Below are 71,442 nucleotides of genomic sequence, written 5' to 3'. Positions count from 1 at the left end.
AAGACAGCAACCTCATGGTCGTCTGTACCCAGGGCACAGTCACCATTTGTCGGCTACGGCCGCTGAACAGAAGTGGGGGAAGAATTTTGGCAGGGGGGAGATTTTTGGTTCTACTACTTTCCAGACCCCGTTATAAAATTAAATAAACATATAGCCTTTTTTCAATAAAGATTATAACTGATGAACAAAAATAGTTGTTGCATGCTCTACAAATAATTTACTAAAAGCAGCTTGTCTATTCACTGTACATTACACATGGTTGCATGTCAGTTTGTAACAAAGTGGGAATCATCTTACTGTCCAACATATCATAACCTTAAAGCTGGCAATGGTAATGTTAGCCACAAGAATATTCAATAACGTAACATACCATACATTGCAGAGCAACCTGTAGAGAACATAAGCTGTGTCCCAATTCAACAATCTCGCTACACGGTTGTTTTGCTTGTCCGGTCCTCTGGTAACGTTAGCAGTTTGCGTGTGTTAGCATGGCGGCGTTAGCCAGGACCAGTCGGGATCACTTCACTGGCTGTGTCTCAATTTTATTTGCCTGTAACTAACTTGAGTACTAATAAAGAAATTATGCGAATACACAAATGTTGAAATGACTGAAAATGCCCATCCCTATTAGTAGTCATGATAAATTAGCATAAAGCTCAATGCTTACCTGTTCAGGAAGAAATTAGCCAACTCTGCTACATCATTTAAATGCATCTCCAATATTTAATCATGTTTTACCATGTCTCTGGTCATGCAAATGTTTAGAAAGATGTGGAGTTCTTTTTTAGGTTGGGTAGAATGAATCTATCTCTGTTAATCCAGTTCATTTGGTTGCTGCTATCATGGCTGCAGCACATTGTTTTTGCTTGTTTGCGTTTCATGTCTGGCAACCCGGGTGTCAAAATGGGCAGTTGACAACAACACACAGGCCGAAACAAGAACAGACATTCCGTCCTGAAATTTCAAAGGAGAAAATACTGGCTTTAGCATTGTTGTCAGAGAAGATAGTATTTCAACCTAGCATGTTTCCTTAATATCTAATGACATATTGTGGTCATATTTTGATTTAATACAGTAAATATATTACATATTGCTCCTTTAATGAACCAGCAACCGATGCAGCAGCAACACATGGGTGTTTGAAGTGAGAGGAGGCACAGCGCTCACCTTTAAAACAAACCTCCTCCTTTTTCTTACTATACTATCACTCTCACTGTTGCTCTTTCCACCTGTTGTTAAAGCAGTTGGATGCAATGTCAATGCATCTTAGAAAATGTAGGAACTGAATTAGAGGTGAAAAATAAACACTTCATCTGAAAATGTCTCCTGGCGTGCTGTGAACCTCCTAGACAGATGATATCTAACAGTGTAAAAGAATCTGAGGGAGGGTTTTTCCTCTGATGATATTGAAGTAAAGACGTGTTTCCAAATACTATCCATCATGTCTGTTTGTGTGTGTGTGTGTGTGTGTGTATGTGTGTGTGTGTGTGTGTGTGCGTGCGTGCGTGCGTGCGTGCGTGCGTGCGTGCGTGCGTGTGTGTGTGTGTATGTGTGTGTGTGTGTGTGTGTGTGTGTGTGTGTGCGTGTGTGTGTATGTGTGTGTGTGTGTGTGTGTGTGTGTGTGTGTGTGTGTGTGTGTGCGTGTGTGTGTGTGCGTGTGTGTGTGTGTGTGTGTGTGTGTGTGTGTGTGTGTGTGTGTGTGTGTGTATGTGTGTGTGTGTGTGTGTGTGTGTGTGTGTGTGTGTGTGTGTTTGACGTGTGAGATACTGCAGGTGTGTGGGTGGTGGAGACAAGAATTGGACAGAGAGAGAGAGAGAGAATGAGAAAGTGAACAAGAGAGAGAGTGAATCATTCCCTGAACAGACCACCTCGACAGCGTGATATCAGATGCATTATTTGATGATTGGATCGCTGGCTACAAAAGCTGATAGATCTCCGCCTGAAATTGATTTCTGTCTGGATGTGACACTCACGCACACACACACACACACATACACACACACACACACACACACACACACACACACACACACACACACACACACACAGAGGCTATGAGACAGAAAGCCAGGGGAAACTAATTACCAGTTCACGGAGTGTCTGAGAAACCTGAACCTCAATGAAAACACCTGAAGGACTGGCAGGCTGGCAACTAGAGACAAAATAAATTGGGAAATTAATGTTCTATTATTGGACAGAGAATGTGTGTGGGCTGTTATTTTCAAAGGGTCTGATGATTTGATCACCTTTAGGGTGACTTTTGGTCCTTTTCAGGGGCAGTTATATTGATCTATGAATAATAATACAATTGCAGTTTTTATTGGCAAATGCAGACTGAGTTTGTGAGGCTAAGATTTCTTTAATTTCTTTTTAATTTTAAATTAGCATGTAAATGGCAACAAGTAAATGAATTATCTGCTGCTTCAGGCTGTTCAGGATACTTTTTGTCCCCATATTCTTTATTTGTCCAGGATTTTATTAATGTTAAAAGATAATTATGCCTTTTTTCTGACCTCAGTTGTGTTCTTGAATGTGGTTTTCTACGTAGATGTGCGTGTCTGCAACATAAATAGTTGTGGATGTAATGTATTTATGTCTGAGTGTGAGTTTTTGTGTAGAATCACATGTGTGTGACATAAGTATATGTGTGAGAAAGAGTCTGTGTGTTTACACAGCATTCTCTTGTTGTGCAGCTTCATAACTTTGACTTTGGGTGATATATTCCTTCATTTCATTACAATGAACATGGCAATACTTGTTAGTTTGTTCAGCAATGTCAAGTAAAATGGTCTTGTAATGGCTTGTTAGATGTGAACATTTGCTGGCCCTTCTCCCTTTCTCCCATTGTAAATTGAAAATCGATGAGGTTTTTAACCAATCGGACAAAATAAGTTAATTACAAATAACTAGCAGGTAAATTACAGTGGCAACATTTGTTAGTTTGAGCCCTAATTTACTTTGAGAAATAAGTCAGATGAAGCAAAAATAGTCCTAACCTAAAAAGCAGGTAAACTGACTTTAGGTTCACTTTCTGCTACATCTCCGGGTATAGGAGTAACATTAGTGGTGTTATGTTGTTACTGGTACGTGTGTGTGTTGGGTTGGGGGGTTACCTCTCTGTCAGAACTCTTCTGTCACACTCGGTAATGATCAAAGCTCTTCCTGGGACCCCCTACCGTACACACTCACAGCCAACCAGCCAACTGGACAGGAATTGCTCAGCCATGCAGTCCGCTCTCCACACGGCTCATGCAGGATCTCTCTCACACACATACACACACACACACACACACACACACACACACACTTATACATACCTTACATACATGCATGCTACTCCTCTCCTGTTTCGTGTCTTTCATCCTTCCAGTGCTTTATTCTTTTATTTTTTCTTTACATTGCGCTGTTTCAGCTCCTTCAGTTTCCAGTTAAAAGTTCTCTGTTTAATGTATCACCGCTTGTTATCTCGGTCTCTCCTCCTGCAGGTTCATCTTGCTGTTCCAATGCGTTTTTTCGTTCCACTTCACATGCTGGTTCGCAGTTTCTTTCTTTAAATTCGTTCTTAATCTCACTTTGTTGTCAGATTCGATGTTTGAGACTTTCAGTTCAGCCCGCTTTCCTGTCATGCTCATAGAATTTCATTGTTTCAGTCTTTCTCTGTATGCTTCGATTATTGTAATTAATGCCTTTTTTTGACTCTACTATTCTCACTCTTTTCCCATGATTTCAGGAGCACCCCTCCTTCTTTCCTTGGATAGATTGTTTATATTGTCACTTTTCTCCCCTCCGTCTCTCCTATCTGCAGCATAACTGCGAAGACACTCTTAAACGTATTACCACCGTTGGGTTGCATTTCTATTATACTACTTCCTTTCTTTTTCTTTGTCTCCATCCGTCACGACATATCAACACAGTACTCTTTTTTTATACTTTTTATTTCCCTCAATTTGTTTTTACATTCTTGCTCCCTCTTTCCTCCCCTCCCTTCTTCTGTATCTCTTTTCATCTTTCTCTCCTCTTTCCTTTCAGTAGTCCTTCTCATCAAAGACATCTGATTTGACCAAGTTTGTTTTTACTGTGTTTTTTTAACTTTACGTCTCTGCATGAATCCCAGCCTCGAGGAGGTCTTCAGAGGATGACGTTAGCCTTACTTTCACCAAGAAAATATTGCCATTGCTTAATGATCACTCTCTGAAAACTTCAAAAGACTCATAATGTAACGCCAGTTCTTCTCAGGGTTATAATTTATTTTGCCAACAGGTTACAACCCCAATGAAAAACTACACACTGTTGGACCGTCATCCCTGCGATTACTGGAGTGATTTAACCCCTCCCTCCCCTCATCATGAACCACTGATTCATGTTACGTCTCTGTCATTTTAAAGGAGAGCGGGCATCCCACCTCCCTCTTTATCCCTTTCTCCAGGCCCTGCAACAGCCCACAGAGCAGAGAGACAGGAAATGGAGCAGAGAGACGCGACAGCCCAGCACGAGACTGGAACCAAATCCACACGCAAACACAACTGCACCGATACACCAAAACCACCAGGAAGCCCCATTTGTTTTCTAACTTGTCGCCAACAGAGATGCTTTTCTGCTTCGCTCACAAATGTCCAACATGCTCAAATATAGTTTTAGATAAATGCTTTGGTTCCCATGTCAAGAAATATTTTAACCTTTAAGTCTGCAGTGGACACCCTGATTAGCTGTTCCAATATTTTTTCAGCATTTGCTTCCAACTTTGTGTTACATTGTCTGTTTCCTTATCATTGAAAATGTATAATGTGGCCACCAGAGATTGTTGTTGTCTCCTTAATATCTTATATAATGTACTATAGTGGTATCCTGCATTAGTAATATATACATAAAGGCCTGCATGTGTTGCTACAGTACAGCAGAAACAAGAAAAAGTCCATTCAATAGCAACTACAGGAGGCTCAAAACAGTAAAGCCATGTTTTCTTGAAAATTAATATCACTGTAAACTGCAGAATCTCTGGGAGATTTGAATCTGATATTAAATAGGTTTGTCCACTGGCATCAGTGCGTCACTCCTCCTTGAGACACAGCCAACCCACCTGAAAGAATCTCATTAGTATTGGTTTCAGCTGAGAGTTGTTTGATGTGTGACTCTGTTTCAGAGGCTTCTCCACGCTGACGATTTGGGGGGAAACAGTGCTGTGCAGGTAATAACAGGATAAGCTTTTGACTCAACAAAAATAGACTCGGCTAAATGAATCCAAAGCTATTTCTGCCTGACTTGTTGATCTAGACAAAATGTATCACTGAACTGCTTCACATAAACTCATCATAAGCTGCAGCACGTGTTTCTCAGTAGACACTGGTGCTACCCCTGAAACCTGAATCAGACCCCACAACTGGATCACTAACCTCGGTCACCCACAGATTACTGTACTATAGCTGGCCGGGGCTGACTGTGCACTGCATCCAGAACAAAGCGGAGAGACAGCGAGAAAAGACAGAGAGGATAAAAGAGCAAGAGAGAAACCCAGAGTGAACGATTTTGAAAAAAACCTTCTAGTCATCGGCTCTGTGGAGCTGAAATCCCCTCTCTCAGCTCTCTGGCTGGTGCACAAGCAGGGAACCACAATAGCCAGCAGATTCCCCCGGATTTGGAGCACAAAGGGTGGGCAGTAGTCCACCCAATAACCCTGAAAACCCCCACCACCCTGCCACATGCATCCCTCCTCTTATCGCTCCACACTCCATCCCTCCATCCGCATGGCCCTCCATTCGATCTGACCATCAGTGGCTGCTTCAGTTACGTGTTATGTGTGAATGTATGTGTGTGTGTGTGTGTGCACACACTTATCCAATAAATCCTGGAGATTTTACAGTCACTGTCCGGCCAAACAACTATGTCATAGTTGGGGTAATTGCAGTTTTGCTCTAGGCACAAACACACACTTTTGTTTTACTATGGATGTGAGGACAATAACGGTGTCTGTCTTTATTCCTAAAAGCCAATACTGATTCTAATTTTAAGCATAAATTGGACCTAAAATAGACTTGAATTACCTCACTTTGCAGAAATATTAACTGTGTAAATTTGAGTTGTATATGTTAAATAATATATAGTTTTATTGGATAGTGATGAACACACTTTCCATAAGCTCTGAATATGTGTTTATAAAGTTTTAGGCCTTGGATTCAAGTTCAGCCTTGTACCGGGCTCATTAAAAGTTACCTGATCTCGTCACACCTGGACCGAGCAGAGGAGAGCCCTTGACCCATTTCCAGTCCTCACCCTTAGCTTAAGAAACTCATTGCTTCAAGTTTATTGCAGCCAGGTGTTTAGTGCACTTGAGTTTGGCATAATCATTGGGTTGGTCTCAGACAATTAAACAATGAGAAGATTAAGCTCAATTAATGACTAATGTCTAATGTCTCAGGCACTGTTATGTTCCTGCCTGAAGCGAAGGTACGGAGACGGCAGCAGGTGGCTGAGTTTAGCACAGCGATGGAGCATCCACTTAGCCAAGTTACAACTACCAAATGTGTGTGTGTGTGTGTGTGTGTGTGTGTGTGTGTGTGTGTGTGTGTGTGTGTGTGTGTGTGTGTATATTCATGGTTAACTATATTCGTGGGGTCCAAAAACCAGGAATACAGTATACTTGTAGGGTCCGGACAGCTTGTGGGGCCAAAATGCTGGACCCCACAACTTTAAAGGTTGTTTGAGGGTTAACGCTTGGTTTTAGGATTAGGGTTAGAATTAGGTTATGGTTAGGGTGAGGGTAAGGGTTAAGGTTAGGCATTTAGTTGTGATGGTTAAGGTTAGGGTAAGGGGCTAGGGAATGCATTATGTCAATGACGGGTCCCCACAAAGATAGTGACACGCACTATGTGTGTGTGTGTGTGTGTGTGTGTGTGTGTGTGTGTGTGTGTGTGTATGTGTGTGTGTGTGTGTGTGTGTGTGTGTGTGTCTGTGTGTCTGTGTGTGTCTGTGTGTCTGTGTATTTGTGTCTGCATTTCCATGAAAGTGTGCCAAAGCTTGTCTCTAATCACCAGGATTGTGCCACTTGTGTCCGCCATGACAGTGATAGTAATTGCAGGCGCAATTGGCTCCAGTGCTAATAGAAGTGTGATGAGCAGCCGGGCAGCCTTGGGACTGATCGCCTCTTCAGAAATGGACATCAGCAGACCTTTAATAAGACTCAGCAGTGCGTTTAAAAACAAACAAAAAAACAAGTAAATGCAGTTTTGATCTTATTTGCGATGAAAGCTCATCTGTAAGGAAAAGGTGGAGGAGGGGAAGGGGCTTCCAAGAAGACATAATAATGTATAAAGGGAGAGGGTCTATGTCTAATGCAAAAGAGTATTTATTTAAGATAGAATCAAAAGCTGATTTAGGAAGAGTGTATAATCTCAAAATGAATCACCCACGAAGTTGCAAACAACACTGTTCAACAGCTATTTCACTTTGGCTATTCTATTTTTTGGTTTTAAAGGACCATACTGCCCAAATGAGCTTCGCCCGTAGGCTGGGGTCACCAGAGACCAGAGAGAGTGAGGGACTAAGAGTAGAACAACTGAAAAGAAGCAGTTTATATCCTCTAGATTGGGCATCTAAGCAGGATGGCCCCTATCGTGTCTGGGAAGAAAATTCTAGGCTCGACCAAAAGTACCCTGCAGGATTATGTATCCCATGGGACCCTTATGAACCTCTCAGGATGCTTCTGGAGGAGCTGCAGGATGTGGTTGGGTAGAGGGACATCTGAGCTACTTTACTTAGCCTGCTGCCACAGTGAGCCAGATCAGGTTAAGTGATGAAAAGATGGAATGGAGGATGATTCCTGTGATTTTGTATCTTTTAGTCCATTAACTATGAATCATGTATAAGCTACAAGAAAAACAAAAAAAATCCCAAAGCACACGTGGTGAACTTGGAGGTAGCCATTTGCTTTCAATCATTTCAGTAGAACTCTAAAACATCAGTGTGTATACATTCACAATTTGGTTTGTTTGACTTTTGTTACTTTGGGTAGAGCTTTGAATCGTATCATGCAATCTTCCTCAGCAGATGGAGTCTTCCATTTCTGACTCCCAGATTAGATTTTTTGACGACGAACTTGGTGAATGCAATTATTGATTAATGCTATTTGGCTGTCAACTCTCAAATGGTGATGTTAGCTTCTTCTTTAAATGCTCTACAAAAGAATAGTATTCAAAGCAGTCTGTGTGCACAACTACATTGTTAAAAATACTTAATAGGTTATTTTTGCTGATATATGGTCTTTACATCACTGGTCCAGGAAATATTTCCACTGCTCAGTCTTTCCTCAGAGATTTTATATACACCATTTTCATGCTGCTCCAAAAATTCAATCAGTCCTAAACCCACAGGTTAACTCAGAAATGTCACACAATCTGTTATTACTGCAGTATTATCAATCAAAACGTCAAAAGGTTCAAGCTGTTTATAGACATTTTTTACAATCAATCCCAACTTTCTTTTTTACGACTGTTCTTTTCAAGGCTGTCTAAGCGGGGACGAGCCGTCCAGCCTCTTAATAACCCCCGGTGAGACAGCGTCAAGAGGATCAGCTGACCCACAAAAGGTTAAAAATCAGATTTTCTGCTCTCTTGTAAATGTAACCAGTGACTCATACCAGACTGCGTTCAAAGCTGGCTCCCACTTCCAAACATTTCTGGGCAAATGACCAATGCTATCAAAGAAAAAAAGCTTTGATTCCCATGGCATATTTATTGATCATAACACTGCCTTTTGATATGTGCTGCTAGAAGGGGAGCTCTCCCCAGAATATCAATGATGTCCCACTGACAGGCAGATAGAGTGGGAATATTATCAAGGACCTATTCATATTTCGTATTTTTCTATTGCAGCCTATTCTCTTCTGTTGTGTTCAATTCTGTTCTCACTTCTCCTCGCTCACCTTCTCTCCACTAATGTTTTGTGTGTAATCACAGAGCGTGCCACAGTAGGGCGAAGGCAGCCAGAGTTTGTAGGAAACATAAAAACCTAATTCTTTCTGTTCTTTTTTCAAAGGATTAAACACCTAAAGCAATTATCAAAAGACACAGCCTTTCTTCTTTACCTTCTGTGTGTTTCTTCTTTGCATTATCATTCTGGTCTTCCACAAATTATCATTTGTAACAATAGATGTAATATATGAAAACATACAGCCTTAGTAGAACCACATATGTGTGATATCAGACACTTTTATCAAATAAATCTTTCTAATGGGGTGAACTGACCTGCATCTCCTTCTCTGAGGATCACTTTGTAAGATTACTTACAAAAAATAAGTGAAATCTATATATCTTAAGGTACATTGTGTTTCATATAACTCTGCTAAGCTGTGGGAGTAGTTTTCTTTGCAGATGCTGAGAAATTAAAATTCCCATAATTTCCAGACTGACTACATGTTTGATTACAGCTGTAAAATTTTGGTTATGCTTCACCGCCACTTGACGCATCAAATCCATATTCACAGTACAGGCCAGCCTTCTACACATTATGGCCTTTTTTTTTAACAACAGTTGTTAATGCATGTATACAAACTAATAAGTCAGAGTAAAATGTGTTTATAAACTTAAAACAAAAATTGGAAGAAATTGTGAAAAATAACTAGCAATGCTTTATACTTTATATATTTGATCCCTCAGATTGTTTGGCTTCTTTTTTTGCCACCCTATTGGCATAGCTCCTGGGGATGGAAATGTCAGTCCACAACTTTAGTCTGGACTGAAATATCTTAACAACTATGTGATGGAATGCCATGAAATTTGGTACAAACGTTTATGGTCCCCAGAGGATAAAGAGTAATAACTTTGGTGAGCCCCATAACTTTTCCTCTCGCGCCACCAGAAAGTCAAGGTTTTTACTTAAGCCGTAAAATATATCTCAACATCTGCTTGATGGATTGCCACAATGTTTGGATAGACATTAATGGTTTCTAGAAAACAAGTCCTCTAGAATGACACACATTTGTGTTTTCTGATCTGATGCCACATCGGCAGCACATCATCATTCATCTGTGCCCTCCTAAACCATTACAAATCACTGTTGGGAAATAAATTTTGCTAATCCAAAAATGGTGAGTGTGAATGGAGCTGAGGCGGGCCGAATGAAGTCTACAGTCTCCTGTGAGGTCAGCCATCTGTCACTCAAAGTGGCACGCCCTTAATTATGCATCTCCTTTAAGCCATAATTTAAACGGCTGAGTTGTAAAAAACATTCACCCCCCCAAACAGTTGTTATGAAGAGGGAAATTAGCTATAGAAACCAAAATAGTAAGTTTGGACATGTTAACTTAGGGGTCCATGGAGATTGACCGGAGCCAGCGTCAAGTAATCATTCAAGGAACACTTCCATGTTGGCTTTATTTTTCAGCACAGGAGGTTGCCGCTTGTTTAAAATAAGTGCTTAGTTAAGGTTGGTTTGATTTTTGACAGGATCTCTGCTAAACTAATTCCCATCAACCTATACTATTTGTTAGATATACTTTGTGTTAAATGCTATTAGCAAATGTAAGTTTGCTAACATGCTAAACTAAGAGGAAAATGGTAATCAATCATCAACATGTTCATGAACTATTTGGGTTTTAGAATAATGGACTGTGGGACCAATGGCATGGCACCATCCAGAAACACCTACCTGACCCCAGGCCTTTAAATCAGTATTACTGTGATCAGCTGGTTATAAGAGCAAAACAGCTACTGGTTATCGCCACAAACATTTGAGTTTACAAATAATCAGGATGTGTGAAGGGCAACTTAGTTATTTGTTGTGATGAGCGATGCAAAGGGCACTCCAATGGGTCCATTACTGTTTTAAAGTGTCGTTTAAGATGTGAAAGAAATTGAATTTGTCTGCAGCCTTTCAGTGGTGTAGATTGTTGTTGTATGCATAGCCTATATATTTCTGCTTATAACAGCAACTGAGAAACTGCAGGGCATCTCCAAAATTTTAAATCAAATCTGTTACAGTTCACCAATTCAGTGCTGAACATGCTAGAAGTCATTGTATATTTTATTTGGGAATAGCCTTGGTATTTGGTGGTCTAACACAACATCAGTACTGTAGATGTGGGGGTTTAAGTTATGGTTAGGGGCAAAGTGATGCATTATGTCCTCACTGGGTCCTGAAGCCTACAAACCTGTGGGTGTGTTTGAGGTATGGAATAAGATCTGGGTAGTAACATCATTTGACATTTGGATCTAAGTGGCTCTCGTCAACATGAGGAAACTCTTATCTGATCCTTTCTTCATACACCTGCTTCCCCTTTTTTAAACTCTCCTCGTCTTTATCCAAGGATTTACTCTCCTGTATTTTTTCTTTCTCTAACCTCCTTGCCTCCTATTGCCCATCTTCTCGTTTCTTCCTCTATACTATACAGTCTCTTTTACTATTAGAGCGATGTGACAATTATACCATACTGGACCATATTGTTGTTAAACATCATCATATGTCAGCCACTGTACCTATTAACACCTATTATTATTATTTTATTAGTCTGGTTTTTGGTCATGTTGTGGTCTGGATGCTGTTTTAAAGGCTTGCCAGCTCTGAAAAGAAAGAAATTATCACCATACCTGAATACTTTTCATTGCTTTCAAGTCAGTGAAAAATATAGGTAAACCCAGAGGAATTGACCTCTAACCTGTCATATAATCCCTTTTCATCTCCCCCACTCTTCTCACACATGGATCAATAAATATCATTTGCAACAATCCTGTTTGCTGCACCTTACTTGGAGTACCAGATAAATGGTTTATCACATTTCCATCCTCACCAGAGGCACACAGCATCTATGAATGCTGAATCTAGTCCACCCTTAATTAGTCATTAAGGTGAGTGTCTGTATTTTTGTATACAGTATTTTGTCTTGCAATACCAGATTGCAAGCATTTTAAAACAATCGCCACACTTTTCCGAATGCGACTTCAGCAATGTGTGCTGTCCCCTCTCAATCTTTATTATATCCATCATTCTCTTTTACTCTATTTAACTCTAGTTTATTGAATTTTATTGAAGCAGGCAGCTGAGAAAATACCCATCTGACTTTAATGGCCTTGAGAGAAGCAAATTATCCTTAACAGTGATATAACTTTGTAATTTTATTATAATCTCGAATGAGGACTGGGGGAAGGGTTGGGGGTGCTACGACTTCAACACTCCCAGGATACTATATTTCCTGTCTTTCTTTTGCATCTCCTTCCCCTATTTCTTCCTCCCACACATACTTGTCCACCTTTTCGTTAAACTGGGAAGCTACAATTCTGAGTTTTTAACAGTAACAAAAGGTGTTCCACAGGTCTCAATTTTAGGTCCAGTTCTTTTCACCATCTATATCGATAATATAATCTCATCTTTGATAAAATGTCATGCCCATCTGTACATGGATGACACAGTGCTGTATTATGTTGCTGATTCTGTTCATCTGGCAATTGAAAACTTACACCGTTCTTTTAATATTCTGCAAGAGGCCCTTAAATAGTCTTGTACTAAATGCAGATAAAACAAAGTTTATGCTATTTTCCAGAGCCAGAGCTATAGATTATACTAACCTTAATATTTCCACTATGAACGGACTTACAATTGAGATAGTCACAGAATATAAATATCTCAGCATCTGAATTTATGAAAACCTCTCTTTCAAATTTCACATTGATAATCTTGTGTGCTGACTCAGGCAAAAAGTTGGCTATTTCTACAGAAATAAAAGCATATTTCCCATGTTTTGTAGGAAAAGGGTTGTTGAGGCAGTTTTCATGTTGGTCTTGGACTATGGTGATGTGATTTATAGACATCTTCAACTCTTAAATCTCTGGACTCAGTCTATCACTCTGCCTTGAGATTCATAATCGATCATGTCTATGGTACACATCATTGTATTTTATCTAAAAGTGTTAGGTGGTCTTCTCTCCAAGAGAGACATGCTACTCACTGGTATCTCTTTATCTATAAGGCTCTTGTTGGAAAACTACCACACTACCTTACAGAACTTCTCTGACTGTTACACAGAGGGACGTTATCAGACTCGCTCTGCTGACTGGCATTTGCTTCATGTTCCACGAGTTCGAACTTGGAAAAACTTTGCTTTTAACTTTAGTGCACCTGACTCCTGGAATAAATTACAACACTTTCTTAAAATCCACTCACTTGTGCCTTTTGCACAATTTAAAAGTCTGGTTTTAAACCTGCAAACTTCTACTTAATTGCATTAGATAATTGTACTTCCTTTTGCATCCTTATTATCCTAATTTATTTAACAAATAATTTTTCCAATTCAGATTTTTTTCTTATGATGGTATTGCTTCTTTTCTGTGTTGTTGTTTTGTTTTTTTCTATGTAATTTGTCTCAATGTCATTGTAAATGAGGGTCGCCCCTCAATGATTTCTCGAGTATAAATAATGGTTGAATGAATGAATTTTTCTCACCCCTGCATCCTTCCCTCCGTCTCACCAGCTCCTGTCTTCTCCTGTCTTCTCCTGTCTTCTTTCATATCTTGGCCTTTTCTCTCATTCTCTCCTTCTCTAAAGCCCCCCATCCTCCCCTCCCTCTTTTCTCTTACCTTCTTCGCCTCCTCTCACTGCTCCCCTTGCATTTCCTCTGTCTTCTTATACTATCCTCTAACCTTCCCTTCATCTTAACCTCCTCATTGCACCCCTCCCTCCCCCGCTTCCTCTCTCCCTCCCTCCTTCACCATCTCCCCTCTGTCCACCTCTTACCTCCCTCTCCTTCTTAACCATTTGACCATCAATCCTGTCTTCCACTCCTCCCCCCCTGAGGCTCCCACCTCCTCCTCCTCCTCCTCTGCCCTGCATGACGTGGGACCAGATCAAGGAACTGTGTTGCCGGGAGTAACAGGGATTGAGAACGACGCATTGGAATGCAACTCCAGCCGAGCCCCTGAGAACAGGAGGAGGAAGAAGAAGAGGAGGAGGAAGGGGAGACCGAGAGCAAGTATTTCCACTTTATCCCTGTGAAGTGTTTCTCCAAATTCTCTCTCTTATTTTCTCTGTTTCTAGTCTGATTCACCTCTTTTTGTTTTCTTCTTCATCTCTGGTCTTTGTGTGTGTCTCTGTATTCTCTGTGGACATTTTAGGCTTCTCTTCTTTTCTTTACTATCTCTACTTTCTTGTCTGACTTTGGGGCTTCTGTTTATTGGCTGTCGGTCAGGTTGTACACCCAGCCGTCTGTTTGTCTGGCTGCTCGCAGTGTAAATGCCAGTGAAAGAGACAGAGGGAGAGAGAGGGCAAACACATGGAGATGCAGATGGACACACACTGAAACACGCACACAAACACACACACACACACACACACACACACACACACACACACACACACACACAGTCACACATTCCCTCGCTCCACCGTGCCACCGTACACACTCTCTCTCTCTCTCTCTCTCTCTCTCTCTCTATCTCTATCTCTCGCTCTCTCTGTTTATCAGCAGAATGAAAGTGCTTTTTGGCGGTATTTGAATGAGACAGAAAAGAGCCTTAATCAGCCCTCTGCCCGGCTTTTATTAACACTGCGCATCACTGAGGCGACATAAGCCTTCCCTTCCTCACACCCTCTGTCCATCTCCACACACACACACACACACACACACACACACACACACACACACACACACACACACAAACACACACACACACACACACACACACACACAAGCAGAGAGGGGTCTCCTGCATGTTCAGGTATGATGATGCCCCCTCCTTGATTTTTTTCTCTCTCCCTTTTCTCTCATCCCTCTTTTTCGTTGGCTCCTCCTCACTCAGGGGTTTTTGTTACCTCACCCCATTCCTCCTCCACTCATTTTCTACCACATGTCCCTCCCTCCCCTCACTCCCTCTCTCTCGCTCTGTCTGTTTGCCGCTGAATGGACATACGCACAGATGCGTAAAGGGGCGATCAAACTCCACATATCCACCGGTGGCAGCGGCAGCATCACCGACCCCCTTCTCTTTAGACAAGAGGACCGAGCAGGAGACAAACTACTAGTCTGGACTATTGTTCAAGCCTCATGCAGAAGCGATCAGAAGCACAAGTCTGGAGCGGAGCCCACCTGTTTGAAGCCGGACCCTGTTTGCTCGGTTCACCTCAGGAGCTCCAGCAGCCCGGAGGACGCATGAAGCAGAGGGACACAGACAGAGGCGTAGGAGGACCCGGCTAGGTGTCCCGGCTCGGATGATGGATGCTCGCGTCTTCTTCATTTTTTTTCACGAGCTGCGGTTGCTCGTCTGTGGCGATCCAGAAATAGCAACAGCCTGTCTAGAGGTTGTGAGGAAGCGTCTGATGAGGTTTATTTGCGGTAGTTGTCATGTTTTCAGCGACGAATTTTCCGGTTTTGTATGATTTTTTGTTGTCTCTCTCGTCCCCTTTATTTTGAATTTCCAGCTTTAATGCCACTTAGTCTGCCGGGGTCGTACTAATTAGCGTCTTGATTGACAGCTCCGTAATTGGATTCATTTCATATCCGCTCCTTGAAGTGAATACCTAGGCTACTCTAGACTTCTAGGTTTTTTTGGTGGGGGGGGGGGTTGTTGTTTTAAGCAGTCACTTGCCAAATACTCAATCCTTTTCCAAGTCATTCCTGGAGCTATGAGGCCCAAGAATGAAAGAACAGGATATGTACTTCAGAGAGGGATTATTTTATATTTTACAAATTTATTGCACAAAACATAACCTTCCCTGCGGTCCCTCTTACTTAGTCTCTAATCAGTCTTAAGATCTACTTATTAGGTTCATGATTAAGGAATAGCCTATTCCAGAAACAAGTGCCCTTATGGGGCATAATGAGGAGGTTGTCAATTGCAAAGATGTGACTGACTCTTGATTAAAGGAAAACATGTTGGTTGTTCTGTGAAACGTAAAATTATCGCTCTCTCTGAAAGGTTTTTTAAAATTGTTTTTTACAAAAATGTGTTAATCTGGTTGAGTTTGCAGCATGGGGTTCCTATTCAAGAGGACAACAGGTGCCACAGAGCTCATTGGTGGAAGAGTTGACCTATCCTTTTAAAGAGCAAATTATTTAAATAGAGGGTTTTTTTTGTATTAAATCCTAACAGTTGGATTTACACTGATATGAAAACCCCAATTTAATTTTTAAGTCTTTGCAGCACAGGTGTGATCTTATCACAGGAAAAGAAAGTTAAGGTTGCGTTAAGACATTCAAATACTTTCATTCAAAATCATGTTTGAATTTAATTTATTAAATTTCCACATCACACAAAGATTAAAATATGTGTCAAAGGTATCTGGAGAGTATATATTTCAAAACAAAACAAAATTGGACCAAAACCAATTTGTAGATGTATACGTAGTTTGAACTGTATTTCCAATACTTGTTGCCAAGAAGAAAACTACAAATCAAAATATATTTCAAATGAACATATGTAAAAGCATTTTGGACACTCTTAGGATGTTTCTTTTGTTAGCATTTTTTTCTTTCTTTTCAAAGTTTAGACATCCATGAGGGGAACAGGTATGTGGATTATAGATTGCAACACTTGTATACTGTGCTAACAAAGTGTGTTATTTGTGCTAAGGGCAGGATAAGTGATGTACATATGGTTGAAATGAAGGTAGAGTATAATATGTGGTATGAAAAAGTAGGAATCAAAAAAGGAAAGACCTGTGCTGTAACCCAATATCCAAAAAGGGACTTTTTGTGGCCGCTCCATCTAAAACATGGTGGTGTGTGTGAAAGTTAATAAGTCAAGATTCTTGTACATTATATATCAGAGTGGTTCTGTCTGATCCTCATGAGCTAAGAGCTGCACAGTTGGAAATCCAGCTGCCTTGTAGACAACACTGTGGGGATAAAAAAAAGTGGATGTCACACCTGTTGCCACACCTCAACACTGGGCGCCATCCCTCATCCTTGATGAGGCTTCACATGCCCTCCCTCTGACTCACACTCTGTCGGTCTTCTGGTCACTCCGTAGACCAGTCCTTGGCCCACTATGATGCTGTATTCCCAGTATACAGGCCCCAGCTCTCTGTCTTCCTCTCTGTGTGTTGATGACCTTTGCCTGCTGTTATCCCATTTTCCAGTTTTGCAGCCACAGGATTTGTTTTTTTTCAATGTCTTTCCATCTATCATCTGACTGTGTGTGTGTGTGTGTGTGTGTGTGTGTGTGTGTGTGTGTGTGTGTGTGTGTGTGTGTGTGTGTCGTTGCTCTTAAAATCCAGCCTTCCCAATGCCCAGTGCGCTGTATGGCTTTTTATTCCTATCTGACTGTACTGATGGTTCATATAGGGATGGAAGCCATGCACCGCGCTGGGAGCACAGCGCACTGGACCATGGACTCATGCCTTGTCACCTCACATAAACACACACACACACACACACACACACACACACACACACTATATGTATAAGCACACTCTCAAGAGCCCACATGCTCACAGAAGGCAATAAATGCATGCACACATCCAGGAGACCTTGAAGCGAAAATCTGTCACACAGAAATATGGAGGCACACGCACTGCACACATAAACTTGCATTTATGTGTATGCATGCAGTAGGTATGCATATGTATGGTGCATACTTTACACATGCACACACTCGAGACAGAAATGGTCCCATCAGGCCCCTACTGCAGCGAGTCAGTCTGAAGCTGTCTGACTGTATCAGCTGACAGACGGCTCACTGAAGTGAAACACACACATCTGCTACAGAGTCCCAACATGATCGATACGGATCACAACAGAGCAGAATGAAAATAAAATTGAAGTGAAATGAACTAAATTGATTGAAGAGGCAGAACTCGTAGCAGTGGAATCACACAGACTCTTCGCAAAATAACAAGATATAGAATTCATTCAGTCATGGTCTTTTACCCACTTCATTCTTATTCAGGGTCCCAGTGGGATGAAGAGAGTATCCAGCATGCACTGGGTGGAAGACAGCGAAACTCCCAGGATATGGCTGACACACAGATAGACGACAAAAGCCACATTCTTATGCCTGGAGCCAGTGAATGAGAGAGAGTCTGAGGTCTTCCTGACATATTTGATGAAATGTGAATCAAACAGTTCCATAAAAAAAAAATATATCCATAATACTTTATTAACAGAACAGAATCACCTCAGTGAACAGGTTTGTCACAGTGTCAGAGGACACATTTTCAATGGGAAACATGGAAGCAAGTGAAACATTGCACTTTTACCTACAGATTTTCTTATAAGTAAAATAGAAACAAGACATAAATCTGTCACAGATGACCTGAAAAAGGTGGAAACTTACTACTCTACTTCTACTCAGCCTGGTGATTTTGCCTAATAGTTGTACAGAGTTGGCTAACGGTCTCATGTTTCTGTGCACACCCTAGAATCCATAAACCATCATACTAAAAAAATAAAATGTGCACACGGATCCATAAATTATGATTTTCTGAGAATTGCTTTATTTCAACACAATCTTCTAGGCACAGTAACTGCAGTAAAAAACGAGAGCATTCATATAACAAGAGAAAGTGACACAAATCACGGATTTATAAGAAATTAGATAAATTCATCAGTATTAAAGTCCTCATAAATTATATTCTGTCACTTTTATTAGAGTACAGTAAACCTATTACTGGTGGCATTGTTTTATGCAAAGTTTATATATTACACAGTACATTACACCATTTTTCAAAATCTGGTATGGCTCTTTAAGGCCAGCTGTCTTTAATATTGTGAATCTAGAGACTGGATTGTTCTCTTCTACTTTGGAACTCATCATGTAGCTTGCCTCTGGCTATATGCTTAAAATCTAAAAAAAAAAATAAATAAATAAATATAAAAAACTGACCCTATTGTTGCCAAACGGTTGTGTAGCCATGAATGTAGTTATAAATGTGTCAAACACTGTCGAAGCTCAAGATTACACTTTGGTGAAGAGCTGCAACAGAAACACATCAGCTGTGGCTTGTTTGCTGTTGAGCTTCATATATAGCACAACATCGCCCCTCAGTGTCCATAATGTGATATTACATTACTTAAATAAAAACATAATTTATATGTAAAGCTTCCCTTCAGTTCAGTTCAGTTAGCAGCAGGAATATGAATACATGTGTCAGCCTGAAAATGTAAGCATAAGCAGATACGGTTTAGAACCAAGTATAGATGATCTTTGGCAAAAGAAAAGATTTTTGAGGGTTTGGCTTGGTTCTTATATACTGTCTATGGGTTCGGCCGGTGCAACATTAGTCAAAGTCTCTTTATTAGTCTCCCTAAGGAGAAATTCGTTTTGGACACAGAGAGAAATTGCTGCAAGAGTAACAACAAAGACACACATCAAACACAGGGTTAAAAAAGTTAGAAAAACAAAAGTACATGAAACATCTAGGCTACACAAATAGCTGTGCAAATTACAAATTACCATTTTCTAAAGGCTGCTAGGAAAAAAATTAAATTAATTTATCCATTTATAAATATAAATATCCTTACAATCCATTGTAAAAAAAAAAAAATGCAGTAATTCTTTCATTCATATCCATACATACATTCAGTCACAAATTTACATTAATAAAATTCATGGTCATATGTTCATCGCTGCTCATTTATGAGCTTAACTGCGAGAGGAACAAATGAGTGCTTATTAGCGGCGAAGAAGAAGGAGCGGACGTGACGTCAGAGTCCTGCCTCCAAAACAACCGGAGTGTTATGAAAGCTGCAGAGTGAAATGTTGGATAACTGCTGTTTCCAAACCCTTACACAACACCGGGTGGACAGCTGAGGGGCTTCCGCCTGTCTAGTTTTGCCAAAAGACATTTAAATGTAAAGAAAATAGATTTTTATTTAGAAACGTTTGAGAAAAGACAGCATGGCAAAGCGGGGAGGGTGTGCAGAGACAGAGGCCTATACAAAGAAACTGAAGCAGGTGCTGAAGGCAAAGAGCAGCGGAGCTAAAGCGAGAACGAAGAAGAAAGATGCAGGTAGGAAATGTTAGGGCTGCTGCATCACTGTTCCACACACACACGTTTACATCCTCCCTGATTGCTGCAAATGATCTGTGTGAAGTTTGCATCCAAAAAATGAATGGGAAAACCACGTTTAGTTTGCTAGTTTATCTGTGTGTGAATAACTCAGATTGTAAAGTAAGGAGGGCAACTTTGCTTGTTCCAACAGTAAAGGGGTCTATGTAACGCTCAGTATATGCATAAAATGAAGTTTTTTTGTTGAGAAGAATACATATTTATCCTGTTAAATGCATCCTGTTTTATATGGTTGGAAAGTTATGAATTATAGCTGATTGTCAGTGCAGACTATCATGCATGAAATTGTTGTTGGTGATGTAGGTTCAGTGATGCAGATCAATGACTGTAACATCAGCTATAATAAACTATGATACTTTCCCAATATCATTATATAGTGTGATATGGGAAATACATATAAAAAAAAAAACGTGCATGTAAAAATGATAACAGACCCTTCACAAATGTAAAAGAAAAACTTCAATAACTATTTTAATGGATATTAAAGACAGAAGTGGCAGGAGCGGTTCTGGTATTCCTTTAACCACCGGTGCTCATGGAAAGGAATGCAATTCACAAAAAGGAAGTAGAATTATGACCAAAAAAGTCATAACAAATCAACCAACATTGAGTGCCTAGACTTGATTTTTTTTATGACTTTTTTTGGTCATAATTCTTCTTTTTTGTGAACTATTTTGTTGGTTTTTAACAACAGTTGGTTTGGAATCATTAATTTGGACAACAACATTTTGTGAAATGATAACATATATTATCACAATGTAATTCCACTGAATGTTGATCGACGATATTGAATTTCTGCCCAACCCTAGAGAGCGATGATTCACTGAATCTGTAGATAAATCAGAAATCGTCAAGGATCTTTAATGGTTAAAAACACATTTTCAGTGTTGTTTGATTTGTGTTTACACATGTGGCTGTTTTATTATTGTTGCCACCAAAAACACACTTTTCGAGCAACTGGAGTGCAGGTGCATGTACGGGTGATATGAATGGTTACTGGAGTGCAGGTGCATGTACGGGTGATATGAATGGTTACTGGAGTGGATCTGCTGGCCCAGATACACATCTGTGCTCCACTTTATCAAAACATGTTTTTGTAAGTAGGGGATCAGTGTGTGTACGTGTAAAGCATCTACCATATGCACCATACATATGCATACCTTTTGCATGCATGTGCATAAATACTTTTTTTTTAATATGCCAGCAGGTGTGTTTGCCTCTTAATCCATGTATTATTTGTTTCTCTGTCACAGTTTTAAATGCATTAGGCATTGCTGTACTTTATTCAGAAAATACACAGTTAGTGCAGTGGCAGCGTTATCTTAAATGTTCTCTTTGTAGAGTTTTTAAACAGAAGCATTATGGATACCAGGCTGTATTTACCAAAGACACATGAGATTATGGTTAGATGTTTGGTAGCTTGTGTTTCATCCCTTTTTATACCTTTCATGTTTTATGACAAGTAATTCATAAACTCTGACTATAATTACAATGAGCCTTTCTGTATAATGTAATATTAATATTTTTTAATATTTTTTGCAATGATTTTTAAAATCAATTCTCTTCCCAAAAATCTATATCTTATTTTTTTTTTTTTTTTACCAATGATTCACCTAAATATTTTCTGTTTACACGGGACCGCTGACGGCGACTACATCATATCCGTTTCCAACAAAACACAGACAGAAAGCAGAAAATGCAGAAAATTCATGTTATGTACTTCTTTACAAATTATATAAATTTCAAACTGACTGACATCATGACTGATGTGATTAATGTCATTATTCTTTTGAAATGCCTTGATATATTGTCTCTAAAAATGTATTATTCAGCTTTAGTTTTTGTTAAAGAAGGAAAAGAAATTGCAATACTACTATCGAATCGCAATACTTCTAGAATCGCAATAAATGAAAATCGCAGTACAAGTCAAATCGGTGATACCCATGTATCGTGAAAGAATTGAATCGGGACAAAAGCATATATTCCCAGCCCTAATAAAAAATGCATTTAAAAAAAAAAAAAATAGAATGCAGTGCAGGGGCTAATAGCGGCAAGACAGTCTATGATGGTGATCTTGTTTGTTAAGGGTGATCATACTTTGTTTTGCATTATTGTGGTTGAGATTCATTGATGCTATATACTGTATGACAGCTTTTAAATCACAAAGATTTTAACTATATAAAGAAAGAAAAAGTGAGAAGTAGAAAACCGAAAATCATACTGTATCCCTTTAATCTACTCCGTCTTAATCATTACTCAAACCCCGTAGCTTAAAACTATTTCTTTCTGTCTGTCCTTCCAGCTAATGGCCACACAGAGGAACAGGAGAAGCTCGAGAGGAAGGTCAAACCCAAACCACGGGGCTCCACAAAACGAGCATCAGGGAACACCTCATCCACCACATCCACAACTGCCCCAGCTGACAAAACCAGTAAATACTTCCAGTCTCCAGTGAAGGAGGAGGAGACGGAGAGTGAAGATGACTTTGACATGGTGAACTCAGCAGCACCTGCGGTTACGGTGAACGCCAAGAGAACAGAGAAAGAAGAAGAAGAGGAGGAGGAGGAGGAGGACAGTGAGGAAGACGAGGGTGATTGGGAGGAAGTGGAAGGTAAGTGAGGGATCAGCAGAAAACAGTGTTAGCTTGTTGTGTGTGATAAAACATTTCCAACACTTATATATACAAAGGTGAGAAAGGGTCATAGCATGTTGGAAAGAAAGTGGGGAACGGAAGTGACAAAATAATTGAGTTTGTCTGTGTTGATCAGAGCTTTCTGGGCCGCTGGGTCCAGTTGAACCACCAGAACCTGTCCTGCCCTCTCAGCCGCTTGAGATAGAGATCGAGACTCCAGAAATCAGGAAAAAGTAAGTGGACATTTTGTATGGTGTAAAAACAGTTGAAGTACAGTTTTGTTTTTAAACTGTGATCTGTTTTAGTTTAGGTAAAATCCCTCTCATCTTGAATACAGTTCCATGTAGCTTTAGCAAACATCTTCAATCTTTAAACGGAAATGTCCTTCAGTTAGAGCAAGTATTTTATAAGCTTTTATTTAGTCAGGCTTCTAAGATAAATTTTTTTCCATGTTCTGCCATAGAGTACCAGAACAACGTTTTCTTTTCTATGACCAGTTATTGCATTTTCAAGAGCGCCCATAAGGGGCTATATCATGAAAAACTCCCTTTTCCAGTGCTTGTGCACATACATCTGGAGTACCTACCAACCCACAAACTGTGAACTTAGACAACTTAGTCAGTTTTTTGTGGGCTGCCTAGATCAGAAAACATGGGATTCAACAAGCCATTCAGATTTGGCTCCCCTTCCTGTGTCACATGCAGGCTAATTAGAATATACGCCCCCAATCTGAAGGTGCAACTCATAACCCTAAATTGCCTCCTCGACCCTTCCACTTGAGTCCCTTCCTCGCGTCTTAGTCCCTCCCACCGAGGAGGTATGCGAGAGACGCGAGGAAATCATGGGAGGAGAGAGGAACCGAGCAAATGTGTTTTAGTGGGATGAGACGTCCTTTCCTCTGAAGCGTCACATGAATTCAGTCAGCTGTATGGGCGGAGTTAGCAACTCCTTCAGCTGCACGGCTTCCGGGAAGGCTGCTCCCGTGTATCCTCGCTCACGGCTCCTCGGTGATCCCTCCTTGATGCTCGCTCCTCGGGGCAGAAATAAGAGCTTTGAGATGGCCTTCACCGAGAAGGGACAGAACAACTTCCGGTTCCACCGAGGAGTCGAGGAGCTATCAAATAAGGGTTATGAGATGCACCTATAGTATCTCCACCCACAGCTTGAGAACTACCTTTGCAAAGGTGCACTGTCTATTTTTCAAAAAGCCAATCAGAGTAGACTGGGCTTTTCGGGAGTGGGCCTTAAAGAGGCAGGCACTAAAACGGAGCGTTTCAGACAGAGGGTGAATACAGGTATATTCAGACAGACAGTATGAGGAAAATAAAGTGATTTTGAACATTAAAGCATGTTAACATCTTCTGGTTGACCAAAAACCCAAATTATGAAGTATGAAGCTGAACATTTGCATAATATATCTTCTTTAATGTGGACTTACTCCATGTAAAACCGATTCTCTTTGTACTATTTTTAAGTCCTGAATTAGACTATTTCAGACCTGTGGGCACATTGCGTTTTCGTGGGATATTTAGTAAAGCCATTGCATTTTCAAATCTGATTACAAACATACAGTGTATGCATTTCCAACAGCTAACAGGTGCAAGTTTGTATATATTTATTTTAGATTAGTGTGTGAGTATACACTATGGAGAAACGTCTGTCTGTTTTACTCTAATAATCATAATTTCTCATTGGCCAGGCAAAAGAAGCAGGCAGAGTTTGAAATGTATCTGAGGCGGATGATGAACCGATACAAGAAGGACGTGCTGATAGACACACACAAGGTGAAAACACACTGATTGAACCCACGAGTTCTTCTTATCGCTATCTCCGAATCCTGTGTCTAATATGAAGTCGGCACAGTGGGATTTTGGTCATTGCAAACCTCTGATTGGTCTCTTAGGTCCACCTGATGTGCCTGATAGCCAGTGGGATGTTCCGCAGCCGCCTGTGCAGTGAACCAGACCTGCTGGCCATCACTCTGTCGCTGCTGCCCCCCCACTTCAGCATGGTCGCCAAGCAACGTATTGACCAAAACTACCTCTCTGGACTGCTTAAATGGTGTGTGCTTGTGAAATATGACATGTGTAGCGGTGCCTAAAGTTACTTTTAATGTCAGAATGTGTAAAACCGTGATACAGGTGTAATCACCACTGTATCACCTATTTCCATTTTCTTCTCTCCCTCTCTCTTCATTTTCAGGTTTAGAGCAACGTTCACCCTCAACCCCAGTCTTCCCTGTGAGGAGCGTCCGGACCCCCGGGCTCTGCTGGAGAGGCGGCTGGCCAGCTTGTCGCCCAGAAACCACCAGGAGATGACTCATGTTGGTATTTTGGCACGAGACTAGTCCAATTGATGAAATCAAATTCAGCCCTTGAGTGAACAAACAAAGGTAGAATAAACGATAAATAAAGTTCCTGTGTGTTTTGTGTTCCCTGCAGCTGTTCCTGTTGGTCCTGAGGTCTCTGCAGCTCTTCTGCCGATTGGTTCTTTCTTTGCAGCCGATTCCTCTCAAACCCCCATCAGCCAAGGTACGTCAATCTGTTATTGAGCCCTTTAGAGGATACTGATGTAATTACACTAACACTACAGCAGCCACACCTGATTAACATGACTGTTGTATTGCTCTGGCATAGCATACATATTTCCATTTTGAAATCTGTACACGTCTGACTCATACAGCATTATTTATCCATGGAAACAGAGGATCTCTAAGGCTCATTTGAATAGATTAACCTGAAAAAGATCATTTAAGTGTAGTGAATAAATGAACTTGCCAAATTGATCTATTCAAATTTATTGTGTACATTTTACTACAAAATCTATGCAATCATTAAATAGAAAAAAAGATGATTTACAAATGGTTTTATAATTTGATATGTTAGTCTGGTAATCCCTTTTGCAGTTGAAAAAATTGTTGATTTATATTTCTATTCTTTTAAAATAATTGAGCTACTCCACAATCTATCCACATACCTCCTTGTACCCCTGGCCTGGGAATCAGTGGTCTATACTTTTCAGAAGTTATGTCTGTTTAATCTTTGCATAGTTTTCACATACTATTGCCACTGCTATGTCTGTTCATTACAGACTTATATATTACAAAATATTAGGTAGTATTTGGTCTCCAGCTCTTCTACACATAAATATAAATATCTCTTTGTCCTTTTTCCAGGGCAAAGGGACTAGAACATCTACCGGTGCCCCAGGAAAAAGCAACACAAGCCAGCAAACGTCCAAGACCACCTCCCCTGAGCCAAAGGTCTCTACTGGCACCAAGAGACCAGCTGGAGGGGGGAAGATAAATGGAGACGGAGGAGGAAAGAAAGCAAAGACAAAAGACATAAAAGAGGAGACTGCGAAGGAAAAGGAGAAGGTTATAACATCAGGAGGGCAAAGGCCAAAGAACTCTAAACGCCGCAGCATCGCCTCAAAAGTCAGCTACAAGGAAGAAAGTGACAGTGAAGCAGAAAAAGAGGAGGAGGGGCTTAGTGATGAGGAGGACTTTCAGGCAACCAGTGAGGAAGACAGTGAGGATCCAGAGAGAGGGGCTAAATCCACCAAGGGGAAAAAGAAGAAGAGCAAAGCCAAAGTGACCAACGGCAAGAATACTGCAGCTCCGAAGAGAAGGAGTGGTGGAGGGAAAAAACAGGTAAAAGACGAGGAGGGCAAAGAGTGGGAGGCAGAGGAGGAAGATGATGAAGAAGAAGGAGAAGGAACGACAGGCAACAGAACAAAGCGAAGGAGTGGAAAAAAGAAGGACGGGCCTGGAGCGGACGAGTGGTTGGAGGTGTATCTGGAGAAAACTTCCTCCTGGCTTTGCGTAGATGTGGAACATGGTGTCGAGATGCCTCACCTCTGCTCCCAGAATGCAACAGCACCGGTGACGTACGTGGTGTCGGTGGACGGGGACGGCTTTGTGAAGGACCTGGGGAGGAAGTATGACCCCACCTGGTTGACATCGTCCAGGAAGAGACGGGTGGATGAAGATTGGTGGGAGGAAACGCTCGAGCCGTTTCTGGGACCTGAGGACGAGAGGGACAGAAAGGAGGACAAGGAGGTGAGACAAACAGACAGACAGGTCGACTGGACAGACCAGATATACCAATGATTTATTTTATACACATACAACCTTCTTCCATCTTTTTCTCATTTATAACTGTTTTAACTCTCCTTTTATACTTGCTGATACCACCCATCTTCTCGCTGTGTTTTCCCCATGTTGGCCACCCAGCTCCAGAACAAGCTGCTGAACAAACCCCTGCCGATCTCAATAGTGGAGTATAAGAACCACCCGCTCTACGCCTTAAAGAGACACCTTCTGAAATATGAAGCTATCTACCCTTCAACAGCCACTGTACTGGGATACTGCAGGGGAGAGCTGGTGTACTCCAGGTCAGTAGTAAAACAGTCAGCAGTGCAGTGCGACCTTATGTTGTTGAATTTGAAGGACACAACATATTTATACTCTGCAGCTCTCAGGATCCCATAGGACATTTGTACAATATCAGTTGTTTACAGGGTGTTCACACAAGCCTCTTACCGTCTGGAAATTTCATGTGGCCGCTTCTTATATACTAGGTATTTGCACACTTGGTCATCATTCGTGGTCATCAGTAGAGAGAGAGAGAGAGAGAGAGAGAGAGAGAGAGAGAGAGATCATAATAATTCTAGCAGTGGCCTTGATGAACAGTGGCAATTATAGTAACAAAAAAGATAATATAACTATGACTAGTAATAATAGTAGTAGCAGGGATACTCTATAAAAACCAGGAATACACTACGCTGTTTGTTTTGGGTAAGCAAACTGGACATGTTGTAAATCACAGGGTGTATATGGACACTGGCCGTTACTCTGGAAGACTGTAGTACATAATGTGTTGAACTGAAACGTGACCGCTCGCACTGTAAACTAGGGCATCATGGAAGTTGACCCAGTTTACCACTGGTATTTACACTTGGGTCCTGGTCATGAACGTGAAAATATTTTACTTTAAGAGTTGAGAAGAAGCACCTGAATGCTACATGAGTTTTGGTGTGCAAGAGGTAAGACTATCTCATTGTTTAAGGATCACAGTTTCAGTCTGAAGGACACATTTTCTTCGGCCGGGTGCGTTGAAAGATCAGCTGAATTGGGACACAGCTAATGACCACCTGCGTGTCTGAATTAATTGTGGCTGTGAGCATCAGTGTCCACCTGGTGGTGCTGTTTGATTAGTTAAACTGTGTGCTTTAAAATGTGCTTGAAGCTGTGGTTTTCACATGGTAATAGTGATCTGCTAGCAGTAAATTACATCTGCTGTTGACTGTTGGTGTTTGTTAGGCACTGTTCATACTTACTTACATATACAATTGCATTGGGCTCAATCCATGAATAAAATTCTCGAGGCAAATAAAAATAAATGATTTCTTATTATTCTTATCATGTTTAAATCGTCTTTCTCTTTAGGGATTGTGTACACACGCTCCACTCCAGAGACACTTGGCTCAAAGAGGCGCGGACTGTCAGGCTAGGAGAGGAGCCATATAAAGTGAGAGAGATTATTTTTCTCAAATTTGTTCTTCTTTTTTGTTTCTCTTCTTTTTTCTCCTCCATTCATCAATTCCCTTAATTCTGTTCCTCTCTAACTTAATCCCACTCTTGTCAAATCAGTCCAGTCTTTATTTGCATGATTCTTGACCAATGTTACCAACTAAGAGGAACAACAGTTAACCTCAAAATGAAAACTTGGTCACAATCTATTCATTTTAATATAAATCAACACTCCACTGATGTTCATACAACCACTCAACACACAGTTTTAACATAGTTAACCACCTTTCTTCCAATATAGATTCCCTCCTCATACTGAAGTGGATGAGGTCTGGTTGATTTGAGCTGTGAAAGTGACATATAATCACCTATGTCATTTGTAACCAAACAATTGAATTGAGAGCTCCAAAGAGCAAGTTTGTACCTTGCTGCGTAGCATATTATTCAGTTTCAAGAGAAAACATACTTGATTTCTACAGTGTAGACCAAAGTCACTGTAGTTTTAGACTAATTTTACTGAGATGTTAAAATGTTTTTTTAAAGCATGAAGAGTTATGCAAAACACATTTAACAAAGTTAAATGTGTGACTTTGCAAAGCTAAGTTCTTGTCAGTGACTTTGGGGAGCAATGATGCTATTACATCTCATTTTGTCTTAATTGGATCAATGAACTGATGGTAGGGACAAGTTTGCAGGCAGCAAGAGCCAGAACTGAGTGAGTCTGCATTTTAATATTTCAGCCAGTGGGCGCAGATTAGACACAATGCTAATGTTAACATGTACAGTGCTTTGCAGGAAAACAAAGACACAGCCAAGCATCTTATTATTTACATTTTTATAGACAGTACACTGACACAGACATGGTTTTGTGCTTGTAGTTGAATTTAAGTAGAATAACCTGTCTGTGGTGACACAGTAGGACATATTAAAGATTATTTTTTGGACATTTTTAGGCCTTTATTCAACAGGACAGCTGAAGACATGAAAGGGGGGAGAGAGGGGGAATGACATGCAGCAAAGGGTCGCAGGTCGGAGTCGAACCCGGGCCGCTGCGTCGAGGAGTAAACCTCTATATATGGGCGCCCGCTCTACCAACTGAGGTATCCGGGCGCCCACAGTAGGACATATAAGCTGTTTAGCCTCAACTGTGATTGAAACTGTGGTAGGACTCAAATTGCAGTGTTTGGTTGCTGTACGATTGAACTGAGTTGATAAAGAGACAATGTGTATAACCACGCCACTGTCTCTCAATCTTTCAGATGGTGAAGGGTTTCTCTAATCGTTCCCGTAAAGCCAGGATGGCTACTGAGCAGAAGGATGCGAATGACCTGGCTCTGTTTGGAAAATGGCAGACTGAAGAGTACCAGCCGCCTATAGCTGTGGATGGGAAGGTAACCATCTTTGTGGACTAGAATGATAACTGTGAGGAAATATGGTCACTGTAGCAGCAAATATTATTATACAGCAGATCAAATGGAACATACATTTAATAAACAACCAATAATTTTAGAAGAAAATGTGAAGTGCAGTATTGTTTAAATGTTGTCTGTGTCTTTTCCCTTCAGGTTCCCCGTAACGACTACGGTAACGTCTACCTGTTTAGGCCCTGTATGTTACCGGTGGGCTGTGTTCACCTCAAGCTACCCAACCTGCACCGCGTGGCAAGGAAGCTGAACATGGACGCAGCCCCTGCAGTCACGGGCTTCGACTTCCATGGAGGATACTCTCACGCTGTGTAAGACAACACTGAGAGACCTCGATGAGCAAGTCTTCATGTCATTAGTTTGTTTTGATTCACACAAATATTTTAAAAACTGCTGCACATGATCTGGTTTATTTATGTTTTGCTGTTAGGTCTGTTGCCTGCTCAGGAAAGTTTCTGCTTTTTCATTCTTTGTCTTTGTTCTCTTAGGTAAAACTACACTATTGTGTACATTTGCATAGTAAGATGTGAATATTTAAAATAATCAGTCACACACACCAAAGTCTGCACATTGTAATTGTTTACTCTTCTACTGAAAAAAGAAGATACAAAAATGCAGTTTTTATGAAAATGTGTTAAATGTAAGGGGACAAAATCTATACTTTCTTTGTGTGTGTGTTTGTTTCAGGACTGATGGTTACATTGTGTGTGAGGAGCATGAGGAGATTCTCAGAGCGGCCTGGGGGGAAGAACAACAGATTCAGAAACAGAAGGAGAAAGAGGTGTGTGAGACTGACTGATTGAGTAGAAGCTAATAACTTTCTGTGACCATGCAGTTATGATGTTTTTTTGCAGTTAAGTTGAGCACTTTAGTTATCAAGAACCAGCTTATTTTCAAGTTAAAGCAAATCCAGTTATTTAAAACCTGTTCAGCACCAAAACACCTCATCACCTTCTCTTCCACTTTCCAGAAAAAAGAAAAGAGGGTGATCTCCAACTGGACTTTGCTGGTTAAGGGGCTCCTGATCAGAGAAAGACTTAAACAGCGATACGGAAAGAAGAACCAGTGGCTGGGGGGCCTTGCTCACGGAGAGGAGACCGGCGGGCTTTCGTCAGATGAGGAAGTGGTTGAGGGTGGAAGTCCATTAGCTATGACAGCGTCTGAGACTCTGGCCATGTCCTGGCCCCAGAACAGACAAGCAGAGGAGGAAGGAGGGAGCATCAGCGGACTGAAGAAGAAGAAGACAACAAAACGAGAAAAGAGAGGACAGGAGAAACATTTGTTTCCATTTGAGAAAGTGTGATGTCAGATATCAGAAACTGCACTCGACTTTAGTTAAATCAAAGTTGATTACACTCTGCTCTCAAAGAAGCTGCTCCTGATATTTACTCTGGAAGATGTTCAAAAAGCAGGATAAAGTTTGCCCCAGGTGGAACAAATTTGGAATACATTTTTGCAAGTTTGGTCATCCCTGGAACATTTGGCTGTAACACGATAAGCAGGAGAGGAAAGAGAGGAAAAATGCTGGGTAGTGCGCTGCAGATCTGTTTCTTCCAGTGGTGATAATACATGCATTAAACCATTAGCTCATGTACTGTTAGGCTTTTATACGAGAGATTAGTAGAAATGTAGCACATGCCAGGGGGGGAAAAACACAGGTGAATATCAAATTCAGCAAGTTGACACATGTGCTTTTGTGCAGAAAAGTGTTATCAAGTTGCCTCGGAGAAAACAAACGGCATGAAAGGAGGAGCAGGAAAATGTCCACACAACATTATACACTCAGTCCTCTTGCAAGTATTCAGTGGGTGTGCTCCAAAACTTGATGTGCTAGTTTGAGCCCGGTGGGTATGGTTTCCCTCTCAGTTCAGCACACAAAATGGCATATACAGCTTATGCCGACTTGAATTGATGTCTTGGGTAGCAATTAAACACAATACCCATGTACCAACAACACTACAAACAATGCAGGCAAATTAACATATTTTTTGGAGTGGCTCCACTACCTGCTACTGTTTTCATTTCATCTCATTCCATATAAGCATGTTTCCCCAACCTTGCCACCACGTGACGACCAACTGGACCACAGCCATTGTTACTGGCTGGACTGTACACTATGTAAGCTGACACAATGAAAACAGAAACTTATACTGTTATTATTACGTGAAAACTGTATCTCCTGGTTATCACATTTTCAGGAACTAGCACAAACAGCCATGTTTTTGTAGCTCTGCTACTCTGCACTCTTGAGTGGATGTCACTGTTTTTGGGTTGTAGCATCCACTTATCTGACAGACAGACAGATGCACACAAGGACCATGTAACCCTTCCCTTTAGGTTTAAACTAAAACTGAAGTTAAGAAGTTGTTGAATGATTCCTTAGTCATGATTTCTCACAAATACTGTACTTCCTCTTTTTCTCTCATTCCTTGTTAGGCTGCTACATCCCTGGAGGTTCATTTGTTCCTGCTGTATTCTCTATCCCTCACATTCAGCCTCTTACTCATCTCTTTCACACTTTTGTCACTGTTTCACACCTTGTGTCTCTATACGTGTTTGTACACAGCAGATGATGGCTGTATTTAAAGTTGTAAACAGTTTTTGTATGGAAAGTATTTTTCTAAGAAATGTTGAAATATCAGTTAAAAGCAAACAACCCAAATTAATGCTGTAGTAATACATTTTGTTATCCATGTTTGCTTTTGTTACATATACATATGTGTTATATATATATATATATATACTGTATGTGTGTGTGTGTGTGTATGTGTGTGTATATATATATATATATATATATATATATATATACTACTACTTTATTGTCCCCTAGGGGAAATTTGTCATGGACTTAAGAGTGCGTAGTGCATAGTAGTAGCTGCCATTACAGACAAAAAATAAATAAAATAAAATAAAATACAGAACACAGAGTTATTGCACACTTCTCAGGCCTACAATTACAAATTGTACAAATCTATTTAAAATTTGGATTTAAACTTGGAGACTGGTACAAAGGAATATTTAAAACGGTTCAATTTAGTTTTAGGGATTCTGTACGTGTGTGTGTGTATATATATATGTGTGTATATATATATATGTGTGTGTGTGTATATATATATATATATATATATATATATATATATATATATATATATATATATATATATATATGTATATATATATATATATATATATATATATATATATATATATATATATTAAAAACCCAATTAACTTTAAATCATCAAGTCTAGCATAAACAAATATTGACTAATTACAATGGCCATGAGACTAAAAATTAAATTATTGCCAATAAATGCAGGGCAATGCATTGTTTCTAAAGCCACCGGTCCTAATACCCTCAGAGCTATTAAACTTTGAATGCAATTTTTCTATTCAGTTGCAGAGCCACAGCACCTGCAGTTTCAGTCCAACATGTGCCACGTGCAAGCAAGGAAAGTAACGAGCGGTTTAGATCTGCACATTTTTGATATGATAATGTCTACACTTCAAAATGTTCAGATACATGTTTAAGTTGCTATACGAATATGTTTTCTTTAAGACATTTACACTAACCCACGTGAGGTAATTTAATTCGATAAATCCTGGTTGTTGAAATGCATATTAAATGAACCCCTGAAACTCCTGTAATATATGGATGTCTGTTTGTAAGAAGTTAAAAGATGTTGCTCCATTCTTGTAATACTGCTGAAGTATTAATGGACAGTATTAATGCATGAGTTGAAACGGCTGCATGTCATAGAAGAGAGAGGAGGCTGGCATGATAAACGCGGAAGTGACGTCATTGATAAGTACCTCTGTAACTGTCGATCTTCCGCCTACCAGCCAAGCGGACGGTGTGTATCGCTCTGTGGATTTCCCCACACAAAAAAAACACTCCTGGTTGTTAACGCGGGCAGAGCCGACGCTTCTCTGAGAGGTAAATACCACCGACTTTAACCAGTGGAAGTCAATGCAGCAGTTGTATAAATGTGCCTGTTTACTTCCGAGCTCGAGGGCCTTGTTTACATCTCAATCCCCGGAGTAAAGTGGGTGAGAGGCGGCGGCACAGTGGAAGACAACGACAAGGGGGTGGCTAACCGGGCTAGCTCCTATGTTGTAAAGTATTGTTGGAGAACTAAATTAACTTTTTCTTAAAGGATTTTGCTAGCCTGCTCTTAAAGTATCCAACAATTTAACTCGCCTAACTCGTGGGTTTGGCATACCGTTACTTCGCTGCTGAATATAGCTAGCCTCCAGCACGCTAGCCAGGAAGCTAATCCGGCCAACAGTAAATTGGCCAGCCGTTCTGTGGATTGGACTTTACTGCCGTTTTTAATTTCTGCACCGAAGTCGGACCGAAAGGCCGATGCCCAGCAACAACCAAGCCGTTTTTTTTACGTTGCCCAATCCTTCCCCGAGCATCTTACTTCCCATCCCCCAAGCCGTGTTATCAAAACTGTGCTGAGTCGCCGTGATACAATAACGTTAGCCTGGCAAAATGTGTGTCACCTAGTCGGCTGCCTATTTTTAGCCTGGACCGGACAGAATGCAAGCATTCGCCAGTCACTGGGCTGGCACCGGGGCCAGCTGGCAGCAGTCTTTCCCGACTAACCTTGTTTTTTTATTCAGGTGGATATTTGCGAAGTCACATTTGATCCCCGGTGCCAGCAAACGACTTTGATCCGATGTTTTTTTTTAACCATAGTGGATACAAATCACATGTCGAAACAAGCCTACTTACGGCCTCTGTGATCAAAGTTCGTAACATCTTCAGAGTATACCCCCTTTAGTTATGAACTATGTTACATGGTGCGAAGACACGTTTTGGTAAGGAGAAAAACACTACCCCAAAAAAAGCTACCCACCCACATTCAAAAAAACACAATAGGACAGTGATAAAACTGCGCGGAAAGGGAACCCCCATTCTGACAAAGACATACAATTTGGCACAGCAATGCTGGGGAAGTTCTACATTCAAAGGAATTGTATTGCTTTGGCAAAGAGCTGGGTGATGTTGGGGTAAAACAAGGCAATAACTAACAATCTGTATGTAAAGGTGATGTTCACTACTGAGTTTTTTAACTGACAGTATTTTGAAAGCCATCGTAGGAGAAATCTGTGTTAAAAAAAAAAATATGTGCATCAATGATCATCATCAATTAGATTAATAGACAAAATACATGTAAAAAGGTTTTTGCCTTCTCTATGCCATCATTTATATTATTATTATTCCAGTCATGCATTACTGCTTTGTTGTTGTGTGCTTGCAGTTGGTTTTAATTCCAGTTGAGACATACTTTGTTCTCCTGTTATGTGCCCAATCTTACTTTACGGTTTGTCACCAAGTTAAGTACAGTTACGGTTTGTATGTTTCCCTCATCCCTAAAGGCTAAAGCATCGTCAGCTAATCCTCTAAACCGTGTTTTAAGCCTTAACTCTTGCCTTGTGTCCCACACGTGTTTTATCAGATCTACAGTGTAGTAGGATTGAAAATACAGGATATATGGGCAAGAGCTGATATAAAATCCTGTGTTTGTGAAGTTGAATCCAAAACTAAAGGCAGACATGAGGAGCAGAAGTAGGGCCTGTCCAGCACGTTTGAATACATCTAGACAATACATTTGAATAGTTTGGGAAATATTCCAAAAATATGGGCAGAATGTGGGGACATTGTTATCAGCCCCAGTTCAACATAGTCTAATCTTGCAGGAGACCCACACTGTTAGTTGATTCAGAATTTTATTAAATAATTGCATTAAATTTATTCAAATATTAGGAATATCCTGCAGGAATAATTAACAATTTTGATCACTTATGCATGTTTTTTTTTCCCCCGACTTTTTCCTGTATTACTTTCTTTCTCTTCCTCACTTATTTATTCATTCCTTTTCTACTCTCCTCTTCAGTCTTTTTTTCTCCTCAGATCAACTTGTAACCAACTTTCCAAATGAGTGACGGAGAGTGTGACTTCTTCTGTTTCTTCCGCTGCTGCTGAGCGCGCTCTCTGCGCGCCTCAGGAAGACGGGGTGTCTCTGAACAGTGACACAAGCAGGCGGAAAGAGGTGCGGGGAGAAACGGGGAGCTGGATCCGACAGGTAGGCGGACCGTCTACCTGTGCGGGTGATTGATTCAATCGATTGGATGTCTGTGGACATGAACAGCCAGGCGTCGGACAGCAACGAGGAAGACTTCGGAGTGAACTCTGAAGAAGAGGATGATGAGGACGATGGAGGAGAAGAGGAGGATCCGGGCGACATTGAAGCCTACTATGAGGGCGTGGCCAGCGACGTTGAGCAACAGGGCGCGGACTCCTTTGACCCAGAGGAGTACCTTTTCACTTGTCTGACCTACAAAGAGAGTCAGAGGGTGTTGATAGAGGAGGTTAACACTGTGGCTGCTGCACTGAAGGTGAGCTTGTGTCTGTTGCTGGGTTGTGTGTGGCTGCACTGTCATAATCCGGAGAATGAATTCCTTTTCATTGTAGCATTTGCAAAAGCAAGATCTGAAAAAGCAAAAATGTTCATAACCTTTCACACAGACCTAGCTTTCAGACTTTATCCTCACAGGCCACCATACACTTTATATGACCATGAGTAAAGCAGTTCAAAGCAAAATTCTGCTTTTGGCTGTGTATTGCACAACACAGTAATGAGAACCATGCTGATGTAATTTCTTCTTAAGAAAATGGCGCAAAAGAAGGAACAGACGTAGTCTGGTTATTCTTATTTGTCTCAGCACGTTAAACCATGCTCCTACTGTCCATGATTAGGGCTACCGTGTTAAGGCGAACACACTTTTTATTTGTTCTCTATCTAATTGACATATTTTTCTGCTTCAGTCATAAGAGGATTGCACGAGAATTAAATATCAAAGCTCATTAATGGAAATAAAATGGTAATTCCTTCTCTGAGAATACAAAGTCAGTTTAAATAAGCTTTATGGGTCTACATTAGATTAGATTCAACTTTATTGTCATTGTGCAGAGTACAAAGACAACGAAATGCAGTTTGCATCCAACCAGAAGTGCAAAAAGAGCAGAAAAGTACAATGATATTCAAGTATAGACAGGACAAGAAATATAGTGTAGTGTACAGTTGGTTTACAGAAGGTGGTTTAGAGTAATATAAATTAAATATAAATGTGTGCAGTGTATTAGCAGTTCCCTTATAAGAGCGGAATAAATATGGCTATGTAATATGAACAATGTATGAACAACATGTACAGATATGTGCAGTGTAGCAGCAGTAACATTATAATCAATACAATACATTTTGTATCAAATAGAAGTATGAGTTTCCAAAGTACCACAAGACCACTTATATGTACAGCGAGTCCTGATAGTCACTACCTGAGTTGCTAATGCTTTTGTTCCAAAATTGTTATTGCGATGTAGCAACTAGAAAAGAATTGTCTCTCTCCAAATACAGAAAGAAATGCTTTACTAAAAATGGTATTGTTTTATTAGCTTTATCAAACTATTTTGTGCATGGCTGCCCTTTAGTTGGTTAAGGTTGTGTTTCTATTAAAATGATCAGCCTGAAACAGTTGAGTGAGTATACTCTCACAACAGGCAAATTATAATCTCAGTCTGACTGTTTACATTGTTCTGAGTGCACACATTAATATTAATACATTCAGAAAGACTGAAGGAGACTGACTCACAGTGATCATGAGGTTCTGTCGTGTTAAACCTGGCCTTTCATGCTTTACAATAAGCCCTTTCCAGAGATGACATTTTGACTTGTCGCTGTAGGAAAATAAAGGTGTAAACAATCAAATTAATGATGGCTGAATGCAGTTTAACTGCTTTAGTTTCAGGCTGCTGCATTGTGCATGCTGGCTCACTGTCACACTGCCATAGGACACATGTATAGAGCAGAGCCATCATTAATGCTATCAGTAACACTGCTTTTCCTACTATGACAAGTCAAAATGTTTGCTGTGGAAAGGGCCTACGAGTAGTTTCTTTGCTCTTTTTATTCAGTCTGCATGCTGTTTTGCAGTAACTTACTTCACACTTGTACATAATTATACATATTCACACCTGTGAGCAGCACAGCACAACAGTCTCCTGTTAGCAGAACTGAGCAGCTCCCATAGGAGCAGTTGTGTGTTTCTTGATGGCAGTAGGTGAACGAAGGGAGCACTTCTCAGTTTTTTTCTCTCCATTTGACTGGATTTTAATTGTTGACTTATGAATCATATATGTCTGGCCTGTAGTACTAGGTGATATGCTAAAGTAACACTATATATCTTACTTATTAGAGTTATATTCCTCTCTCATCTAATATTCACTGTACAGTTACAGCTGAGAAAATACATCAAGTCATCAGCAGGGATATCAGTGCCTGAACTACATTTAGATTTTCTAGGCATCTAATTCATTAATCAAGATAAAGGGGTGTTAATAGAGTTGTGGCAGCTTTTTGTTTTGAAACGGTGTATTGTATGTATGGTATACATATGTTTTTATTATAAATAAACAAAGCTACCTATTTGTTTAATTGATGGCAGCTGATCTTTTTGTATATATAATGTCACAGTCCAAAGTGAAGTCTTCAAGTAGCTTAATTTGTCATGGCAGTGATCAATAAAGCAAATGGTATTGAATATACAACAGTATAAAACAAAAGCAAAACTTTACCTTTTGAGAATATGTAATAACATTTTAGGTTTTTACTCAATTGTAAAAAGTGTCATTGATACTTTTTCTTTTGGTTGTATTTTGTTGGGAAGTTATTTGCTTTATTTGAAACCTTGCATTATCAGTGTTGACAGCATGGTCAGAATGATCAAATATTTCCTTCTCATCAAGAAGGAAGTCCTTACAGTAAAAAAAAAAAAAAATAGGCAAATTGGGGATATAAGAGCTGTGTATCATTACAGATTAGCTGACTGTCAAGACAGCCGAGTCACTCATGTGTCCCTTTCTCTCTCAGGTTTTACCAGCGGTAGCAAAACTGATCCTGGTGCATTTGCACTGGCAGGTTTCACAAATACTGGACAGGTATGCCCTTCTGCTCCTTCCCCCTTCCTGCCCTTTTCATTTTCTTTCTTGCAGTCTTTCTTTTTCATCACTCCTTCTCAGCTTCTTTAATTCAGCCTCCCTCTCCCCACTTTTTTTCCTCCATAATTTTTATTCTCATAATTCTGTCATCTTTTAGTTTTCTCCTGTACCTTCTTCTCCTCACTCTCCTGGCTCTTTATTATCTTTCTATGATTTCTGTCTCTCTCCCTCTCGTTTCTTTGCATTGCAGTTTTATATATTTCAGTTTCTCATCCTTGAATAACTCTTGGTTTTCTCCATGTTCCCCACAGATATAAGTCCAACTTGTCTCTGCTGTTGTCGGATGCTCTGGTCCAGCCCAGCAACACCTGCAGATCAGTCACGGTAAGTAACAGGCCACATGCAATAAATGAGGGCTTATACACACAAATACTGTTTACATGCTTTGTTCATACCTTTTTTGTTCCGATTTTTTTTATACCATTCATATCTTGTGACCGCGCTACGAATTACTATAAGACTGTTTATTGGTTATTAGCTTGGTTCTTGAAGCATTCGTCCATCCTTTGTGTGAACATTACTTTGAGTAAAACCTTTCAGGCTGTACATAATGTAAAAGCCATAATAAAGAAATAAAATCCTTTACAAAATTGTTCACTGTGGGTAAAATGAGTAGTTTGAAGTTGGAATCAATATTCAGTTGTTTCTTGTAGCCACTGATTTACCGCTGTACCCACATTCACAGCAAATTTAACTTTAAGGACAAATTGTCATCTGGTATCAAACATGCAGCAGTTTGATTCTGTTGATAAATTGGTTAGCTGTTTGGCAAAAGAATATATGGACATTTTGGTCATTGACTAACCATTTAAATAATTTATTAGGATAAAGTCCCAAACATTTCTTAGTTACAGCTTCTCAAACGGGAGGATGTGTTGCTGTTCTCAGTTTCTCGTCATTAGAATTGAAGAAATTCAGTGTAGACATTTTGAAAACATCACTGTGGTAACGTGAGATGGCAATATAGCATTATTTTATTATTACATGCGGGGATCATACAGGTGCTTGACATCCTTGAAAATGCTTGAATTTTGATTTTGTGTTTTCAAGGTTTGAAAAGTGCTTACATTTTGGATAAAATTCTTGAAAATGCTTGAAATTGTAACTGTATTTCTTTCACAACAAATACCTATCTGACTGAATAGTTTGTTTATTAAATGGAGAAATAAAATGTTGGAGAGCCTTAAATGAAACCTGCTCGCTTGCATGTGTGACTGCGATCTGCCAGGTGTGACTCCACCCCCATGAAATCACTACTGCACCATGCCGGGAGGCGATATTACGAATCCTACTATGGCTACGCCAAGACCCGCCCTTTAATAGTATTTATTGGCCAAGCGTCCATGCTTATGCAAGGTAACGTAACCCCATTTGTACAGGTCGGCTATCCAAATGCCAATCAAGCTGCTTCGTAGGGCAGGTCTTGGCGTGGCCATAGTGGGATTCGTAAATTTGCTGCTGGGAAGTTGTCGTTTCAATGAACGTTGGCTGGAAGATGAAAAGTACAAATTATGGATTAAACGGGGACAAACCCCACGTGTTGCCTCTTGTAAAGTCTGCAAAAAAGACGTGCAGCTTTTCACAATGGGCGAGTCTGCGCTCTCGAGTCACATGAAGTAAGTTTCAAGTAAGGCAACTGAAGTAGCCTACTGTACTTACTGTATGTACTGTACACGTTAGTGCCCATTTGTTTACGCTAGTAACTGCTAGCTAGGAATTCGCAGGCTAAGTGACTGAGAGTAGGTGTGAAAATGTAATGTTAGTATTGCATGTCCGTTATGGCACGTTCATTTGTGGAATATGCAGTGAACATAGCCAAAGTTACATCACAGTAGATGTAACGTTAACTAGCCACAAATTAAAACCTGCAAACGTTAGCCCAATACATAACAATCGTTGATTGCTGAACCGAAATTGTGTCATACAGGTAGCCTACTGTAAGGTTGAGGATGGCCTTATGCAATATTTACACTGCTCTATTCCAGTAGATACATGTATATGTCTTGGCAATGAAATAAAAAAATGTTATTTATCAGGCAGGTGCCTGTGCACTGTCAAAGTCTTCTGGGTTAAAATGGAATTACAGGTTGTTGTTGTTGCACTGTCTCAGATTTTGTTCAGACCTCTATATCAAGAATGTGTCCCAAAACCAAGGCCTGTAAAATATTTCTGTTCAAATCCTGTCATGTTCATATTTTCAGCCCTTGAAATTACTTCAGTTTTACAGCCTGAAAATCATATTATCTGGGAAGCAATATTTGGACAATCATATAATGAAAAGTATTATTTATAGGCAGCCCAAACTTTGTAGGGTAGAAGACAAACATGTCAATATGACTGAACCATTACAAGTTTGTACGGCGTGCCCTAGATTTGGAAAAAAAAGTGTGAAAAGACTGACATTAAGGGTAGCATAAACTTTGAGCAAAATTTTAAGAGGGTGCAGCAACTGTTTTCCTGGATTTTGTCTGATTTGACACAGAATGACCCAGCTGCATGTCATTTGGCTCAAATCCTCCCACTCAGTGCTACTCTCCATACCTGTCTTACTGTATGTTATGTTATGAACCATGAAGATATCTGATCCCTGTACTACAAATCAAGATCAACAAGCTCTGGATTTATTTCAATTATCTGGCTTCACTAACCCTAACAACCACGGTCCCGCATAACCTGTATCACGACGCTGGTTAACAACTAGTTCAATCAACCCAGGGTTTCCCCAATCCAGCGGCGCGCGCGTTCACATAAAAGAAGCGGTGTTTGCGCACCACGACCAATCGCAAACATCTACCAGAGCAGCATATTTTACATAAATATGAAGAACACAGACACGGTTTTACAGGCAAAATGCAGGAAGGAAAGCTGGCAAAAATAGCCGACGCTGTTTTGCGTAAATCACAACGCTTATCCTATCAATATCACTTCCAGTAGTGTAGTCTACGTGATAGTAAGCTCCAGGATGTCTATATACCCACTTAAAAATGCCCAGTGACACGTAATGTACTTTCTATTACATTTTGATTTCGGGGAGGCAGTAGCTCAGTCTGTAGGGACTTGGGTTGGGAACCGGAGGGTCACTGGTTCAAGTCCCAGTACGGACCAAAGTACAGAGTGTGGATTGGTAGCTGGAGAGATGCCAGTTCAACTCCTGGGCACTGCCAGGTGCTCTTGAGCAAGGCACCGTACCCCCCCAACCGCTCAGGGCGCTGGTCCAGCACTGGCAGCCCACTCAAAGTGGCAAAGTCAAAAGTGTATCGGAATGCAGGAAATGAAGTCGATGCCTAAAACTTCCCACTATGACCCCCCACTATGATATGCCCCCGTCCTCCCCCAAAGGCAGATTCTGGCCAATATACAGTACAGTACACCCACTACAATACATTAGACTAAACTGGTCACTTCCCCATCAGTCAGGCACAAGATCTGACCATATATAATTACACTTTTGCTCTCCATAAACGGTCGTTGCTTTAGGCTTTTATTTCAGTTGTCAACCCTGGCAGTGGTACGCGATTGTGAGAGAAAATAAAAAAAAACAACATAAAAACATAATTTAAACCGATGTGCGCATTGGCAACACACGGCTCAAGAAGCCGACAAATAGCCTATATGTAATTCCCTCTGCTGAAAATCTATATCTTTCATAAAAATACCCATCAGGGAATGTTAACGGGGTTGTCGGTCTCTAAATGTTTTAACTTTTATGAGCGCACCTCTCTCTCTCTCCACCCACCGAGCTCCAGCTGATCTAAGAACGGTGACGCCGTTATCAGTCGAGTATTGATTGGTTAGTAGGCGGTGCTTTTACACCGGTTGTTCTCTAATCTCCAACATAACCTGCTCCCGACCAGGTTAGGCGTTCAGCATAAGTTACCACGGCGATTGAACCCGATAACAAGTGATCCACCTTCGTGGTACAGAAAACCCTGGGTTGAACCTGAAGTTAGCTCGTTAACGCCAAATCTTGCTTCGCAGTACAGGCCTCAGATCCTTCTGCTATTTCGAAACACAATTTTGTCTGTTTATAGCATTATCTCGTTTAATGTGATAAAAACACTAAATAATAATTTTGACTATGTATTGGTATGTAATTTACGGTGGTGTAAGGTGCTGGGAAAAGCTTTAAAATGGACCTTGAAAGTGCTTAAAGTGCTTGAATTTGACCTTGGAAAAGGTGTACGAACCCTGTAAATTATATTTATATATATATATATATATATACTAAGCAATCAGTTGAGTTCATAATTAAAAAAAAAAAAAAAAGTAGATTAATCTGTAGCAACAACACTTGTGTTTGACGACATGTTTATGATTTCTGTGTTTCAGGTCCCTCAGTCCCTTCAGTGTGGTGTGTGTCTACAGGTCGTACGGAGAGACTCCCTGCTGGCACTGCCCTGCCAGCACTCCTTCTGCAAAGCATGCTGGGAGCAGCACTGCACTGTCCTGGTCAAAGATGGCATTGGAGTGGGTGAGTGTTTGTGTATGTGTAGTCGTCAAAGCTGGTATTAGAGTGGGTGAGTCACACTTTGTTTGATGTGAGCTCCTAAGTGCCTGTTCATGCGTGTCTGTATGTCCTTGTATTTATGTGTTGGTGTGTGTTAATCCGCTCAGGGTTTTATCACAGTTTCAGCCTCTGATCCTTTTGGAAATTTATTTTAGCCTATGATTTTCTGCCAGACGAGCATGGTTTGAAGTCTGGTATTTGGTTTAACAAGGTGAGTTTAATCAGTCCCTTTAATGATACACCCTTTTAATGACAGAAACCACTATGGATCCTGGCTGGATGCAGTGTTTTCTCTAGCTTTGTGGAAGACTTAGGTGCATGATTTGGCGTGGTGTTTAGGGTCCTCCCGCAAGACGATGTTACATTTTTCAATAAAAACAAATGCCATTACACATAATTTTGGACCATTATTATTACCATATCTGTGTCTAAAACATTGGAAAAACTACAGCAGATGATGATAAATAAATAACACTTAAAAAGCTTAAAGACAAAACTTGCTAAAGAAGTCCACTTGGGGTGTTTTTAATTCTGTCTGGTGTCAAATGTACATGGCAGGCATACTGCTAACTATGATTATTAGTGTGTCTGAGAGAGAAGGTATGCTTGAGACCAGATGGAAGTGTGGGTGTGTACACAGATCAGTTATATTTTGTACAGTATGATGTATTTGTGTGGTAAAGTGCATACAATTTACCAGACTCCCTGTTCTTAAGTTGTGAGTGTGTGTTGGAACACAAGTGCTTTTGTATGTGTATATTTGAATGCAGTAACCCAATGTGTGTACCTGTGCTACTTTCTAACATTCTCTCTCAAGTCGGTCCACGTAACCGTAAAATGTGTTTCTCTATCGAGAGTCCTTCTGAGCCTGATATGTGTTTGTTTATCAGCTGTACGAAGGACACATTTATGATGAAAGATGACCCCGGTCCAGTATCTGGGTCACTGTAAGACTAAACCAGCCCGCTTAAACCAAACACAAGTGGAGGAACTTTCTTAGTCACAGACAAAGTCAAAATGATGGGTGTAGTTTATTGCTGCATTAGTAAAGAAACACACAAACAGCAGCTGCAGCCTTTGTAGGGCAGTGTGTACATGTTGGCTCTCTCACTACCCCAAGTCAGTGATTCAGGACTCTTCATTGTGTGTGTGTGTGTGTGTGTGTGTGTGTGTGTGTAGGTATCTCGTGTATGGCTCAGGACTGTTCCCTGCAGATGCCAGAAGACTTTGTCCTGCCACTGCTGCCAGGAGAGGAGCTGAAGGACAAATACAGACGCTACCTCTTCAGAGACTATGTTGAGGTGTGTCTCCTTGTGCTAAATCGGTTTGATTAGATGCTGCGTCAAGTTCTGCATGTGCAGCAAATGAGACGTCAGAGGCACGTGGAAAGGGAGTGTGAAGGAGAGAAACTCTTTAAGCCGCCAGGCCTTCAACACACTGGCGGAAACCCTGCAGCATTAAATCTGAATCCTCTCTAAATGTATTTATGCAAATGATGATATCTCTAATTAGACATTTGCGTTTTCTGAAAGGATCATTCACCCAAATTACAAAGAAAATCATTTTCCGTTTTATTTACCAAGGTTTTCAGATAACCTGTGTCTGAGCTTTCTGCCTCCAATTGAGGTGAATAGAAATTTGTTTGTGGTGCTAATAATATTGGAAAAATTAAATGCACCTTTTTCCAGAAACAGTATCCCTGATACTCGGGATGATCCACAGAATACTATTTCCAGTTTTCATCTTCTATTTTTTAAATCTTCTATCTTCTTCATTCTCTACCCAACCACTTTTGTGGGGTAATCAACTCTTTAAAGACCGCACTGCTATGGTTAATCCAAGGCACCTTCCAGCAGGTTTTATCCAGGGATTGGCAATTATTATTGTCATTGATGATGTCATCATCATTGTCATGATGCATCTGTTAATTTTGACATTCTTTGTGTTACTTAAGCTTTGTTTCTCTCTCTCTCCCTCTCTCCCTCTGCAGAGTCATTTCCAGTTGCAGTTGTGTCCAGGTGCAGACTGTCCCATTGTCATCAAGGTGCAGGAGCCCCGGGCACGCAGGGTGCAGTGTAGCCGCTGCAGTGAAGTCTTCTGGTAGGACGCGCACACAAAAACAGCACGCTGACAGTAACAATTTCACAAAAACTACAGTGTTAATAAGTTTTACTATTGCTTGACTATGGTCAGATTATTGTTACTTGCCCCCTGGCTTTAAAACAGGGTTGTATGCATTTTCTCATTGACTCTGAATCTTTGTTTGGTATCCTAAAGCAGTTACAGTTCTTTGCAGTTTTCTTTTTAAAAACTTTTTGAGGCGCCTGGGTAGTTCATCTGGTAGAGCATCCGCACATGTACAGAGGCTCGGTCCTTGAAACAGTGGCCACAGGTTCAGTTCCGACCTGCAGCCCTTTGCTGCATGTCATTCATTCTCTCTCTCTCTCTCTCTCTCTCTCTCTCTCTCTCTCTCTCTCTCTCTTACTCTCTCTCTCCCCTTTCATGTCGAAGCTGTCCTATCCAACAAAAGCCTAAAATGCCAGAAAATAATCTTTAAAACTTTTTGGCTGAATTTGAATGTCCTGCAACGTTTTTATCCAGTCTAAGAATAACATTCTTGGATGAAGTGTGAGTCTAATCCAAGTATAAGATAAAGAATAAGGAAAAGAAGTTGAAGAAAAAAGAGACAGCTGAGCATTTAATTTACTTAAACACACCAAGTTCCCTTATTTATTTAAGCTCTGTAACCGACCATTAGTAAAATATTATGATTTCAGAATTTGTCCTGACTGCTGTATTTTCTTATTCTCTTTCTCAGTTTTAAATGCCGTCAGATGTACCATGCACCCACAGATTGTGCAACAATCCGGAAATGGCTGACCAAATGTGCAGATGATTCCGAGACGGCTAACTACATCAGCGCACACACTAAAGATGTATGAAGAATCTATACGTGTACACACGCGCATCTAGTCATGCACATACACAAGCACTGGTGTGTCATACTACATACATACTTGCACACATGCTATATTTTCGATGGACAATAACGATCAGGGTTGACACAGTTTGAAAACGCATAAAAATGTATATTACTTATTATCTGTAATACAGTGCTGTAACCTGTCACATACTCTAATTCGATCATATTTATATAAGAGGTGTCCGGGACGAAGAATTTACATCGTCAAATTCAATTGGTCATTTTTATTTTATTTTTTCTTCATTTGCGACATAGTCTTGCATTTTTTTTCCACACAAACAAAAGAGCTGCAAGCTGCAAACAGCTGTTTCTAAGCTCCTCCCCCTGATCATTTTGACAGGGAATCGTTCATAAATGTAAAACATATTTAGCGCTCTGCTCGTGCTACACTCTTATGTGAGTGCTCTGATTAATAAACATGTTACAAAATAGGCTATGATATATCGCCGATTTATTTGGAGGAAGAAAGCAAGGAACTTTATGTAAAATCAGACATTCAGTACCCCCATATAGCTCGAATAGAACGATCCTTTATTTTTTAACCACATTTTTTACACCTGCAACTATTTCACTGTGAACTTGGCAGTTGAATCAGGCTCTTTAGATCGAATAATCGACTATTTGGGGTCACCTCTAATTTGTATATGTATTTCTCCTCTAGTGTCCTAAGTGCAATATCTGCATTGAGAAGAACGGAGGGTGCAATCACATGGTGAGTCAGAGATGAAAATCGCCCTTTCCTAGTACACAGGAGATGCTAAAAATATATTCATATTCTGAGAGCCGCAGTCCTCAAATTGAATAGTTTGACACTTGGTTAGATCACTCCTCAGATATGCTACCTGCTATATGCTGCTTTTATCGTACAGTTTCTAAGCTGTATGTATGACAAAGCACTTGTGTTAAATCAAGTACTAAATGTTTTTGTATGAAAACATTCAGCTGCTGATTTTTCTGATTCATTAAAAATGTGACTTAGGCAGAATTCATAGGATCCGGCATTGTGGCGATTAGCCGCAGGGTTGTGCAGCGGTGTGGGTGTGTTGTGCGTTTTTTAGCCATGCTGCTAGTATGCTGGGTCCTACAAGTAATTGAGTGATTAAAAAAAACACATTTACTTTCAATAACTAACCAGGATACGAGGTCTATCAGAACAGTGGGGTTTAAACTGGTGCACAAGGCCAAATTGAGTGACTACGCGTAGAGTCTCTAGTCCGTTGTGTCCAGTCTGATCGCCAGTTACGGGATTGGCCACCGCAGCGTGATGTCGGGTTGCGTTTCTCCAAAAGTTGAATCCTAAACGGACTACCCACTCAAATGAATCGGAGGACTGGCGTTTTCACCACATTGCCTGATCTAGTCTGAATGCCGCCTTGCATGGTTGTTTTGTCATGTTTCTGGTTCACTAACTTGACTTCCTCCTGTGTCTTTGTTTATTTCAGCAATGCTCCAAGTGCAAACACGGTAAGTAGTTTGCCTCAGTTTCACACCTCCAATATTATCCAGTAATGCATGAACTCACTGTTCTGGGAGGCCCTTTATATCCACCTAGTGGCATGATACAATACACAAAAAGCAGCCATCCACTGTAATTATGAGACAAGTTAACTTCCAAGAAATTCAAAGTGAAAGTTGACGCTTGGTTATAATAAAAGTCTTGTTTATCTTCTTTTTTTTTTTTTTGCATCTTTTGGGTAATGGTGGCAGCTGCCATTCTTAAAGAAGCACATAGTTGAGTAGAGTACCCAAAGTATATTTAAAAAAAGCTAAATAACTTCTGAAGCTATAGTTTGAGTATTGTTTTTCTTTTTCTTCATTAGTTAGATTTAGTAATTTAGATAAGGAATTTGGTTAAACCAAAAGGTAGTTAGTCATCCGGAGAAATGGATAATATACAGTATTACCAACTGCAGCCAATATCAGCCAATTTAAACTGGCTGTAGACTTAAGAATGGAGCTGACCCTTTAGGCTGTTCTATGTTCAGTTCAGTTCAATTTTATTTATGTAGCACGTTTAAAAACAACCATAGTTGACCAAAGTGCTTAACAAGCTCCAAAAATCAAAGAGATAATATACACAAACAATATGCAATACAAAATAACCAACAGTAGAAAAAGGTCAAGATATCAAAACTCAACTTGAATTGAAAGTCGATGCATAGTAATGGGTCTTAAGCAAGGACTTGGAACGTTTCACTGGTCCGAGCTGTTCTTACATGAATAGGTAGACTATTCCAGAGGTTTGGAGCAGCCACTGAAAAGGCTCGGTCACCTTTTGTTTTTTAACCTATGATACACACGTCACTTACTGTACATACTGTGTAATGTATGTAGTGGGGAGTCCATAAATGTGTGTTTTGTGTCTCCTGAAAGACTTCTGCTGGATGTGTCTTGGTGACTGGAAGACTCACGGCAGTGAATACTACGAGTGCAGCCGCTACAAAGAGAACCCTGATATAGTCAACCAGAGCCAGCAGGCTCAGGCCAGAGAGGCCCTGAAGAAATACCTGTTCTACTTTGAGAGGGTGAGTCTTTTTGGATCCCCATTTATGTTTTGCTCTAAAAATCAAGAGCAAAAATGCTTCCTGGATAAAAGTAAAGGTTGAAAAGCTTTGCAGATGTGTTTATTTCCTCCCTCTGGACTAAGAAACACTTTTCTACCTTTTTATGTTCTTTCTCTGTTTCTACCCAAATGCTGAGACTAGTGGAAAAGTCTGTGCAGCCTGGGATTCAACGTCTCAAAACCCTGCTTTACATAAACTAGGAACATATGAAAGATGATTTCATTTTTTGGATTTGAGGGAGATTAACTCATAACAAATTTCGTCCTGCACTCTTGTATGAAAGTTGTTAGGGACATTTGTGTCCAAAGCCGTTCTCAGGACAAAAATATCACAGCACACTGTCTTAAGCTTGCAAATGGAATATTTTATAAACACTGACGTTTTAATACAGCATAGCTCTAGATTTACAGGAGGAATATTTGTTCTGTATTTCATTCCTTTTATTTCTTTTTTATATTTACCCAACCAGTGGGAGAATCACAACAAGTCTCTGCAGTTGGAGGCTCAGACGTACCAGAGGATCCAGGAGAAGATCCAGGAGAGAGTGATGAACAACCTGGGAACCTGGATTGACTGGCAGTACCTGCATAACGCTGCAAAGCTACTGGCTAAGGTACTCGCACACTTAAGTGTGTGTGTGTGTGTGTGTGTGTGTGTGTGTGTGTGTGTGTGTGTGTGTGTGTGTGTGTGTGTGTGTGTGTGTGCGTTAGATGAAGAGGTAATAAGTAAGTAATGAGAGACGGACACATATGACTTAAAATATGACGTGCGTTTGTCTTAGGTGTACTATTATCAATTCAGTCTCTTGTAGATACCAGTGCAGTGGTAGAATCAGTGGAAGATCATGTTGATAAATTATCATGGTGCCTTTTCTTAATTCTGACACAGTCTCACTTTGTGTCTTGTCTATTTGTTTCCAGTGTCGCTACACACTGCAGTATACCTACCCTTACGCCTATTACATGGAGTCCGGCCCACGCAAGAAACTGGTGAGAAACCTCTCCCCATGCCTGTTCATTATTGCAGAACACTCATTGTAAAATGATGTAGCAACTTAATTAATGGTGTTAACTGTTTTCTCTGTAGTTTGAGTACCAGCAGGCCCAGCTGGAAGCAGAAATAGAAAACCTGTCGTGGAAGGTGGAGCGGGCTGACACCTATGAGAGGGGAGTGGTGGGAGGCGAGGGGGAGCTCAGCGCCAGTGACAGAGGGGTAAGAGCTATTGGATGGATATTTGATGCAGACATTCATGTCTCACTCAGGATGATTTATAATAACTTTGGTGATCCTCTGACTGTTCATCTAAGGCTGTCATCAGGTCAAGCTTTAAATTTGTCCAGTACCTTGGTTTATATAAATATTTATATACTATATATATATTTATTTAAATACCTGCAAAGCTAATGCTGTTCCCATCAGCCTCAGCTGCACTTGGTGAATAGTGCTGGTAATTAGAAAACGTTAGCATGCTAACGCACTAAACTAATATGGTGAACATGGTAAATATTATACAGCTATTATTGGGAGCATGTTAAGCATTCTGAGATTAGCATTTAGCTCTAAGCTCCACTGCCACTACATGGCTGTAGACTCTTTGTTAATTTCTTTTAAAAGTAAAGAATTCAACCTCTTTTGGCTTAATCTTTTTTTTTTTTTTTTATTCAAAAATGTATCATCACTATGGGATATATGTTAAGATGTCAATTGTAATGTTGACTACAATGTTGACTACATGTAACAGTGGTGTTCAAATAAACTCAATAAAATACTAATTATTTAAAAAAAGAGTAAAGAATTGAAAAAGAAGTATAGCCGAGGAATCACAATTGACTTTTCACTTGGTCCATGTTTTGTTTTAGAAGTGTCTTTAGCATTAACTGATGTTTCGTCTGTTTCTTTGTTTTTTTTTACAGGATCTGGAGAATCAGATGCATATTGCTGAGCAGAGGCGACGCACGCTGCTGAAGGATTTCCATGACACCTGAAGCTCCATCGCGAATGCAAAGCACCAGCATCTCCCTCCTTACGTCCTTCCTTTCTTCTTTGCCTCCTGCCTTTGCTTCCCTCCATGACCATCCCTCGGTGAAGTCTCATACTGACCCCTCCTTTTGCTTCTCTACACTCGCTCATCGGCTTCTTTCTGTGGTCCCCCCCCCCCTCACTCCCATCATGCTGCAGAGTCACATAATGGCACGATTGTTTCTCCCCGTCCTCTTCTCCTCCTCAATTCATTTACATGTTTTGGCTCCAGATCATTACATTCACCGTGGTTGTGCTTGTTGCCGAAGCTTTTGTTAAGCAGACAAAGAAGATGTGGGAGATAGAATACGCTTTCTTTCAGGAGACTGTGCTGATTGTGGATCTGTATTTGGTGGTTTTCACACCACAATGATTAGGGGGCACTTGATGGCAGTTGTACTTGTAGTACTTACTGGATTGGCCTGAACACATGCAAAGTTGATTCTTTTTTTCCCCAAACATTTAAATTTAAGTTGCCTCTCCTAAGCTGCAAAAGGTTAATTGACATAAATGAATAAGACATTGATTACAGCAAAGATGATGTAGTAGTCGTGGTATAGGTGCAAATTCACACAGCCCAATGAAGAATTCTCAACGGCACATTATGGAGACCTTTCACTGTAAAGGTGCTTTATTTCTGCCATAAATGTGTATATGGTGTGTTTACTGTGAAAAAATGGTGACCTCAGAGTCCCACATACTCCTTGAAATGAACAAAATACTGTATTTTCCTACGTATGATGCATGTTTATGTAAACAAAGTACAAAAGAATAAGATGAATGTTTAAAAGACAACTTTTTTTATATATATAGATTTTGTTGCCAGTGTTTCACAATAAACACACCTTCCCCCTTTGTTTGTTTGTGTTAGTACCTAACCTGACCTACAGCTACGACTGCCAGCAAATAGTTGCTAGTCATTATGATCGAAGTAAAACAGAAGTCCCATTCTTGTCTCTTTACATTCTCATACTGATGTTGTTGCTTGATTTTTGTTCAGCTAGTGTAGATCCAAACAGTGTGAGCCAGACCTTCTCCATAAAAATCTAACATTTGCACCTCCACTGATCAGCTGATCAGATGATGAACTTAAGTGTACTCTCAGCCGTTCATGCACACGACAACAGCCCCCCCCACGCCCCCGATGTTGACACAGCATTTGCACGCACATACCATGTACACATTGACACACTCGTGCTCAAACACTCCGCTGCAGAAAATAAACGTTAGCAGTTAATCTGTCTCCTTTCCCCATCTTGTGCTCTCTTCTCTTTCTTTACATTCATCCCCTCACTTTATTTTGCTCTTTATTTTCTCGTTTCTTCCTGCTCACATTGTTCACTTTTCTTCTGGAAAATGGCTGTTGATAGATCGTTAAAAAAAAAAAAAATACAAAAAAAATTGTTGTAATTTTCAACGGTTGTACATTAATACAGAAATAGAGTTACTGAGAGAGTTTTTAAAACCGGACCCTGTCTCTCGTGTGTTCATTACACATACGCTCATACACAAACGGAAGATCAAACCCTTTGGATTTTACTTCATTTTAGGTCGATAGGAGTCAAGTAAATGTAATGTGTTCCATAAATGTAATAGGGTGTTTGTCTAATGCGGTGGTTATTAACAAGACAATGTGATGTGTTAACGATTCTTGTAGGGAAATAATTTCTTGCTCCCCTTAAGACACTTTTAGAGTTTCAACTCCTAAATTTAAGAATAACATCCCCAACAACAAAACCACCTGGAGACTCAAATTTTGGCAGAATAAACTACTAACTTTTGGAGATAAAAATGCAGCTGAGATTTATAAATGCAACCTTGTTTTTGTAGATGGTGGCAGACCCATTGGTCATAATGAACTTCATATAATGTTGGTATGAGTATACACTCTTAGGAGAAATGACAGATGCATGCTATATGCAATCACTGTTTTAAAGTATAGTCTATATTAATTAGGGAAGAATTTCTTATGATTATTAAAATGTTTCCATCGCACTGCCCAGCAATCAATGTGCTACTCATTGATTTCATTGGGGCTTCAGATCAGTTTACCCCCAGCCTGAATCTGGGGTATCGTGGGGAAAATTACATTCTACAAATTTTAAATGTTTATAATTTTTCTCAAGCCACTACTGCAGTCACATATTAACACGTGCTGCAGAAACCTGGGCCACTTCTGATGTCATCAGATTGGCACCTATTTTCTTGCAGGGCCTAGGGTGTCTGTTACAGCCAAATATAGTTATGTTATTGTGTGCCAAGATGGTATTAACTGATCCACTACTCTGCCTGACCTTATGTGTTTGTGACCCAGTTTCACCTTCACACAGTAACATGGAGTGTGGGGAGGATTGCACCCTCATGTGTTTATTCCAAAGCAGGACAGGGAGGCACTTTCCATTATATAACAGCTCAATGAGCAGTAGAATGTTTGGAAACCACTCTAAATAGAATGTGTTCAGATAAAGTGGGACACATTTTGCATTTCCGAAAATCCACCAACCTCTTTCTAAATGACGGAGATGCAATATATTTTAAACTGCAAACTATTAAAATTAGGTCATCTTGATATCACATTTACAGGATCCAGCATACACCTGTTTGTTTGTTTTTAACAGTAGTGGAAAGTAACTAAGTACATATACTCAAATACTGTACCTAAGTACGATTTTTAGATACTTGTACTTGGGTTTTTCCATTTTCTGCTACCTTATACTTCGTCTACACCAGGCTACATTTCAGAGGGAAATGTTGAACTCATTGATTTAAAAACGTTAGTTATGTGGCCGGGTTTCCTGCATGTCTTCCCCCTTTCTTCACTCCTATCAAATAAAGGTGGAAAAGCCCAAAAAATAATAAAAACTAAATACCATCAACTCATGAATAATGATGTATTGTCATAGAATAAACTGTCTAGCAGTATAAAGTACTTAAAATGAGCTCCACCTTTACCAGAAACAACATAAAGCATTAATAATTAATCCAATAATATACCTTATAATAAAAGGAGCCATTCTGCATTATGAGTACATTTACTTGTGATAAATGACACTGAAAAAAATTGTATTTTGATGCTAATTGTTGAGTAAGTAAGTGACATTTTGAATGCAGGACTTTTTGGGCATTTCTGCCTTTATTGGATAGGAAAGCTGAGATATGAAAGGGGACCGTCATAGGTCGGATTCGAACCCTTGACCTTCTGCGTCGAGAGGAATAAACCTCTGCTTATGTGCGCCCGCTCTACCAAGTGAGCTAACCGGCAGCTCCACCCCTGGTTTAGCCAAATATCAGCAGTATATACCATGACGCAAAGCATGCAGGGATCTTGAGCTCTGTATGTTCCACTGAGTTGTCTTTTCTTCAGATATGACTGTAAAATAGTAATTTCTTCACATTTTCAATAACTTTAATATGGTATAATAATAATTAAAGCTTTTCTCTCTGTAATGATAAAAAAAAATTGGGGGGGGTCGGCCGGACGTGACGTCAGGCTCGGAAACGCTGTCAGACGGGAATAATGCACGTGTCTCGTCTGAGGAACTGTAGGAAGAGCAGCTTTGATTGGCATAGAGGCCTGATAAGGCATACATAAGCTTTCATACCGACATTTTTTGTTCAGTTCCCGGCCGTTAACAGAGAGTCCTGACAGAACTATTCCTGGCTGCTCAGAGGCGCACGGAGCAGGACGACGGGTGGATAGCAGCACACGGGGCGAAAGAAGAAAGTTCTGGGTCTCTGTTCCCGGGCCTGTGTGTTGTCTGTTTGTGTATCCGCAGAAGCTTGTTAAATTAATTTCTTACTAGTTTAAACTGAAGGACTGACTAGGGCTTATTTGGACGTCATGGCGGACTACCTGATCAGCGGGCAGACCGGTTACATCCCCGATGATGGGCTGTCGGGACAGCAGCTGTTCAACGGAGGAGACGGGCTCACTTACAAGTAAAGACACCACGCTGAACCAATGTCTAGTTTTGTAATGTAACGTAGCTTTGTGTGCTAACTAGCCCCCTGCCTTTGATGTGTTTTTCACTTACTGATGCAGAGTGTTTCTCAGTTGTCCAGCAACTGGATCTGGTGTTACCAAAGCAAGCCGTTATTTGGGGACAGCCGGTGACAGTTTAGTTATTAGTGAATCGATCTGTTATTAATCGATCTGTTAATGGCTAAAAGAAACATTTACAACCATTTTAAATGGATAGAATCAAGCTCCACAAAAACACTGGATGTAACATGTCCCATAATGCAAGCAATAGCATTTGTCATCACATTAAGACTTATTAAACATTAGAAAGCTCCGTCAGAGCCAGAGAAGACATTATTATTATTATTATTATTATTGGTATACGTGCAGTTTAGTTTCCCAAATTCCCCATACAATGTCCTTAATTATGAACCTGCTAAACCTTTAACAGGTTTAACAGGTGTTAGGGTTAGGGTTAGGGCAACCTGTCTCAAATAAGACCCTCATCATTTGGGACACTCAGTTTTTGGAAAATAATTTGGGACACTAAACTACACGTATAATATTATTATTATTATTGTTATTGTTATTATTAATATAACTGTAATCACACATTGAATAAGTTAATACTTGTAGCAAGTAAACTGAACTTAATGTTTAAAATGGGTGGAAATGTCCAAAGTAAATCACTAATTTACTTAAGAAGTCACCAGAGCCCAAGGTGGTGGTTTAAATTTGAAAGTCCAATTAATTATATGAAAAATCCCAAATATGCAATTTGTAATATGAAACTGTGGGGAGAAAAAAAAAATCTTATTTTCTTTATAATATGAAACAGAAGCTACATTGCTAACCCACTGTCTAGTTTGGTTATAAGGACATCCTTTGATCACAGTTGGCAGTTTTGGCCATCAGTGAAGTTTTATGACAGCTTTGAACTTTACCTTCAGACAGTTCATTGTTTTCACCTTTTAAACTCCACACTGCTAGCCAACAATGATTGCTGATAAGTCCAGCTGTCTTAAAAAAGTTTTTTTTTAAAAAACAAAACAAAAAAACCACAACACTTGTGTAGTGTAAATTACAGCACGCGGGGACACATTCCTTCTGTACACACACTGGTTCCAAATTTAGGTCCTGGCCTACACAGTCCTGTGTTGTAATGCTGGCCTGTGTGGACCCTGCTATATTTAAAGCATCTGCTTGGTAGTCCTCTATACAACAAAGCAAACATAGTAGTGCCATGTACTAACTAGATGCTGTCACCTTTTCATGTCCAAAATCCTAGATTATATTTTTGACATCAATATATTGATATATCTACCAGTTCTACAACGTGATTGCCACATTTTTCACTGTTTTCTGACATTTTATAGACCATTGATAGATACATACACACACACACACACACACACACACACACACACACATACACATATAGTATGACAGTTATTGTCTTCATTTTTTGTATGGTCCATTAAGTTAGTGAATATGTAGCTGCCTGTGTTGGATACGTAAGAGCCGGCAGCCAGTGAGGCACTGACCATTCTAGGGCAAAAGTTAAGTGGTGGTGTTTCAGTTCAAGACGGAAATCTACCAGACCTTCAACAGGACGGCTTCACATTTACATATTTAGTCTAACCAACATCCAAAAAGTATTTTGAAGAATTAAAATGATGTGAAATGGGGAAAGAAAAGCAGGTTACTTTTTTATTTTTATTTTATTATGATTGATATTGTTTTAAACATTTCATTGTTTTTTTAAGTATGTTTGATTAATTTTTTTTATTTATCTTAGTGTGCATTGGTCTCTAAATCATTTATATATGTTTCTTCTGCTTATTATTCCTTTTTCTTGTCTGTTTTTTAATCACTGTTCAGCACATTGAATTGCATTTAGTTTGAAAGGTGCTATATAAATAAAGATTGATTGATTGAGAAGTGCAAAAAAGCAGTAAAGTGCAGCGTAATGTACAGAATTTAAAGGGAAAAAATATAGAATTTAATAGAATGTGGAATAAACAGTAAGTGTGTGAATACACTACATATATACAGTATTAACAGTGGTATGAATAATCTAAGAGATACAGTAGAACATAGTAAGCAGCGCAGGTATAGTGCAGAAAGTGCAAGTACAAATTGTGCTTATAGTAAACATACAGAAAGCAACTGGAGGTATGATATGAATATGTGTGCTCTATACACTATAGATCCAGTATGTACAATGTAGACAGTGGTATAAATACTCTATAGGTCTATATATGTACAGTATAAGCTTTAGTATTAAATGTATGGGTATGCGATAGAGCTGCAACGATTGGTAGACTAATCGATTGGTCGACCAACAGAAAAATTATTTGCAACTATTGTGATTGATTAATCACTAAAGTAATTCTTAATGTAAAAATGGCAGGCTATGCTGTTTTCAGCCTCTCAAATATGGAGATTTCCTGCTTTTCTCTGTTTTATATCATATTAAACTGGATATCTTTGGGTTTTGGACTGACAAAACAAGACATCACCTTGGACCTTGAGAAACTGGGATGGACATTTTTAACTATTTTCTATTTGCTAGACCATTCGATTAATCGAGAAAATAATTTGCTGAATAATATGATATGTTGCAAGCCCTAGTATGTGAGAGTGTGTATGGTCCATTAAGTTAGTGAATATGTAGCTGGCAGTGTTGGATACATAAGAGTCAGCAGCCAGTGAGGCACTGACCGTACTAGGGCAGAAGTTAAGTGGTGGTGTGTCAGTTTAAGATGGTTACTCATTGCTTTTACTCATTGCTAAAAAAAAATTATTTATATAGCGCTTTTTTAGAACACTCACAGACCCTTTACAGAGTCTAAAAAAAAGTAGAGATGTTCCGATACCAGTATCGGGAAGTACTGGAGTTTATGCACCGATCCGATACCACGTAATAAAGCCCTAAAGAAAATCTACGTTAAAGTAGTTTATTTATGTTCTTTTTCCGTTATAACTGACTGTCAAACTGGATAATAAAAGAAAGTTCTGTGGCGTTCATTGTTTGTGTTTGTTCATGTTTCACAAAGAGTTTAACCTGAGCCAGACCGACAACAAAGATATCACATCCATACAGGGATAGTAGTATAGCGTTGTTAAAACATAATAAAATATATGACACACTGGTATCGGATCGGTACTCGGTATCGGCCAATACGCAAGTTCAGGTATCAGAATCGGTATCGGGAAGCAAAAAATGGTATCGGACCATCTCTTAAAAAAAAGAAAAGAAATCCACACTAAAAAATCCACACATTAATCAAACATTGTAAAGCAAAGACGTTTGTTTATTAAAGTATAGTTAGTTAAATGGCTGACAGTCACTCATGTCACATGCTAGAACCCGCTGCCCTGTCTCTTTTTGGTCTCATCTCCACATGGATCGACATGCCTTGCATTTAAGAAGTTCTTTGCAAAACATTTCTCACACACACACACACACACACACGTACTGTAACATGACACCTTCTGAAGATTCCCAAGAAAGAAATGCATGTCCTGTTTGGAGAAGTTAAGTCACATTTTCCTTGAATACCTTCTTGGTTTTCTATTTCTGAACTAGAACTAGAATGTGTGCATGTCTACTCATCACATTTTATTTGTTTACAATCTCTTAACTGTACAGTGAAGCCCCATCAGTCAAACGGAAACCGTTCAGTGTGTCTCTTAAGATTTTAGTTCTCAGTTTTGGAATGTGAAGTTCCAGATTATGAATGAAATCTTTCATGTTTGATTGGCTGAGACAGGTTTAAAGCTGTTAGGATGGACAGGTCTCGTAAGGAGTTGCTCTAACCTCATCTTTCTCGTCTCTCCTTCAGTGACTTCCTGATTCTGCCGGGCTACATCGACTTCACATCAGACCAAGTGGTGAGTTGTGATGAAGGAAAAATATTTACCAACACATGAAATCCGATTTAATGCTGCTGTTGTGGTATTAAACTAATCTGAATGTGGCATGATGTCCGGGATGGGAGTACATGAGGCGAGAGTAAGGATTATCAGCTGTGTGCCTCCCATCACAAATATTCCCTGAAATAGACTCACAATGCGTCCACAAGTCAGAGCACTAAATCATGGCCTCCCACTGCGACATTTATGGGATAATGGTAAATTCTTAAATGTTGTGTAACAGTAGCACAAGAAGACAAGAGTCATAAAGTGAAAAAACTTTACCAATATCAAGCACAATAGAAAAAAGGCCTTAAAGGTCCAGTGTGTAGGAATTTCTCCCATCTAGCGTTGAGATCATATATCGCAATCAACTCTCTCGCACCACGCAGTTCAAAGTACGTATTACAGCTACGGTAGCCTTCATGCTTCAAAAAGCCGGTCTCTTGCTCTTTTCAATATCCTTTTTCTTTTTCTGGGCGAAGAAGAAGACTCCTGTTCCTGAAATTTGGATTTTGAATACGTGTGGTCCTCCATGTTTCCTTCTTCAAACTTGCCGGGGCCGGGAAGCTACGATACCCATTAGCAGCATTAGCAGCATCTGTGAGTTTATCATGTGACAGCGAAAACGCAAAAAGCGGAGCAGTATGTCCTGTATGTCCCTTACCGGCTAATGTATTTCAAGATGACGCATGAATATGGAGCGTCTACCCCAGTTCATGCGAATGCAAATGTAAAATTTCAAGCCAAAAGGAATACTTGGAAGTGGTGATTGATGGTGGTGGTAAATATTCATGAAAAAGGACAAGTTTGTGAACGGGCAACACAGATTTTGATAATGAACAATGAACAACTAAACACGTTACACACTGGACCTTTAAGCCTAACTATTATACATATAGTATTCCAAAGTAAAAATCTTAAACAGTTTCCAGCCTTTGAGATGTTGATGATTCATCTGCTGTAACAGATCCATGGTGTAGTTTCTCAAGAGTCCCTGTGTGCCTAATATCCTCCTGATGTCTTTTGTCCAGGACCTGACCTCAGCGCTCACCAAACAAATCACCATGAAAACTCCCTTTGTCTCCTCTCCCATGGACACGGTCTCAGAGGCCAACATGGCCATCGCTATGGCAGTAAGTATGACACACAGACGCACGGTTTCCTTGGATTATCAGATTGTTTATTGTTCCTGCTGCTATCGTGTTAGCGCACTGCCACGCTCACTCTCACACACACCTGATGTATTGTCTCCTCCCAGCTAACGGGTGGCATCGGCTTCATCCACCACAACTGCACTCCAGAGTTCCAGGCCAATGAAGTTCGCAAAGTCAAGGTAGTGATGACGACTGTCTGTACGGTTTTATTTTCTCATTACACTCCATCTCTTTTCCCGTTCTTTAATTTTGTTCTTTTGCTCATCTTGTCTCTTTTTGCTCTTACGTGATCATTTTCTTTCCTTTTCTCTTCGTCGTTTCGAGGTTTATCTTTTTCTGTCATCTAACGTTAGCTTCTCTTTGTCTTTCTCTATTTTGATTTGCTGCTCTCAGTTTGAAAGCTGTAAAAGTGTGTTATTTCCCTGCATCCCTTGCTCCTCTGCTCTCGAGTGTCGGCAGTGAAACGCTCACATATTCTTTATCCAACCCTCCTTATTGAATCCCTTACACCCTTTCCCCCGGCCGTTACTCTCCCCTTCTTTCCCATGCTGGCTCTTCAATCCACTTCCCTTTTTGTTTTACACCATCGTTCTCCTGCCCCTCTTTATTCTTCCACACCCCTCCTTTTTCTCCCCCCCCCCCCCCCCCCCCCCCACTCCAGCGTTATGAGCAGGGCTTCATCACAGACCCTGTGGTGATGAGCCCCAACGACCGCGTTCGGGACGTCTTCCAGGCCAAGGCTCGCCACGGCTTCTGTGGAATCCCCATCACAGACGACGGCAAAATGGGCGGCAAGCTGGTGGGCATCATCTCTTCCAGAGACATCGACTTCCTGAAGGAGGAGGACCACAACCTGCCACTGAGCGAGGTGGGTGCATTAGTCATTAGCAACTCAAAGTGCTACGGTGTTGGATGTGTTTGGAATTAATGAATCACGATTTTATGATTCATATTGATATTCTAATGGAAATCCGTAGACTTATTCAATAGCTATGAATTTCAGTTGGAGCCTGATCCATACCGAATCTTTGAGACTGATACAGGGATGTTTTACTGCTGAGTAACATCACATTTTGCAAACTTCCCTGGAAAGTATTTTGAATAGCTTAAATGCATGCAGTAGGTCATATTAGCCAGGCTCAATTTCAAATAATTCAGTTAAGAACTGCAACGATTAGTCGAATAATCAAGTAGTTCTAAGTATGTAAGAATGTGCTAGAAAATTAATCTGAACCTATTTTGATAAGTAGTTAATTGTTTTAGTCATTTTTCAACCAAAAAATACAAAACAGATTTTCTGCTTTCAGCTTCTCAAATGTTAACAAAACTGATTTTATGCTTTTCTTTTGGTCATATATGATAGTAAACTGAATTATTATTTTTTTTTTTTCAAATTTAGGACATATGGTCGTCTAAAACAAGCTTAATTAATACCATCTCGGGCTGTGAGAAATAACGGGCATTCACTATTTTCATTTTGATTTGTTGATATCATCGGGTCCAGGGTCCTGTACAGATGTTTGTTTGTTTTGTTTTAGATATATTTGTTTTTCAATGTTAGTGTTACATTTTACTACCCCTAGAAATACAAAAAGTTTCTACATTCTCTGAAACATCTGCATTGAGTGTTGATGCTTCCTTTTATTTATGTTGTGCGTGTCACCGCGTTGACAGGTGATGACGAAGCAAGAGGATCTCGTGGTCGCCCCTGCTGGAGTGACGCTGAAAGAAGCCAATGAAATCCTCCAGAGGAGTAAGAAAGGTGAGGAGGACATTAAATGTATTATTCATGATTTGCATGATTTTTTTACGTGATCATTCCACTGAAAAAATATGACATAAAACGGATTAACTTGCATCCAGGTGTGAACATCTGTACACGTCTAACCTCTCGGATTCCCTACTGCAGGTAAGCTGCCTATAGTGAATGAAGAGGGCTCCCTGGTGTCCATCATCGCCCGCACAGACCTGAAGAAGAACAGAGACTTCCCTCTGGCCTCCAAAGACTCGCGCAAACAGCTGCTGTGTGGCGCCGCCATCGGCACCCACAACGATGACAAGTACCGACTGGACCTGTTGGTGCAGAGCGGGGTGGATGTAGTCGTACTGGTAAGGAGGAGTTCAGTACAGGTTTTAGAGGTGGAGTCTCTTGTTTTCCATAGTGGGCCCTTTTCTACTTTCTGATTTTGTGGTGCAGATTAGAGAGCTTTATTACTGAGGAATTGGTACTGGCACTGTTGGTGGAGAACAGACTGGAAGTCAGGTCTTTCACACATTTGTAATGGGTTAACTGGGTTTACTGTGGTACTCGAGTGCACGACAGACAAAATCTATGAAGCAGACGGCAGAGGCGATCTTGTTGATGAAGATACAGATGTGGGATGAAAACCTTGATCTCTCAACTGTGGGAGCGCATTTTATAATGTGCGGTTGATTTGCTCTGGATGAACTTCATTTGACTTTAGGCTGTGATTTAGGCTGTCTAAAAGCTGTGAAGTGTACGAATTCAAAGTAATGATGCTCTGTAAATGACAATGTCATGTGTTCCATCGGTACCTCCAGGACTCATCTCAGGGCAACTCGATCTTCCAGATCAACATGATCAAATATATCAAAGAAAAGCATCCAAGCCTACAGGTCATCGGAGGCAATGGTAACTACTCTTTTTTTTTTTTTTTTTTTTTTTTTTTTTTAACCTAATAACCAAAAAATATATATTTCCAATTGATCCCAGCTACCCATCCCAAGTGGTCATGTTTCTTCCAGTTAGAGATGCACACATTGAAAGAGCGTTGTCATTGTCCAGCTCTAACAGCCTCTCTGTCTCCCCCTCTCCACTGCAGTGGTGACTGCAGCTCAGGCTAAGAACCTGATAGACGCAGGAGTGGACGGACTTAGAGTGGGGATGGGCAGCGGCTCCATCTGCATCACACAGGAAGGTGAGTGACTGACCGGCAAACGCAACACACCCCATCTACCTCGCTAAATGCTCCCACCCACAATGCAGCCATCAGCCATTCTGGAGCCTCTAATTTATTTAACCTTTATTTATCCGGGTGAGTCGATTGAGAACAATTTCTCATTTGCAACGACGACCTGTCACATTCACATGGAAGCTGCCCAGTACAACCACAGTCTGATGAGCTGGCCATCGAGCAGCTCCACTGGAGCGGTTGGGGTTAAAAGGGCCTCAGTGGTGGTAATGAGGGAGGGACAAGCACTGCTCTTTCACTTTCCCCACCCAGATTTTTATCCTGCCGGTCTGGGGATTGAATCGGTGACCTCCCAGTCCCAGGCTGGCTTCTTTAACCTTTAGGCCACCACTGCCCAAAAGGCTAATGTGGTCAATGAATTTGCCAGTCAAAGTGAAATTATGTGTAGTTTGTCTTTTTGTTGAACAATTTGATTGACTTTGGTTTGGCAGTAGAACGCAGGATACTAAATGTCCGGTTTGCTTGATAACGTGGCATGAAAATAATAGTTTTGTTGTTAACAGTTTAGTTGTCTGTGTAGTGTGTCTAGTTGGAAGACAACCAAGTGTGTGTCCAAGACTCCTCAGGAGGCTTAGATGGAAAAACAAGCATATTAGAATTATTTAGTCTTCTTTTGTATAGTCTTTGGCAGTGTGTATTGACATTTCTGACCCCGGGAGTCTGTCTCTGGCACCTCCTGCCTCCTTTGCAAGTCATACAGGTTGTTAAAGTGCGTGAGCTATGATTGGTCGGGGTCTAGTCTGACATTTCTCTCAACCAAGTCATGTCAGGTACTATGATCACCTGGAAATATAAACTGTAGTTGGTGAAATTGTGCAGTAGGGTTGTTACAACTAAGTTTGGATTTTAAATCTAAGTTGTCATTGGGATACATTTCTGTGGCATAGTTATACATTTACAGTAGATATTGTTTCTGTGCTTTTTGTTGTCTCTGTGTTGTCTCTCTTCATCTTATCTTAAGATTCTTCTCAAATCAGTATTTGTATTTCATTTTCTTTTGCTTATGGTTTTCTTCATTTTTGTCTGTCATCTTCATCTTGTTGTCTTCCTACCTGCCTCCTCCCCTTCTTTCTCTCTGCTTTCTCCCTCTTAAATTCTTTCCCCTACATCCCACTCTGATGTTTGTATGGTGTGTGGTGTCCGTGTCCAGCTCCCACAGTTACAGGATACTCCAGTAAGTTTTCCCCGTCCCCTTTGGTCTTCGACCGGGCTCCAATTTGTTTTACTATCACAGTGTGCCCGACCCTTCTCACTTCACAGCCTGCTGCACTGATTGGTTAACAGCTTTGCATCAGTAGAAGTATTGGAGGTAGTTGTCGTAGGTTTTTCGTTTGTTTTGAGAGCTGGCCTTAGGTGTTTTGGGGTTTTGCTTGTTCCTGTGTCCTCACTAATCTGCCCATCATCTTGGGTGAATGTTGCTCTTCCTTCACCCACTTTACTGACATTTTAGTCTCTGGTCTTGATGATGTCATCAGATTGCGACACTATCCATTTGTGTCCTTTGGTTGCCTATGGATACCATTGGTCAGATGGTGGCTGGTTTAAGGCCAAACGCTTCGTATGCTGCCTCTGTGACAGGATTGTGATTTATTGACCCTTTCACCATTGTCTCAGTTAAAGATCACAGCTCTCATCCATTTCTAACACCCATTCCTAACATATGGCATTCAAACGAGTAATGCAGCAGGCAGCCACAGGGTGTCTCTGTCTAGCCGAGGTGGTGAAGCTGCTGAATTGGGTGGGACCAGACAGGTTATATTTCAGCCGGCACCTTTGCTTTATAATGAATCATCACCGAGGCGGCCTTGATGAGATATGTATCTTTGTTCAGTTGTTTGTGCCATATTCCGTGACTTACTTTCTAATAGTCAACATAGTATATTCAAAGTCTGATAGTGCTGCCAACTGAATGTTGCACCTAAAGTGACATACTTTTGAATTGTAGCATGGCAGGACGTATTAGCGCTCACCTGCTATGTGTAGTCTGAGCAGCATTGGGGCTGAGAAAGTGTGTGTGTGTGTGTGTGTGTGTGTGTGTGTGTGTGTGTGTGTGTGTGTGTTATGTGTGTATATAATAACACATAGCAGCACTCTCACCTCTAACAGCAATGTTCTAAATTATAATTTAGAAGCCAGGATTAGACCAAGTCTCTTCAGCTGCGTGGAGTGGTGCGTGCGTGCGTGTGACGGCCGGCAAGGTGGAGTTTAACTCCGAAAAGACCGTTAACCACAGGTTCCCGTTAATCTTATGATGGACATGTGTTGTGATATTTAAACAAACGAACCGTCAACGGCGAAATAAAAGCCTCTTATTTACGAGAGCAGTCTGAGAGACCTCCAGCTTACAGCGGGGTCTCTGAGCATAACTGGCTAAGCGACGAGCTAGCGGCCCCGGCAGGCGCTTGCTGGCTGTCGCCTCACTTCATGGAGCTTCTCAACTCCGAAAACTTTGAAGCAAATTGTCAATTCTGCATCCATTTTCGCAAGGCTGCCTATATTCGAAATCTAAACTCGCCTCAAACGTTGTCAGAAGTGAATTGAAAGTGATGAATAAGATGGCGAAAATTGTTAAAATTGAATCGTTGTTGGTCTGTCTGTACCGGAAACCTGACCCTCGTTGACCTAGGTTCCTATGCTGAAAAGGGAACAGCGAAAAGAGCCAGCCCTGAAGTAGGAGCTGAAAGAGTTACAGGAACTGCAGCCAGAGGAACTTAAAACTCCCCAAATTGGTCCAGTCGGAACACTAGAAAAAAAAGGTTCTAGGAATTTTATGTTCTGGGAACTGCAAAAATCCCTCCGGTCGGAAAGCGGCTTAGCAGACAGCCACCAGTACCCAATGGTGATTATAACTTTAAAGATCCCGATAGTCTGTACAAAGAGTCCTTTGCAACATTTCATTGCTTCAACCATCAATACACAGCAGGATAATTAAGACTACTAGTTTGGTAAGTACCATGCAGCCCTGAGTTCCCAGGAAGCAAAACAACTCTTCCGGTAAAAAGGAATTGGGATGTTTCTCTTTGGTGGTATTTGAACACCATTAAACCGCACTTAATGGTGAGAAAGATTATTGGTTGAAATCTTAGAGATGTAATTGAAATGTAGTTCTGGTTGATGGAGGAAGGATATATTTTGAGAGATGGATTTAGAGTGTGGCATTTGTCTGCTGATGTGACAAATTTAACTTCCTCATTCTCACTTATCTTTAACATGACAACAGAAAGCCTGTCTGCTCATTCACTGTGTGTGAGATGTTTTTTTTTTTTTTTATAACATCACTTGGACCACTGGGAGTTTCCACCGTGCATGCCTATGAAAACTCAGTTGAACTCTCTGAGCTCAATTGGGAAGTTTTTTTGATGTCCAGTTTATCAAATTATCAGTATCAGCCGACTGAGGATTCCTGGTTCCAAAGCTCCTGTCTGTCTGTCTGTCTGTCTGTCTGTCTGTCGAATTTGGCTAACAGACTGTATCGTTCAAGTGTGTGTGTATATATATATATATATATATATATATATATATATATATATATATATATATATATATATATATATATATATATATATATATATATATATATATATCTCTCTCGAAGAAATAAAAGAAGAAAATAATTGATACGATGACTAAATTCAAACAGATATACTCATTTTCTCACATCCTTTAATCCTTCTCTTTTTCTTCCCTTCAGTGCTGGCGTGCGGCAGACCCCAGGCGACAGCTGTCTATAAGGTATCGGAATACGCCAGGCGTTTTGGCGTGCCGGTCATCGCCGATGGTGGCATCCAGACTGTCGGGCACATTGCCAAAGCCCTGGCACTGGGAGCATCCACAGGTATGGATAGATGGGTCAGAGTGCAAGAGTTTATAATTCAAATATTTAGATGATGGATGAGATATGCACCACATTGAAATAACTACTACTGAACTATTTTATTGCAGATTTAGTAAATATTAAATATTAGTTTTTTTTTTGCTGTGGAACATCCAACATGTTTTTGTTTTGTAGTTTTTTTTAAATTCATGTTACAGAGAGGATTATAAACTGAATTTTTTGATTTGATTGTGGTGTTTACTGCCCTTGGTGTGAAACGGGATTTACGGTGGGGGAAAAAGAAGCAAAAACACCAGCCTTTTCCCCACTTTCACTTCATTTAAGCCATTCAGTAGTCACCATTCATTTCTTCAAACTTAACTTCTACTTACTAATCTCTCTCTAGTGATGATGGGCTCTCTGCTGGCTGCCACCAGTGAAGCTCCTGGTGAATATTTCTTCTCAGACGGCATCAGGCTGAAGAAATACCGCGGCATGGGCTCCCTGGATGCCATGGACAAAAACCTTGGCTCCCAGACCAGATACTTCAGGTACAGAAACAGTCAAACTTGGCTAACAGACTGTATCGTTCAAGTTGATAAGAGTTTAATACTGTAGTTGGCTAACGTTAGTAGTGACTGTATATCTGCAGGTTGAATCATAACAAAGCAATGGTCTAACCCTTACCCCAAAAGAGAACTCAATGAATGCACACTGTTCCCTTGTACACAGTATAGCCTTGTCTCACCACAATGTCATTCTAATCTAGACAATTCTTTGCCAGTTTTTCCCAGATGACAACACTTCTTCCTCATTCGATTTTCAGTGGTTTTCAGAACACGAGACATTACTCCCTTGTGGTGAAGAATGATGAGCCTACTAGAAAAGGACAGAGCGGCTGACATTTTACCCAATAATACTTAAATCTTTATTTTGGTTGTAAAGTAAATGTCACAACACTCTCAAAAGGTAGAGAGTATTCAAAAGACAAACTAAGTTATTCACCTTACTATGGATGTTTAGCCACAAGGTGGCAGTACACAGGTTGTACAAGATCGTCTGCTTTAAATGTCAGTGAGAGACGGGAGCTTCATAAGTGAAGAAGAAAAAACACTTTATTGATCCCTTTTAAATTCAAAATTTTCGCCGAGAGGCGAACTATCCAGCTACCACTCCATATAATCGGTCAATACGGGGACTTGAACCGGTGGCCCTCCGGTTCCCAAGCCAAGTCCCCACAGACTGAGCTACTGCCACCCCTGTGTGTACTCCTTCTATGCCACTAACACCATCATATCACTCACTCCTTTTCTTCTTCCTCTCCCCTCACAGTGAGTGCGATAAGATTAAAGTTGCTCAGGGTGTTTCTGGAGCGGTGCAGGACAAAGGCTCCATCCACAAGTTTGTTCCCTACCTCCTGGCTGGCATTCAGCACTCCTGTCAGGACATCGGATCCAAGAGCCTCACACAACTCAGGTAAAAACATACAGCAGACAGATTATGTAAAACTGCCTTTGATTGAGCCCTCAAAGGTCACAGAAGAAAGAATAATCGTTATGGAAATGTGTGCACACAGAATAGTAAAATATATAAGTGGATTTTTCTCTGTGATGCAAGACCTTCTTCAGAAAAGTGGGGAATTCTAAGGTAATGAAGTATTTAATTGTTCTACAACCTTCATGATACCGTGGACTAATAACTAGTGTCAGAAAAATGGTTAACATGCACTCAGTGTCCACTTATTAGTACACCTGTACAATATACAACAGCCATAAATTCTACTTTTAATGAAGTTTATAATGTTCACTTTTTGGTTACATTGTTGTTAATGTTTATTATTGAGGTCGTAGTTAATGTTAAAGCTGTATGGGACTTCATTATTTTGAGCAGTATTGCTAATATTTTGTCCTTCCTATCTACTTACACGAGGGGGAGAATATTGGAAACACCTCTGAATATAATACAGTCCAGAACAACACCACCAATAACTTTGATCCCAAATGATAATACATATTTAACTAACATAAATGTAGACTTAGTAGAGAACAGTTGTATTGGAATTCATTGGATATTACAGGTGTACCTATTAAAGTGGCCACTGAGTATGTTTCAATATACTGTTAGTATACTTGACATTGAGCAATATAAAGGACACAAGCCAAAAGGGCTATTTTGTCATAGTATGCCATAAGTCATTAAAAGTCATTTTACAGTAAACCATAAATGTCATAAAAACATCATGGTATAGTATATCATAAAATGGGATAAAAGTTATAGTATAGAATGCCATGTAATTTAAAAATTCATAATATAATATGTATATAATAATATATAACATGTCATTACAAGTTCATTATTAATTAATTTAAAACCGTGTACAAGGATTTTTCTGTATACTTACTGCTAAAACAGTAAACTATGACGATTAATATTAAGTACATACTGTATATAATTAGTATGTAGTATAGATTTGGGACACAGCTTTAGCCTTAGTACTTGCCCAGCGTTTGTGTCGCGCTATATTCTTTTCCTAGTGCTTGTATTGTATTTCTTCCCCTTGATGTCTGGTGTGTGTAATGGAATTTCTTTCCGTCTGGCAGAGCCATGATGTACTCTGGAGATCTGAAATTTGAAAAGAGAACAACGTCAGCCCAAATGGAGGGTGGAGTCCACAGCCTGCACAGGTACACGTACACAATGCAACACAAACTGGCTTTTCTTAGCACAGATCCACTCAACTAAGTAGATACAACTTTGTTGTTTTGTTCCGTTTCATATTCCATCATCTTAAAAAGTTTCATGTCTCGCTCCAACCACACAAACTTTCAGTTAAACTTCCTCTTTAGCGCCTCCAGTCTGTCTTAACAGGAAACCTCAGGGAGCATCATGGATCACTGTGTAATCTTTTCCTCGCTGACTGACTCCTCCTCTTTCTCCCACAGTTATGAGAAACGTCTATTTTAAAAAGAATCCAGCCGTTCAGCCTGCAGATGGAGAATCCTTCCAACTGACACATTATGCAAACACTACATGCCAGATCCTCTTAAATGTATTCTCCACACACACACACACACACACACACACACACATACACACATACACATAATAATACATACAATCTCTCACCCACTCTACTCTTCCAATGATTCATCAAGTCTTCCTGCCAGTGTCATCTATGCATTGTCTGTGTTTAGTGTAGCTGCGTGTGTTTGTGTGTGCAGGAGGGGAACTAGTGTAGCTGCGTGTGTTTGTGTGTGAAGGAGGGGAACCAAGCATTTATCAATCAGTGCACGTGTGATTGAGTCCTCCAATGCCTTTTCATGTTGTGATTAAAATAAATGTCTGGTGTGTCCATTTTAAGGAAAAAAAAAGTTGTCCAATAATAAAGCTTATGTGTTTTTCCATGAGCTGCTGTAGTCTGAGTTTTTATTTTATTTTTTAGATTTGTGTATATCTAGTATGAGACATTTGAATAACATTTACTGTTTTAGAATTCTACAGTGTTGATAATACAACATGAAGACAATTTATCAACTGAATCAAGTGCTGGATTCTCATTACCTGCAGAGGAGAAGCACATCCCAAGAAGACGTGCTGCAGCTTGTGGTCTCTGAGAAACTCACCAACAAGAGATCTAGTTTCTGTTCATCTGATCCTTTACTTAAGTAAAAGTAGAAATACTACATACAGGTAGAAGTCCTGAATTCCAAATGTTAAGTGAAAGTACAGAAGCAAATTGTTCTAAAAGTATTAAAAGTAATAAGCATACTCATTATGCAGAATAGTGTAATAAAAAGTGTTATACATTCTGTTTTTGATCACTAACAGAATACTTGTAGATCATCAATGTGGAGACCATTTCAGATACTTTGCATACTACTTGTTAGATTAAAATCATAGTATAGTATATCAAAAAGTCATAGGATGGTATGTCGAAAAAATCAAACCTGGGTCAGAGTCTGCAATGACTACTTGCCAGTTCCCTCTTGGTAGCAGTGCTAACCACTGAGCCAGTGTGCCACCCAAGAATTTATATTGAAAACAGTACAGTATAGAATGTCAAAAAAGTCATAGTATGGTATGTCAAGAAAAACATTGTGAAAAGGGCGAGCCTGGACTGGGTATTGAACCTGGATCTGAGTCTGCAGTTACTACTTGCTGGCTGCCAGCCGTGCCAACTACTGAGCCAGTGTGCCGTCAAAGAACTAATGTTAAAACAGTAATACAAAAATAAAAGCCATTAAAGAGTCATCGTATGGTATGTCTAAAAAAGTCATAGTAAAGTATGTCGAAAAAAGTGTTAAAAAAGTCCTAGTATATAATATTAAAAAAAATCCTAGTATATCGAAAAAAGTCATAGTATAGCATGTCGAAAAAGTGATAAAGTCAAAGTATAGCATGTCGAAAAAAGGAATAGTATAGCATGTCGAAAAAAGTGTTAAAAAAGTCATAGTATAGCATCTGCAGGGATTAACATTAACATTAACATTGAACACAGTTATAGCATATGTCGAAAAAAGCCATTAAGAAGTATAGTATGTTGAAAAAAGTGATGAAAGTCCTAGTATAGAATATTTTAAAAAATCCTAGTATAGTATTTAGAAATATTCATAGTATGTCTAAAAAAGTCATAGTGTAGCATGTCGAAAAAAGTGATAAGTCATAGTATATGTTTAAAGAAATCATAATATATCAAAAAGTCATAGTATGTATATATATATATATATATATATATATATATATATATATATATATATATATATGTGTGTGTGTGTCGAAAAAAGTGTTAAAGTCATAGTACACTATGTCAAAAGAAGTGTCAAAGTCATAGTATTGAATGTTTGAAAAAAATCATAGTATATCAAAAAAGTCATAGTATATACA

General features: G+C 40.0%; 3 protein-coding genes across 7 annotated transcripts; all 3 read left to right on the top strand.

Moving 5' to 3' along the window:
* Positions 1-19,594: 19,594 nt before the first annotated feature.
* Positions 19,595-32,301, top strand: xpc (xeroderma pigmentosum, complementation group C). Of its 3 annotated transcripts, XR_004102772.2 has the most exons (15): positions 19,595-19,926; positions 22,289-22,597; positions 22,755-22,851; positions 24,318-24,402; positions 24,522-24,679; positions 24,821-24,941; positions 25,060-25,149; positions 25,794-26,678; positions 26,853-27,013; positions 28,068-28,149; positions 29,411-29,542; positions 29,717-29,886; positions 30,263-30,356; positions 30,546-31,693; positions 32,012-32,301. XR_004102772.2 is itself a non-coding variant. In XM_031286500.2 (14 exons), the coding sequence occupies exons 1-14, from the start codon at positions 19,815-19,817 to the stop codon at positions 30,876-30,878; spliced, it is 2,829 nt and encodes a 942-aa protein (XP_031142360.1). In that variant the 5' UTR covers positions 19,595-19,814; the 3' UTR covers positions 30,879-32,301. The 3 variants fall into 3 exon arrangements, 2 of the variants coding, with proteins under 2 accessions (XP_031142360.1, XP_031142361.1); XM_031286500.2 differs by having other exon boundaries at positions 30,546-32,301; XM_031286501.1 differs by lacking the exons at positions 30,546-31,693; positions 32,012-32,301 and adding an exon at positions 30,064-30,094.
* Positions 32,302-33,335: 1,034 nt separating this feature from the next.
* On the top strand, positions 33,336-52,185 carry arih2 (ariadne homolog 2 (Drosophila)). Of its 2 annotated transcripts, none has more exons than XM_031286518.2 (15): positions 33,336-33,512; positions 35,499-35,983; positions 38,515-38,582; positions 38,894-38,966; positions 42,972-43,113; positions 44,329-44,450; positions 45,140-45,249; positions 45,968-46,085; positions 46,794-46,844; positions 47,575-47,596; positions 48,506-48,657; positions 49,166-49,309; positions 49,617-49,685; positions 49,783-49,908; positions 50,610-52,185. In XM_031286518.2, exons 2-15 carry the CDS (start codon positions 35,717-35,719, stop codon positions 50,679-50,681), a joined length of 1,536 nt encoding a protein of 511 aa, XP_031142378.1. In that variant the 5' UTR covers positions 33,336-33,512; positions 35,499-35,716; the 3' UTR covers positions 50,682-52,185. The 2 variants fall into 2 exon arrangements, with proteins under 2 accessions (XP_031142378.1, XP_031142377.1); XM_031286517.2 differs by having other exon boundaries at positions 33,367-33,512; positions 35,482-35,983.
* Positions 52,186-54,201: 2,016 nt separating this feature from the next.
* Positions 54,202-69,962, top strand: impdh2 (IMP (inosine 5'-monophosphate) dehydrogenase 2). 2 transcript variants are annotated; one of them, XR_004899044.1, is made up of 15 exons: positions 54,202-54,654; positions 58,525-58,573; positions 59,629-59,730; positions 59,856-59,930; positions 60,413-60,619; positions 61,426-61,513; positions 61,661-61,860; positions 62,314-62,404; positions 62,595-62,690; positions 66,436-66,579; positions 66,965-67,109; positions 67,891-68,034; positions 69,159-69,242; positions 69,501-69,638; positions 69,673-69,962. XR_004899044.1 is itself a non-coding variant. In XM_031286516.2 (14 exons), exons 1-14 carry the CDS (start codon positions 54,557-54,559, stop codon positions 69,520-69,522), a joined length of 1,545 nt encoding a protein of 514 aa, XP_031142376.1. In that variant the 5' UTR covers positions 54,202-54,556; the 3' UTR covers positions 69,523-69,962. The 2 variants fall into 2 exon arrangements, 1 of the variants encoding a protein (XP_031142376.1); XM_031286516.2 differs by having other exon boundaries at positions 69,501-69,962.
* The last annotated feature ends 1,480 nt before the right edge of the window (positions 69,963-71,442 follow it).

The sequence above is a fragment of the Sander lucioperca genome, chromosome 12 (genome assembly GCF_008315115.2).
Source record: "Sander lucioperca isolate FBNREF2018 chromosome 12, SLUC_FBN_1.2, whole genome shotgun sequence".
Lineage (NCBI taxonomy): Eukaryota > Metazoa > Chordata > Actinopteri > Perciformes > Percidae > Sander > Sander lucioperca.
The sequence above is the reverse complement of the archived record's forward strand: the minus strand, read 5'-3'. Positions and strand labels throughout refer to the sequence as shown.

What these genes read in the sequence shown, in the direction of transcription:
- arih2 (XM_031286518.2), top strand. Translation starts at nt 35,717, where the DNA reads ATGTCTGTGGACATGAACAGCCAGGCGTCGGACAGCAACGAGGAAGAC. An exon ending in GTTTCACAAATACTGGACAG is followed by an intron (nt 38,583 to 38,893) that starts GTATGCCCTTCT and finishes TGTTCCCCACAG; the next exon opens with ATATAAGTCCAACTTGTCTC. An exon ending in TCAGCGCACACACTAAAGAT is followed by an intron (nt 46,086 to 46,793) that starts GTATGAAGAATC and finishes TTTCTCCTCTAG; the next exon opens with TGTCCTAAGTGCAATATCTG.
- xpc (XM_031286500.2), top strand. Translation starts at nt 19,815, where the DNA reads ATGGCAAAGCGGGGAGGGTGTGCAGAGACAGAGGCCTATACAAAGAAA. An exon ending in TGATTGGGAGGAAGTGGAAG is followed by an intron (nt 22,598 to 22,754) that starts GTAAGTGAGGGA and finishes TGTGTTGATCAG; the next exon opens with AGCTTTCTGGGCCGCTGGGT. An exon ending in TCAAACCCCCATCAGCCAAG is followed by an intron (nt 25,150 to 25,793) that starts GTACGTCAATCT and finishes TCCTTTTTCCAG; the next exon opens with GGCAAAGGGACTAGAACATC.
- impdh2 (XM_031286516.2), top strand. Translation starts at nt 54,557, where the DNA reads ATGGCGGACTACCTGATCAGCGGGCAGACCGGTTACATCCCCGATGAT. An exon ending in ACAACCTGCCACTGAGCGAG is followed by an intron (nt 60,620 to 61,425) that starts GTGGGTGCATTA and finishes CCGCGTTGACAG; the next exon opens with GTGATGACGAAGCAAGAGGA. An exon ending in AAGAGCCTCACACAACTCAG is followed by an intron (nt 68,035 to 69,158) that starts GTAAAAACATAC and finishes TCCGTCTGGCAG; the next exon opens with AGCCATGATGTACTCTGGAG.